The sequence below is a fragment of the Podarcis cretensis genome (genome assembly GCF_951804945.1).
Source record: "Podarcis cretensis genome assembly, chromosome: 12".
In the NCBI taxonomy this organism is placed as follows: domain Eukaryota; kingdom Metazoa; phylum Chordata; class Lepidosauria; order Squamata; family Lacertidae; genus Podarcis; species Podarcis cretensis.
Window position 1 is genome coordinate 62,620,413 of NC_137181.1, and position 70,543 is coordinate 62,690,955.

Genomic DNA, 70,543 nt, shown 5'->3' on the forward strand with positions numbered 1-70,543 from the left:
TGTTTTAAGTTGTAGGATTCCTAATGTGGCCTAATGAAGGTTCTAATGGAGCTGCTCCGCAAGCCTGCTCTATGTGGACAGAGCAAGCAGAAAAACAGTCATTGCCTTAAAAAGCAGATAGCCTATCAAATGGCATTGGGTCGGAATACAGTATATCTACAATATAACTTTGCTATCACAAAGTTAAGGTCACAGAATTTTCTCCATATTTTCTACTTCAATATGTTACAGTGTTTTAAATTACAGTGTTTTAAATTAAGGCAAGTATTTAATTTTCAAAAAGACATGACATGAGCATCCAATATCCCCCCACCCTGTCCCCAGAAATCCTGTTCAGAAGCCAAACTGCCTAATGATTTTCCAGTTTATACCTGAAATATTTGTGGGATCCATCTGACCTCCAACAATGTGGACAAGGTCAGGCAACGCAAATACAGTGTGTTACTTCCGGGTTTTGATGCTTGCGCATGCGCAGATACTCAAAATTACATCACGCGCATGCACAGAAGTGGCAAAAAGCGGCGTGCGTGTGCGCAGACATGCCGTCGCTGGTTATGTTTGCTTCTAGATGTGAACGGGGCTCCGGAACACATCCCGTTCACATCTAGAGGTACCACTGTATACATATAGGATGATCAAGATGAGCTTAGGGAAGTTTTTCATGCCACCCAAAAAGTTAAAAACCTAGTCCTCCTAGGTGCCAGCTGTAATTAGTGTGGGGCATAATTCAGTAACATGTGTGGAATTAGCTCTGTTATTTTTGGCCCACACAGAACTGAATGGTGTAAAAGTGAATTAATGCCTCTTTTTGTGCTTTCATTGGTCTTTTTTAAAAATTCAGTTCTCAGCTCAATATTTTAATAAGCAAACACTTCACTTGTGATTTAGGATCCCAATGAAAACACAATAAAACAAACTTCAGTATTACACCTGATTATTGCTAATCACTTTCACATAAACCATGGAAAGCATATGTTAAGAACAAAGGGCGTAAGAATCTGCATGTAGCATTTTTCACATCACATGGCCTGGATGTGAGACACATGTACACAGAACAAGGTGGTGAAGGCAGGTAGACTAAAACAGGGCTCACCAGCCTGGCCCTTGAGCCTGCCAGTAGCTGCTGTGGAATCTGCAAAGGGTGCCCTCACAAACGCACAGCGCATGATGGGGGGGGGGGTGCACCATGTTGTGCCCTTGTCTCTTTGTGAGATGCAGCTGTCATTTTGTAACATGTGGCTTAAGAAAATGGTGGAATCAGCAGGGCTTTCTTCAGTCAGAACTTGCCAGAACTTAGTTTCAGCGCCTCTCAGCCGCTGCCATGATAAGAGTACAAGGAAGGCGTTCATGGTGAGTTCTGGCAGCTCTTTTTCTAGAAAAATAGCACTGGGAATCACATTGCCAAATGCTTCTTTCCATACTTACCCAGTGAGCTGTGTACGTTTTTTAAAAACCTAAGTCTCTGCAAGCAGAAAGCCAGGATAGCAGGCCAGGCCTAACAAACAGGACTGGGGTATTCTAAGAGATGTTCAGATCCCATTGAATTCTATAGAAGGAAAGCAAATAGATTGAATATTGGGACGGTTTAGACGGAGCACACCTTGACTCTCACCCTGACAGGGACATTGCTGGGGACCTGTAGTGTGTGCTGAAATTTTTCATAGGGGAACTTTGCGCCTCTCTAAGCCGGGCAGGAGCCTTCTGAGCTTTGGGCACCAGGCTTTAATACTCTAATTCACCAGGAACATTTAGGAGACTAGCCTAGTCTCCTGGACTCACCGACTGCACATCACTGCTGGGGTCAGTTATAACCCCCACACTCATTGGATCTGAGAACTTACCTTTTTGCTCTTTCCTATATTATTCAATTCTAGGAACGTGGGTGGCACTGTGGTCTAAACCACTGAGCCTAGGGCTTGCTGATCAGAATGTTGGTGGTTTGATTCCCTGTGACGGGGTGAGCGCCCGTTGCTTGGTCCCAGCTCCTGCCCATCTAGCAGTTCGAAAGCACGTCAAGTGCAAGTAGATAAATAGGTACCGCTCTGGCAGGAAAGTAAATGGCGTTTCTGTGCGCTGCTCTGGTTCGCCAGAAACGGCTTAGTCATGCTGGCCACATGACCCAGAAGCTGTCTGTGGACAAACACCGGCTCCCTCGGCCTATAGAGCGAGATGAGCGCCGCAACCCCAGAGTCGTCCACGACTGGACCTAACAGTCAGGGGTACCTTTACCTTGACCTTTATATTATGCAATATACCTGAAGGAGCATCTCCACCTCCATTGTTCAACCCAGACACTGAGGTCCAGCTCCAAGGGCCTTCTGGCGGGTCCATCACTGCGAGAAGTGAGGTAACAGGGAACCAGGCAGAGGGCCTTCTCAGTAGTGGCACCCATCCTATAGAACGCCCTCCCACCAGATGTCAAGGAAATAACTATCTGACGGCAGCCCTGTTGAAGGAAGTTTTTAATGACTGATGTTTTAATGTATTTTTAATCTTTTGTTGGAAGCCATGGAGAGTGGCTGGGGAAACCCAGCCAGATGGACAGGAAAGAAAGAAAGAAAGAAAGAAAGAAAGAAAGAAAGAAAGAAAGAAAGAAAGAAAGAAAGAAAGAAATATTATTATTATTATTATTATTATTATTATTATTAAATTGAATATAGGAACAGACCCCACAACAGAGCCCTGCCTTGCCTCCAAGGCACTAAATGTGTCTCCGTGTGCAGACTGGCATCTTCACTCCCTTCTAGGAACCTGAGGACAGGCAGGCTTTTCCTCCAGACGCACTGTTGCTATCACAGGCATTTCTCTGCTCCAGCTCTGCAAAGCTGGTAAATGTGCTGGTCCAGTGCAGACCACCAAGGCATTCAGGGCCAGCCCAAGACATTTTGGCATCGAGGCAGTGAGGCGAGACCAGCAGTGCCTCACTTTGGCCAAGAGGTCTCTGTGGAGGCAGCCTGGGATGGGCTACCCAAGAGACAGCCAATTCCTGCTCCCAGGAGTATGCCACAGATGCCCTGCCAGCATGGTGGCGGCAGCAGCAAGTCATGTGTTCCTTGGATCTGCTGCCCCTGTGGATCCTGCTGCCCAAGGTGGCTGTCTCACCTTGCCTCATGGGTGGGCCAGCGCTGAATGCACTGCAGCCTCCGAGTGCTTGCCCTGCCCCCTTGGCAGTTCCCCACAAGCAGCCAAAGACTTTCTTGAGGCCTGCTGGGTTGCTCTACATATTTGGGTCAGTATGTTAAGGAGAGTAATAAATAAACAGAATAAATCCCCACATAAGTGACAGAAAATGAAATTAGCATCGCCTGTAAGCAGATCTATTGTCTCTCAAGCTCCCTCAGAAAATGTCCTTTCCCCCTGGCATACAGTGCGATAGTCTTTGGAGCTTGGAATATCACATTCCACCTCCCTGGCAAGCACAGCCCAGAGGGCACAATGTTTGCTATTTGTGCATGAGGAGAAGGAAGTTTCAATGCATACCAAAACCTCAGAATTAATTAGTTTTTAGTACAGGCTGAACTTTTTATGACTAAATTCCATAGAAACATTAGCATAGCATAATCCCTTATTGACCCGAGCCCTAAAATTAAGTAATGGTTTTTAAAAACCTTTTGGGAAATCATTTTTGGTATCTCTGCTCACACTTTTCCTTTTCCTTTTTTAAACTGAGTAACCATGGATGGCTCCACAGAGATTCCTGTATTAGCCATTCAAATTATATTTAAAGTATGAAAAGTGCTGAGCAATTTTGCTAGATGGCAAGAGCTTAATACGTACTTAAAGGACGTGTTTATGGAGAGCTATTTGGAACAGGCTGTCTGTGCACTGGGAAGAGATCTATGGCTGCCGGGGGAATGCATTGTGTGCCCACTGGCCTGCTCCTGTCCCACCCACTTCTGCAAATCATTGGCTTTTGTTTCACCCAAATCACTTTTCCCTCAGCAAGTCTTCAAAGACACTGCTGCCTCCAAGAGATCTTTGCAGGGGCATGCTGTGTAGTTTTTTGTTGTTGTTCTTTTCGTAGGAGAACAGTTATAGGGGATTTTGCTCAGTGCAGGCAAAACACTAGAGCAGTGGTTTTTGACTTTTTTGGAGTCCAAGGCTCCCTTGACCAGCCACATTCTTTCTGCAGCTCCCCCGTGGGAGTCATTTTCACTGGGGTCTCCTTACCCTAAGTGGGATCTTCCCCATTCTGCTTCCACCCCGCCCATTTTCTGTGCTATTTTTGGCATGTATGTAAGTGGGAGCACATTTGTCAATGGGAGCCTAAGCAATACCACTGCTGGGCTGATGCTCTCCACGTGGAAGCTCCAGCCTGCCTTTCCCAAAATTAGTGTGCACATGGGTGGGAGTGTGGGGAGGGCAAAACAAGATTAAGATCAGAAGCAGAAATATTTTGTTATTACAGGGAAGGAAAGTGAGAAATAGGGCACACATGCAGACCTGCAACATTCTCCCTGTCCCCATAAAGCTGGGTGACTTAAGGAGGAGGGGGTTGCCTGGGGGGAGAGGTGGAGAAGAAGAGTGGGGAGGGGTAGAAGGAGAAAGAAACACTAAAGATACTCCTCACTTTCAAGGTTATTTTTAAATCCCTCCTTATAGAGAACACACACACCCTCAAGCTACTTTGCTGTTTTCTTGCATTTCTCAAGCCCTCTGTGTAAAACTGTTCCTTTGTTCATTCCCTCTCCTCCCCATCCCCCACATGAGTCGGTGTCAGTGACTGAGCAAAGCCGGTTGCTGCATGGTGTAAGCAGAGTGTGCTGGGCAGGCCTCTCCACGGCCCTACGCCAATCCCAGGCATGCAGGAGGGCAGAGCCGGCTGGCCGCCTCAGTGCCTTGTTGGCTCACTTGCCCCCCGAACTCGCAGCACAAGGCTGCCCGCAGCAGAAGAGCCCACCACAGTGCTCCAACCGGCCGGCAGGCTCTTCCCCGGACTCCAACTCTCGGGCCCCGGATTCTTGGCCTGGCACCCCTGAGAGTCCAGCGCCAGGTGCCCTGCACCCCTGGTGCCTATGATTAAGACAGCCCTGGCCGCTTATTTGTTTAGAGTACTACACACAGGTCTGGCTGTTTTGATGTGGATAGTGAGTGAATTTTTCATATAATAAGCTTTGACAGGAGTACCTGTGTGTGATGGTAGGTTCAAGGTTACCCAGTGGGCTTCACGACTGATGTGACAAAATGAGCCTATAGGACAGAGAAGCTGCAGACTTTAGGCTAAAAGAGTGCTGGTTGTTTCAGTGTAGCAAGGGAGATGTCCTGTTCGGCTGGGAGCTGTGCATGAAGAGAGGAGGTGGATATATATTTGCATTGTGATGCACAGCCAAGTGGAAACCCTCCAATACTGCAAACCCAGCCACATGCCATGAGGTGGCTGGCGATGCACGATGAACTCCCATCCATCTTGAAATACAGGTGCAAATGTACCTCCCCACCTGCTATCTCTGGCCATTAGTGGCTCATAACAACATTTGTGCTTGTTGCAGCTCAGTGTTCAAGCCAGCACTTTGATGAAAGCAAAAGAGAGTGTCAAAAGAAAATAGTTTATTTCATAATTCATCTTAAATAACACAAGGTCAACTTGTGAGATTTTACATATGCTAAATGTTATACATTGTAGTCTTATTCATTTATGACACTATAACAGGAGGACGTTCTTTCTTGCATGACGACCTTCACACTGATGCCCAGTTAGGAGGAACTGCCTTTGTTGAGCTGTGCTTCCACCCTGCCAGGCCACATGGGTGGGAGGCAGCAGCAACTACAGGGTCTATGTGTTAAAGTTACTGCTTTCCCTGGGGAAAACCACTGTTTACTGCTGAATCAGAACCATCTGTAGAAAACCCAATGGATGGTTGTTCCAGTTCAGTGGTAATCAGTGGGTTTTCCTGCAGTGGGATAAAAGACAGACCTCTTGGCCCCATGCCTAGGAGTCACAGGACAAATGCCCAGGGGATGAGCTGCTCCATGGAATTGAACATGGAAATGGAGGAGTGATGTCAGCATGCTATGAAAATGGAATGTGTGCTGCACTGGCTCGCCAGATGCAGCTTGTCACGCTGGCCACGTGACCCGGAAGTGTCTGCGGACAGTGCTGGCTCCCGGCCTATAGAGTGAGATGAGCGCACAACCCTAGAGTCTGGCAAGACTGGCCCGAACGGGCAGGGGTACCTTTGCCTTTACCTTTAGAACTGTGCTCAGTGATAACATATCATGGAAATTCATGAAAAAGTTGGTGTAGAAAATAGGGCTCGGTGAACAATTTTACAAAGGGATTAATGCCATCTATTCCGAACAAAGAGCCAAAATAATTATCAATGGAAACATCACAGAAGAATGTTTAATAAGTAAAGGTACCCGGCAAGGATGTCCATTGTCTCCATTGATCTTCATTTTAGTGTTGGAAGTTCTGAATAATCTAATACGAGAAGATCAAGGCATCAAAAATTTAACACTAGGAGACAAGGCATACAAGACATACAAATTTAAAGAATTCGCTGATGACCTACTCAGCATGACCGAAAATCCAAAAGAAAGCTTGATAAGAGCATTCAAGTAAATTAAAATTTTTGGAGAAGCAGCAGGCTTTAAATTGAATCCCTCTAAGACGAAATTGTTGGTCAAAAATGTAACAGTGCAAGAAATGGAAGATTTGGAAAAAACATCTGGCCTAGAGATTAGTAATAAAGTAAAATACCTAGGTATTTGGATTACCACCCAAAATATAAATTTGTTTCAAGATAACTATACGAAAGTCTGGAATGAAACAAAAAGAAACGTTGAGATATGGAACAGGGTAAACCTCATTTTTAGGAAAAATTTCCATCATTAAAATGACCATGCTTCCTAAATTACTTTTTCTGTTTCAAACAATCCCGATACTAGGTGGGACAGGCTGCCTCAAAACCTGGCAAAAAGACATCTCGAAATTGATATGGCAGGGGAGGAGACCTAGAATTAAACATCAAATCCTAATTGACATTAAAGAAAGAGGAGGCTTTTCCCAACCTGACCTAAAATGAGGTCGCCTGCCTCAGCTGGCTAAAAGAGTGGTGCATGTTTAAGGACCCAGACTTGTTAGATTTAGAGGGGTACGACAACAGTGGCACATGTGGCATGTGTACCTGTGGTACAGGAAAGTTAAAATTCACAAGAACTTTTTGAATCACATTGTCAGAAAATCCCTATACACAGTCTGGGAGAAATATAAAGATCTTTTAGAGCCCCAAACACCTTGGTAGATATCACCAATTGAAGCAGCTGCGGTAAAGAAGAAAAATACGGGTGGACATTGGCCATTGTGGTTCGAGGACCCGACCCCGCAAAGTGAAATGAAGACACAAGGACATGAGATATAAGGTTAATGGGCTAGAAAAGGCCACAACTTTATTGATTACAGCAATGAAAAGGTATTGGCTTAGGCATTGGATCGAAACAAGTGGGTTTATTCACCAGTAGGTGGAGCCTGTTGATGCTGATCCAACTATAGGCTCACCTCCTGCTGTCACCGAGGGTCGTGCCATGGCCTCCCGCCAAGCAGGCATCGGACAGAATACACGACCGCCAGATTCCTTTAACGGAATACCCCTAAACATTGAAGGCATAGGCGATGGCCACACCTAGCACTTCGACACACCACAACACATTATTCCAATGCCTAACCGCCACCCGAGCCGAAAGGCTCGCCGCCAATACCTTCAAAGCTGTAACCAATCCCAGATGCTTTTGCTGACACTAGCTAACCAAATGTCATTCCCCAGATCCGATAGGTGGACACCATCATTCCGGTATAAAGCTTGGTCGCCAATCCGGATACGGTCATGATAAATGACTCGGCCATACAAAAAGTGCACCCAACGGGTTAATGCACGATTTAAGAGTTTCCTGGATTTTTCAATGGCCATACAGTTCTGCACACTGGGGCAAATGCCCCCTGCTGGGCGGTGCTCGGGCTCCCGCCCACAACCACTCCCCTCTCTTTCAGGGAGGAGAGTCTATATATAAAACTTTATTAAGGGAAGAAATCAATGATCTAAAGCTGAAAAGCTTTGAAGATATAAGAGAGCAAATAGCAGACTGGTTTCATTATTATCAATTGTTTGAAACATTTAAAACATAAAAAAAGCAGGTTTGCACCAGAAATATCCAGATTGGAAGCAGATTTGGTTAATTCAAAAATAAAAACTCTTTCAAAGGTGTACCACCTCCTCCTTGACTGGGAAGTCAAGGAGGAGGAGGTGAGAGCTGTCATGATTAAATGGGCCCAGGATTTTGGGTATAATATAGAAATGAAAGAGTGGGAAAATTTATGGAAAGTTAATTGGAAATTCACAGCATGTTATAAAGGTAAAGGTAAAGGGACCCCTAACAATTAGGTCCAGTCATGGCCGACTCTGGGGTTGTGGCGCTCATCTCACTTTATTGGCCAAGGCCAGCGTGTTATACTTTGAGGGAAAACTTCTAAAAAATGCAATATTGTTGGTACTTGACGCCATGGAAGCTTTCCAAAATGTAAAAAAATGTATCTAGTACTTGTTGGAGATGCGGTGTAGAAAGTGGCACTATGTTCCACATGTGGTGGCTATGTTAAAAAAATTAAGATCTTCTGGGACATCATCTATGTAGAACTTTAAAAAATGTTTAGGGTTTCATTTTTTTAAAAACCAGAAGCTTTTCAACTCGGAATAACAGGGCCAGACATTCCTAGGAATGTAAAATAAGGTTTTTTTTATACGCTACAGTCGCAGTGAGAATCTTAATCTTAATATTAATCTTAATCTTAATTAGAAAAGGGATAAAATCCCTTCCAGGTCAGAATGGTTACAAAAACTAGCCGAATATGGAGAGTTAGCCCAATTGTCCAAAAAAAATGAAAGATAAGTCAAAACAAGTATTTATTGCAAAGTGGGAGGTTTTTGAAACACATCTTAAGAAGAATTGTTGCAGTATGAACTAGGTCGCTGCCTTTGAATAACTTCTGCAGTTGTACGAAATAAGAAAGAAAATCACAGGAGAATAATACTTTATTATAAAATGAACAGACAGGTTTATGCAATAAGTTTGTAAATATTAAATGAAGTATGGAGAAGACGGGAAGTTAGATGTACTTGAAGAAGATCTACTGTCAGAATATATGGTTTTATTCTTTTGTTTCTTTTGTATTTGGTGTAACAATTGGCATAGATGTATGGTTTTTCTTTTTGATTTTTGGTGGTGTTTATAATAAAGCATAATAAAAAGAAAGAAAGAAAAAGAAAATGGAATAGGCTTTTAAATAAATACTAGAACTGTACTCGGTGTCGTTCTCATATCTACACTACACTTTCAAACGGCATAAATACATGATACAAAAGTAATCATTGACAAAACTATTTTCTCCATAATTTTTGCACTCTATTAACTGATCTACAGTGCTCTTTGAAAACAGAAAAAGTGCATATTTTCAGAGAAACAATATTAAAAGTATCATATATTAAGTATCAAAGTGTTGAAGAATACAGATTTATAAGTTAATAATGCAGACAAATAAAATATATAAAAAATTTAAAATAAATAATCCAGCACTGTTTATGAATCATGAAATATGATCAGGCTACAAAAGTAGTCCTGTTACTGTTATTTCTACATTTGAATGTGTGAAGGTCCAGCATCTCCACTGTCCAATCTTCTTTAAGATTACAAGATGAGACAATATTGGGGATTTCCCCTGCAACACTAGGTCACAGTCCTATATGCACTGACAGGCAGTGCATCCTGGGATCATGGGGGCTTTGCATCTGAGAAATCATGCCTAGGACTAGGCTGTGTGACCAGTCTGTGCTGAAAGACCTGCTGCCTGAGGGTTTCCTTGACTGTGGAGAAATTGGAGTCTACTTGCATAAACTTTGTTGTATATTTGCTCTTATTCTTGTGAGTCAAAATACTGTTCACATTCAGGGTTGCCGGTCACTTCGATGGATCCAGGAATTCTGCTCCCATCTTTTGGATAGACACACCAGCATTTTGCAGGACTTCGATCAAGTGAAGTTTCACACTAGTTGGGGTAAATGACTAAGTTTATTTCAAAGTAATTGAAATGGAGTAGATGCTTCATGAGATGAGGTTATTTGAGGGAGTCATTCAATTTTGAAACACATCGGAGGGATGCTGACTACTCAGTGTGGGTAGAAATAAAATTAGTAATTCAAGCAAACAGCAATTGTCACTCAGCCATATGTTTGCATTGCTCAATCAATTATATATGCATAATGTTGGATATGGAGTGTCTCTATTGAGGCAATATTACTAAAATGTGTGGAGACTGGGGACCTACACTTCAGATTGTTCAGACAATGTAACGGAATGATTTGCTGTTGTGGGAGCAAGGCCTCCCACTCTCTGCACCCAATATCCATGCCTACGGAAGAATGTTTGTACATGGATTGATGTTTGAGTATCCTCCAAATGTGCAGAAGGCATGAACTGCACAGCATACAGATCACCCCCATAGTAGCTGCGTCTGTAGGTCCCATACATATCTTTCACATGGATATCAATGTTGTGATGGAGTGTAATCTTCACACTTGTACTCAAAATGAGGAGTCTGCATAGAGCTAATTCCAAAGCACTTTCTCCCCGTCTTCCTTTTTTATTCTAAGCCTGTACAACTGAAAACCATTTTCTACCATAGGAAGTTGCTGTGCAACTGTCTTGCTGCAGACAGAGGCCTTCTTCCAAAGAAAGCATTTATTTCAGCAACATGGGAATAATTGACTCTAGCTATTGACTCCAGGGAAGTGGAAGAAATTTGTTTCATGTTTGGATGCAAATGTACCTAATTTGCACTTCTCAAAACAACATATGAACAGAAACATCCTTCAAAACTGGCCTTTCTCCATATTTTGTGGTGCTGTTCTCCAACCGCAACATGGTAACAAAAATGTGTGCATGAGATAAAAGTGTGCATGCAAATATCAACATGTATGCCTCAGGAGATAGACACAATAAAATATTGCTGGATTCTCATGAGGACCCTAAAATTATTTAATAAACCACAAACTGATGCAAACTGAATTAAAGAAAGAAAAAATGTGTATCTGAGAGAAACCAGCAGTTATCCATCCCTACCCCCAAAACAAGATTACCTGCTTGCTGTGGTAAAATCCATTCCGATTACAGTTGGGCAAATAGAATCTGTATATCTCTCCTCCGATTCTTTGTTGATCTTTGGTTAACTTCTCCAGCGCCTTGTAGAGTTCTTTTTTACATGGTGCCTGAAAGAATATTGTAAATATTGAAGTGTTAAATAATAACATATAAGAACTGATATATAAACAACTTTTTATAATGAAATCTGGAGCAAACTACTTATTAATGCATTTTAAAGTCTGTAGTCCTTGAACCCAAAGGGCCTGACTCGTGGCTGGATAGCACAAAATCACAGAGTTAGAAGGGACCCTGAGGATTGTCTAGTCCAACCCCCTGCAGCGCAGGAATAGGCAGCTGTCCCATGCGGGGACTGAACCCGAAACCTTGGCATTATATAACCAGACGATGTTTATATGACTCTTGCTATCTAACAACACAAGTTGTTGTTTCAGACAAATAAGAGAATCTACTGCATCCAAGGGTCGTTGTCAAAAGTATTCATAATACTCATGCTCTTAAGTCTGTGACAGCTCAGCCAGCAGGAGACTTTTAATCAAGGGCCATGGGTTTGAGCCCCCCATTGGTGAAAGATGCCTACGTTCCAGGGGGTTGGCCTCAATGACCCTCATGGTCTCTTCCAGCTCTATGATTCTATGACAAACCACATGGACTGAGCTCCATCACGCCATGCTGTTCTGCTTAAGCAGCTCACTTTCTGTTCTTTGGTGCTCTCAAGTGGCACTTCTTTGTAGGTACAGGACACTCAGCAAACCCTCCCATCCTAATTCATAACATTGCTGCTATGACTGCTTCTCTGCTTATTACTTTATTTATTAGTAAATAAATAGTAAATATAGTTCCTTACAGTTTTCAGAGTTTTGATTACATTCCTTTCACAACAGCTTTGTAAGAGTATTATAATCCTACAACAAGAAACTTTGTAATTAAGACACCAAATGCAAATGTTTATTGGCATTACAGTGCTATGTGAGTATATTGTTATATGTGAGCATTGAACATAGGATAAATATGGAACATGGTGAAAGATCAGCTGGCTGGGCCTAGTGTCTGGGAGTATTTTCCAGCTGTAAACTGCTGAAATCCAGTATCCTAACTTCAGAGTAGGCTAGAACCTACATTTCTTGTCCTTGTTTTCCTCTGTGGGGTGTAATATACATGATGGCTCTGATGCTTCTAATGACTTGGATGAAGGTATTGAGGGGATGCTCATCTAATTTGCAGAAGACACCAAATGGAAGGGGTTGCATGTAACTGGGAACTGCTAAATATGTGATATGATGAAATCCAGATTGGAGGGTGTTGAGGAAGTCTTTTAGCAATGTAAATACACCAGGGAACAAGAAGAAAAAATTCTTATTTTATTTTTTGTGTTTTTATTGTTCTTAAGTTTTTATGTTGTGTCAAATGTAATGTTTTCTTTTGTGTTTTTGTCTGTGTGTTATAAGAGAAAACCAATATTTTTTTTAAAAAAAAAACCAAAACAAATGGGAGGGGTTGCTAATGCCACAAAATACAGAATCGGGATACAAGATTACCTTAACAGATTTGCGAAAGGGGCAAAAACTAACAGAATAAAATTCAATAGGGACAAGTGTCACTTAGGCAGGAAGAACCAGATGCACAAATATAGGATGGGGGATACCTGGTTTACTAGCAGTACATGTGAAAAGGATCTAGCTTAACATGAGTCCACAATGTGATGCAGCAGCTAAAAAAGCTAATGCTATTCTAGGCTGCATCAACAGAAGTATAGTGTCCCAATCAAGGGAAGCCATAGTACAGTAGTACCTCGGATTACATACGCTTCAGGTTACAGACTCCACTAAACCAGAAATAGTGCTTCAGGTTAAGAACTTTGCTTCAGGATGAGAACAGAAATCATGCTCCAGCGGCACGGCAGCAGCGGGAGGCCCCATTAGCTAAAGTGGTGCTTCAGGTTCAGAACAGTTTCAGGTTAAGAACGGACCTCCGGAATGAATTAAGTACTTAACCTGAGGTACCACTGTATCACTCTATTCTGCCTTGGTCAGACCACATAAGTACTGTGTCCAGTTCTGTGCACCACAATTTAAGAAGGAAATTGACGAGCTGGAATGCGTGCAGAAGAGGGAACCAAGATGATCAAGGGTTTGTAATCCAAGCCTTATGAGGAATGGTGGAGAGAGCTGGGTATGTTTAGCCTGGAAAAGAGGAAACTGAGAAGAGACATGATTTGTTGTTGTTGTTTAGTCGTTTAGTCGTGTCTGACTCTTTGTGACCCCATGGACCAGAGCATGCCAGGCACTCCTGTCTTCCACTGCCTCCCGCAGTTTGGTCAGACTCATGTTTGTAGCTTCGAGAACACTATCCAGCCATCTCGTCCTCTGTTGTCCCCTTCTCCTTGTGCCCTCCATCTTTCCCAACATCAAGGTCTTTTCCAGAGAGTCTTCTCTTCTCATGAGGTGGCCAAAGTCTTGGAGCCTCAGCTTCAGGATCTGTCCTTCCAGTGAGCACTCAAGGCTGATTTCCTTAAGAATGGATAGGTTTGATCTTCTTGCAGTCCATGGGACTCTCAAGAGCCTCCTCCAGCACCATGATTCAAAAGCATCAATTCTTCGGCGATCAGCTTTCTTGATGGTCCAGCTCTCACTTCCATACATGACTACTGGGAAAACCATAGCTTTAACTAAACGGACCTTTGTTGGCAAGGTGATGTCTCTACTTTTTAAGATGCTGTCTAGGTTTGTCATTGCTTTTCTCCCAAGAAGCAGGCATCTTTTAATTTCATGGCTGCTGTCACCATCTGCAGTGATCATGGAGCCCAAGAAAGTAAAATCTCTCACTGCCTCCATTTCTTCCCCGATAGCCATCTTCAAATATCTCAAGGGCTGTCACATGGAAAAGGGAGCAAGCTTGTTTTCTCCTGCTCCAGAGAGCAGGACCCGAACCCATGGCTTCATTACAAGGAAAGGAGATTCTGACCAAACATCTGGAAGAACTTTCAGCAGTGCAACGGATTCTCTCCTTCCCTGCAGATAGGAGTTGCCGCTACCACCCCAGTTGCCCCCTGAGTTGCCCCTCCATCACTGCCACTGCCTATTTCCTCTCCGGCCTCCTTGTGATCCCCTGCTGCTTCCGCATGCTGTGGTTTCCCCAGGCTGCCTCTCATTGCCTCAGGTGATTGGGGGGGGGGGAGGGAAGAGGAGTTTTCTGATCTGCCCTAAGTGGCAAAATGTCTTGAACTGGCCCTACCCTAGACACGTATCCCAACACTGTTTTTCCAACTAGTTCGTGTGTGGCATTTTAGCCTCGTGGCTATGAAATGGCAACTTGCCTAAATCCATGTGGCAAGTTTGGTGAGTGGGTGGGAATATGAACTGGAGTTCCCCATGGCCAGGCCCAGAACACTTGCTATTTATACCACATTAGAATCGTATAATTTGTCATGGCTTAAGGAATTAATTTCATGGCATTCTAAATTATGTTTCTACTGATGGCCTGCTTTGCTTCAATTTAGTGTGCAGATACAACAGAAAATGGATGTTAGAGAACTCACTTGTTTCTTTAACTTCTTAAGTTCATTCAGTCTCCTGGCTTTCACACTTTCATGGGCAGCGACCGAATTCCAAGGGACAGGCTTATCTTGGCCAGCAGCAAACATCAGCTGGGTGTTGTCCTGCTGATCAGCTGTCATGTCACGGTCTTCATGGGGCATGTCTTCTGCTTCCAGGGACTCTAGCAGGGGAGAAGCACAAATGGAAACATGACTCCACACAAGCTCCGCGGAAATGAATGGCAGCTCTAGAAGAGCAGAGCTACGACATCCTGGCTGGAACCTCCATCCCTCAAGGAAAAACAGACATTTATATGGAGTTTTCTGTGTGTGCCATGGTTTTTATGAAAACTTGAAAACACTGTATTGTCTATAATAATTCAACTTCCCGAGAATCTTGGATCTCTTAAATAAAGTAAAAGAAAATATCTAGCCCATATAGCTGTGAAATCAGTGTAGGGCAGTGCCTAGGGAGAGTGCAGATGAGTTGCTATGATTTTCAAAGGCCAGAAGATGCAGCTTTCCAATAGGAACCTATGTAACACCTTTTCCTTCTTCGTGACTAACAGAAGCTGTATAAATTATGGGATTTTTTTTTTAATAGTGGTAGAATCATGCAAAACAAGAATAATGCCAATTAAGATGAATCTCATCTTAGAATGAATCTATCTGGCAGTGTTGAACAAAGACTGGAGAGACCCAAGTTCAAATCTCTGCTCCACAAATGAAGCTCCCTGGACAACTTTGAACCCATCTCTCTTTCTCAGCCCATGATTCCTCACAAGGCTGTAAGGATAAAAAGGAGCAAGGGGTGAGAACTGTTTGTGTCATCTGCATTTCTTAGAGGAAGGAGGAATAAAACCATCACAAGTACATGTAAAAGTAATTTTTGTTTATTTCCGGATTCAGCTTTTCTTATCACAAATGTGAGTTAGACAGATACAGAATTTTGATGATTCTAGTGCAGAGTATAAAGATCCAGAAGCCAGCACTGGTTATAAGAGCCAGTGTGGTGTAGTGGTTAAGAGCGGTAGATTCGTAATCTGGGGAACCGGGTTCGCTTCCCCGCTCTTCCACATGCAGCTGCTGGGTGACCTTGGGCTAGTCACACTTCTTTGAGGTCTCTCACCCCCACTCACCTCACAGAGTGTTTGTTGTGGGGAAGGAAGGGAAAGGAGAATGTTAGCCGCTTTGAGACTCCCTAGGGTAGTGATAAAGCGGGATATCAAATCCAAACTCTTATTCTTATAAGAAACATTTTTCAAAACCCTACAGTGTGACTTATTACAGAAAGTCTAGCAATTAATTCAGAAATTCAAACATATGCAAGAGCTAAGAGAGGGCATCCTGAAATGAAAGATAATTTCTACTGCTGTAAACAACAGCCCTTTGCTTCTTTCTGTTAATGGTGTGACATTGCTCATAGGTGTCCAGAGGAGACAGCAAGCATTCAGCTGGTCAGAAAGACAAAATGCAGGACTACCAATATTGCATTTAGAGCAAGCTCTAGTGTGGCTTTAATGTGTGCTGAAGCATGAAAACAGGATGTCTTTGAACATTGCTCCTAGAACAATTACTTCCATCATGCTAGAGTGTTACTATTAAAGACCATGAGCAAATGAACCATTATGGCTTTTGGTTACAATGTACATTGAAAAAATATTGCCTGACTATGGCAAATACACGTTTGCAAACATTTGCATCATGCAAGTTTCTTCCTTTTGAAAATGGCAACCCCAGGTTTGCCCATGTGCAATGTGGGAAGAGCACTTGAAGCAATTTTCAAATAAAAAGTACTAATTGAATGTGCAAAAAAGTTTGTAGGTGAGCAAAAAGGAGGCAACAGAAGGGGTAACAAATAGAAGCCTTGTGGGGGTGGGGTGTAGAGAGATTTATAAATAAGGGACTGTGGCAGTGAAATCTAAGACTTTGATGGAAACCTCTTGGATCTAACTATGTGGCCGGGGGGTGGGGGAGAGGCAGCAGGCAAAAGTCTTTTTTCATTACACTTCAAATCATAGCACTTTGGCTAGTGTCAGTTTCCATTTAAGCAATCCTTAAGACCAAATTGAGCCATGGGAATTACTAGGGACTCTTGAACTACAAGCAAAATGGGGGGCAGGAGAGACATGTTCAGGAATTCACAAGTATTTTGTAAATCCTTGGCTGAGTCCTAATGGAAAGCAAAATTCTAATGAAAAGCAAAATTCTATCCATTCATGATCAAGCCACAGTTCTACAAAGTTTCCTATGGTTTGCTTAATGTAATTTTCAACAGCTGAAATATTGGCACCACAGAAGCTAAACTGGGCACAGGAGAGTTTAAAGGCAGATGGGAGTCTGTGGTTGCTCCCAGGTGATCACAACATGCTTTGCTCCTAGCTGTAGTGACAGGTCTAGTCCTGTGAAAGATGATAAATATTTTCACTGACATCTGAAACGGTATTCCATAGCTGATTAATTTAAAGCATATCCCAGTGATGGGGACTGTGGTGCAGAGATTCTATTTTCAACAGCATTTATTGAATCTATTTTCAATAGATTCCTTCCTCTCCTTCTTTGGAGGTTTTTAAGCAAATGTCGGGTGGCCATCTGTCCTGGATGCTTTAGCTGAGATTCCTGCATTGCAGGGGGCTGGACTAGATGACCCTCGGATCCCTTCCAACTCTAAGATTCTATGATTCTATGATTTCTATTAAAACTACCCGTAACTCCTATGCCTTTAACAACAGGCTGAGAAGTAGAAATTAAATGGTGTGGATGTGAATGAGAGAGAATTATTGCTTGTCAGGTGTCTGCAAAAACACAGGAGCAGAAATAGGCACAGGAGCAGGACAGAAAAGAGGCAACAAATATTTTCCTTCCTTCCTTTTCTTCCACAACACACACACATTAACATCATCAACATGGCTGCCACAGGTGAAGGGGGGGCAGGCCCCTTGGGGGGTTTCTTCCTCTGACTGAGAGTTTAGCAACATACCCCTGGCTTTGCACTCAGACCCCAACTTTCTCCATAAGTAAAACGTCCCTTAGTGAAGGTGTGCCTTCAGGAGTCTCCTATGGGACAGATCTCCAAGGTCTCAGGCAGAGCTCAGCTCCACCTTTGCTGCCTCACACCGGTGCTCAGGATCAAACCTGGAATGTTCAGTGGACGAAGCCTTTGCCCTGGCACTGGGCCCAGCCTGGGCTTCTACAGCTCAGCTTTCTGACATGCAGGAACATTTCCCACATTTTTTTGGCCACTGGCTGCTTGCTGTGGAGAAGATCTAATGCCAAAGCCACATACTCTTGGCATTCTGCCACAGCCAGTGTGGTGTAATGGTTAGAGTGTCAGGCTAGGACCTGGGAGAGCAGAGTTCAAATCCCCACTCAGCCATGAAGCTCCCTGGGTGACCTTGGACCAATCACTGCCTAACCTTCCTCACAAAGCTGCTGTGAGAATGAAATGGGGAGGAGGAGACGCTTGAGCTCCTTGGAAGAATAAGGCAGCATATAAATGTAATAAAATAAGTAAGTTAACCATGCGCTAATTGCTAGACATGCAAAGCAGTATGCAAAACAGGAAGGAACATTATTTACCTGCAGCCTCTGCCGTGTCAGAGGCGGGAAGGCAGGTGCCCTGCCCATGGAGGAGGGCGTGCAGGGGCCGGGGTTCCTCTGGGGGCACAGAGCACCTGAGCCCCCGGGCACAGCGGGCTGTGTATACTCCACAGGGCTCCCCCAGCTGGAGGGCACAGGTATGGCAGCAGCCACAGCCTGGCGGATGAGCAGTTTCAGGGCAGCTGGCAGGCACCGGCGGGCACAGCACAAGCTCCTCTTCAGTGCATGGGGCACAGTGCATGGGTTGGAGAGCAGCCCCGAGGATGAGGCCAGGGCAGAGGAGCAGGAGCAGCAGCTCACCGCGGAGGCCTGTGGAACACATGGCGAAGGAGACCAGTCAGCAAAGCAGCTGAGTCTGGAGAGGAGCACCCGTTCGCTTCCTCACGTTCAGCTAGCCCTGTGTTCCAACCACAGGGCATTTATACAGTTCCTTGTCAGTCTGTTAATCTTTAACCCCAAGTTAACTATTGTCTGAGCAGGAGGGACAGAAAAGCATCATTTCATTGGTAGTTTGTGCCCCTCCCACTCTATTTTTTTAAATGATGAAATAATGCATCACTATTCTACTCATTCTTAGCCTTTCCAGGACGGTTCTAAATACGTCTACAGAAAAGGAACTCTTTTTTCCCCCTTTATCAGACGTCCTGCTACTTTGGACAATTCAATTACTGGTATTTAAATTATTGTTGAGAAAGACGGAGGAGAGACAAATGCCTTGAAACCTCCGTAGCTGACTTCATACTTCCACAGCAACAGATTCAAAGGCCTCTTGTTTAATTTTTGTCATGTGGCTGGAGGTTATTAGGACAATGACATACCCAGAGAGGCCCCCAGAGGGTAATCAAAGCCCCTGAGATCCGGTAACTCCTGAACGCAGCAGCACGTAGGAGCTAATGTCAACAGTGTGTTTGCAAAGGATTATTTGGGACGGTTTCCTGTGGATACACTTGTGCTTTAGCAGAGCTCAGATGTGAGTCCCTGGCATCAGTGGGTAAGAGGCTGGGCTACGTGCTTATCAAAGGCTCCATCGCACAGCTGCTCCCTTACGGGCTGCTTTAAGAATAACGCAGACTGTCCTTGCATATGGTTTAGCATAAACCAAGGGTGTATCTTATGCATGCTTAAGTGGGAGTAAATCCCATGGAAGCAAGTGGGATTTCCTTCCATGGAAACATGAATCTGACCAGGCTGGAATCCTTCTCTGTAGGCTTTCTGTAAAAGGGAGGGAAGGAGGTCAAGGGGCTGCAAGACACCTGAGGCATTGTGCAAATAATAAAACAATCCAAAACCTATTCAAAGCATTAAAACAGCAAAAAACCCAGATAGCATTAACTATGAATAACATTATGAAACATTTTTTAAAAGACACCTGGCTGCATTAACAGCTGTTAGCATATAAATCATGTCAGACTACCCTGATCTCGTTTTTTGACAGAATTACAAGCCTGGTAGAAGAAGGGAATGCAGTGGATGTAGCCTACCTTGATTTCAGCAAGGCATTTGACAAGGTGCCCCATGATATTCTTGTAAAGAAGCTGGTAAAATGCGGTCTTGACTATGCTACCACTCAGTGGATTTGTAACTGGCTGAATGACCGAACCCAAAGGGTGCTCATCAATGCTTCGTCTTCATCCTGGAGAAGAGTGACTAGTGGGGTGCCACAGGGTTCTGTCTTGGGCCCGGTCTTATTCAACATCTTTATCAATGACTTGGATGATGGACTCAAGGGCATCCTGATCAAATTTGCAGATGACACCAAACTGGGAGGGGTGGCTAACACCCCAGAGGACAGGATCACACTTCAAAACGACCTTGACAGATTAGAGAACTGGGCCAAAACAAACAAGATGAATTTTAACAGGGAGAAATGTAAAGTATTGCACTTGGGCAAAAAAAATGAGAGGCACAAATACAAGATGGGTGACACCTGGCTTGAGAGCAGTACATGTGAAAAGGATCTAGGAGTCTTGGTTGACCACAAACTTGACATGAGCCAACAGTGTGACGCGGCTGCTAAAAACCCCAATGCAATTCTGGCCTGCATCAATAGGAGTATAGCATCTAGATCAAGGGAAGTAATAGTGCCACTGTATTCTGCTCTGGTCCGGCCTCACCTGGAGTACTGTGTCCAGTTCTGGGCACCACAGTTCAAGAAGGACACTGACAAACTGGAACGTGTCCAGAGGAGGGCAACCAAAATGGTCAAAGGCCTGGAAACGATGCCTTATGAGGAACGGCTAAGGGAGCTGGGCATGTTTAGCCTGGAGAAGAGGAGGTTAAGGGGTGATATGATAGCCATGTTCAAATATATAAAAGGATGTCACATAGAGGTGGGAGAAAGGTTGTTTTCTGCTGCTCCAGAGAAGCGGACACGGAGCAATGGTTCCAAACTACAAGAAAGAAGATTCCACCTAAACATTAGGAAGAACTTCCTGACAGTAAGAGCTGTTTGACAGTGGAATTTGCTGCCAAGGAGTGTGGTGGAGTCTCCTTCTTTGGAGGTCTTTAAGCAGAGGCTTGACAACCATATGTCAGGAGTGCTCTGATGGTGTTTCCTGCTTGGCAGGGGGTTGGACTCGATGGCCCTTGTGGTCTCTTCCAACTCTATGATTCTATGATATAGTTTGCCTCTTTGCGGCTGCTTTTATTTCCACTTAATCCCCATCATACTCCGCATGATGCTACCCTCAAACACCACCATTCTCAGTGCTTTCTCCCTTTAAATTCGGGTCTGCCTGCTACAGTGAAGAGCCAATAAGTTAGAGGAACTTAGGTTCCAAACCATCCCACTTAGGGGCACAGACCATTTGCTTCAGGGTTTAGGGCTGTGTGGATCAATGGTCACTTTCGACTGTTCCCCTTTCTTCAAGGCTTTCACATCTTTTCTGGCTGCACTCTTAACTATTTCTGGTGGAGGAATTTTCAATTGCACACTTTTTGTGTGGGCAGGGCTTCCACCCCCACACCCCTTTTAAGGGGCATGAGCAGCTATCTGTCCTACAGGTACATAATATAATCCAGAAACCAGAAGGCAGGGACAAACACCACAAGGAAAGCCTACTGGTATGTCCTGGAAAGGCTGAAGTCGCCCCCTAGATACAGATTCAGTAACATGCAGGTGTGAACTACTCCATCCTAATCTGAATGAGGAAAAAGTGAACAGTTAAATAATGCTCAAATGTGCACAAGCTCCCAAGAAAACATTGCAAGAAATGCTCCATTTTTTTTTTTAAAAAAAGATACATCAACATTGGGGAATCACAAACTTGAGGCTGACAAGTTTGCAGAAAACAGGGAAGCAAAGGGAGAACTATGAATAGGAAAGGGGGGAATAAGCAGGCACACTTAAGACCATTTAAATCAATAACGTGAAAGTTCTTTGTCCCACAGAACTTAATGGGAATCACTGAGCACTTGAACCTAAATAGAGTTCAAGAAAAGTGGTGCAATGAGTTTGAAATGTGCGTAACCAGCACACAGCCTGGCCCCTAGAGGACCATTTCAGTGACATCTTCTAAACATTAGACGTCATTGTAAACCCCAAACGGAGGCTGGAATTAAAACTTAGCTCATGAGCCTGTGGGAACGAGGGCTTATAAAAGTAACAGCACAGCGGCTGTGATTCATGTGCTGTTCCGTGATGACTCAGAGAAGTCGATAGCAGTTAGGAAAACCAGCTGTTACCCGGTCAGAACATTTTACACTGTGACTATTTTGACCCAGTGGCCCTGATTTACACTGTTTTTGTTTGTTAAAGCAATGGTGAGGCTGACAAGTGAGAGGGAACGCCATGGCAGCGCCCCGAATAACTTACACAAACATTTGTCCTAGTGTCACTTTCCTAATGCTGCTTTGCTTTGAATTGAACACAATCTGATACTTTGCATTTTCAAGAGTTTACTTAAAAATAACTTGGTTCTACATTTCCAGTGAAAAATGCTTAACTCCATATGAGATAGCAACCAACTTCCTTGAGGGCCTGGCTGCATGTGGTTTATTTATTTATTTCATAAAAATTACACACCACTTGATTATAAAAAATCCAAAGTGGTTTTCAAAAATTATATGAAAATGTCAGATGCTGATGTGGTTGCTCGAGAGCAAACAGGCAAGACTCTGACCTGTCTTTTCCAGGCTTTATTCTTAGTGCAAGCTATTTACAGTGAAGAGCGTCATAAGTTCATGTCTGGCTCAATCGCTAGCAGAATCTGGGAGTGGTCGGTCTTTGTACCTCCCCCAGCATAATAGTCACGTGACCCCCATCCTTCTCCTCCATCCTTCTCCCCCATCCTGCGCTGAAACCTACTGCGCAGAATGGGTGCTGGCAAAGGGGCACTTCCCTCCTCTCCTGTTTGCTCAGGCTCAGTGTTGAGGCTCTCCCTGGCATTGCCTGCTCCCTGCACCTTCTTTCCACTGGAGGAACTGCTTCACAAGATTTTCGGAGGTTCCCTATAACACAACTGCCCTTCCACCTCTCACCTCTGAGCTGATGGCAGTTCCCTGACAGAAAAATTAAGAACAATAATTTAAAACTTTTAAACTGTCAAAATAGCAATAGATTAGAAACAGATGAAAATGTGCATCGACTTTCTAAGCATCTGGGTAGGCTTCTCTTGTCTAAATAAGAAAGTTTTCTAGCAGGCCCTGAAAAGACTACAGTGAAGGCTGCTTCCTAATATTAATGGCTTAAAATGGGACTGATGAAAGCGATCTAGTGGGTGTCTATTGGCTAAGGTGATCTTCTGGGTAAACTAGTTCCAATCTGTGGTTGGCAGCCATCTGTCTTGAGAGAGTAAATCAGGACATCCTGTTTTGGGACTCCATGCTCTCAGCACGGTGCCCAAACATGCATGAGATCGATCTCACATGGAATCAAAGAGCTCAAAAGTGCATGTTTCTGAGTTCCATGCTCTCGCATGGGTCACATGACTCACACGGGAGCATGGCTGGGAAGATGCACATCCCAGTTTTGGGCTTCAATATGTTGGAGAGTGTGAGATCTCTGAGCACAGGTGTGATACGCTGTCAAGGGCTCACTCCTGTCAGCAATCATGCTGCAGCATCCTGCACTAATTGCAGCTTCTGGATCAGGCACGAGGGAAGTCCCACTTAGAGCACATTGCAGTACTGCAGCCTTGAAGTAACCACCACATGAATGACTGTGGCCAGGCTTTCCCAGTCCAGGAATGGCCATGGCTGTCAAACCAGACACTCTTGGTTGAAGGCCCTGTAGCCACTGGGGCTCCTGAGCCTCCAGGGACAGAGCTGGATCCAGAAGCCCCCCGCCCTCCAACTGTGACCCTGCTCCTTCAGGGGGAAAGCAACCCCATCCAGGGTAGGCTGCTAACCTACAGTCACCCACCAGGTCTGGGCAGGATTCAAGCTCAGCTTGTTTTCCTCCTCCCTTTCACTACTGACCCAAGAGATGGCTCTGGAACTGTATGACCTCCCCTGATTGATGATTAAGGATCTTCATGCTGAGACCCCAACATCCCATCTTCAGACTAGCTCTGTGGCAAAGGGTTAACAGCTGGGAGGCATCGCCAGCTCCAGCTTCACCAAATTCTTCACAAGGAACTGTCTCACCAAAAGAGAAAAGGAACTCAAAGCTGCTGTCCACAGGGCTCCTGGTTGGAAGTTGCCTGGCAAAGTCGCCCCACAAGAAAACCTACAGAAAGACACTAAAGAAATTCATCAGAAGTCTGATTCCTCCACGAGGAAGTGAAAAAAGGAGGAAAGAGCCCACCAAGCCCAGCTGAGCAAGTAGCCTCTCCCAGGGCAGGACTGTAAGAACAGCAGAAGCAGCTGGGAAGGAATAAGAGGAACTGGGAGGGGGGAATAGTTTTATAAGTTGTGTGTCTTGAATTATTACAAAATTATTACAAAATTCTGCTATCACTTGCCTTTGCTCCTGAGGAGGCTGGCTTGACTTTAAACCCTACATATACTGATTTCAGACATTATGGGGAGAACCTGGTGCCCAGGAGTTTTAGGGGATCGTTGCCCTTGCAAACCCATAACAATATGTAGAAATTGTTGTTTTATTGTTTGTTTTACAAACAATAGCCCTGCCTGCCACCTCATTGCCCCCTCTTTCTCTCCCTTGACACCTCACCAAACCACCTCCTTTTCCATCTCACCAGCCTCCTCTCTCAGAGCTCGTCATTCCTCTTGCCTGGGCTGGCTCCCTGCCTGGCATCTGGATCTCTCCTCGCTCATGCCGTTCATCTGGTGTGAGGTACCCAGGTCCACTCAGAGCACAGTGCCAAAGAATCAGGGCACAGGATCCAAAGGCCAGCCCTAGAGATGTCCCTCAAAACACATTTAGTTTTGGGATAGAGACGGTTTTATAGAGATAGTAAAACTTCTATCATGATTTTATTGACTTTACTTGCCTTCTGAGAGAAGTAGGGTGAGAAAAATCTGGGGACTTCAAGTGTAAGGAGAAGGAGGCCGAAACCCAGACAAATGTGTTTGTGGCCAAATAGTAGCAACTCAGAACACTTGCCCACGCCAGTGCTCCACACAGACAGCATCCCACCGAAACTCTGTGCACTCACCTATCTGTGTGCATTGTTGCAGTGAAGCAATCCGTAGTCCTGGCCCAGGCAGACTCTGTGCTGCTGTGCTGATATGACACCCATCACAAAGGCTGTTTGTGCCTTCAGCACACTTGCTGTCATGTTTAAAACATCGCTTCTCCAAGGATCAAGCTGGAGTTGCTCTTGTAATTTGTAATAAGAAACCAGATGAATTACACTTCTGTCTTCTGTGTTCTCTGAGTTTGGGCACAATCTCCTTCTTTTGGGGCTTTGAATGCTGTCGTAGATGCCACCAACACCTCAGAAGAACAGGCAAAGTGAGATTAAGCTAAGGCCAATTCTAAGGTGCCTTAGAGTTGGCCTTAGAGCTCACCTGCTAAACTTGCTGCTACAGTTGAAAATATTTAAAGCAAATTAAGGCTTTGCATTTCAAAGAGGCTTGAGGCTTTGAAGCTGGATTTAACCTGATGTTTCTGGGCCACACAAAAAAAGTGAAATTGTTACAGGGTTTGGGTCTGTTTGAGTAAAAGGCCGCTTCACACATTTGTGGACTTGATAATTGTGAGGAGCTGTTCACCTCAAAAGTCTGGCAGAGAAGTGCTCTCTTGTGCTCTAGGGCCAAGCAGGAGTTGCTTTTACACTTTCAGAATAATAGACCAGCTGCATTACAGAGGTTATTTTCTGTGCTCTCTACTGTCCAGCATGGAGGGTTCCAGCCTCATATATATAAAAAAGGTAATGGACCCCTGACAGTTAAGTCCAGTTGCAAACGACTCTGCGGTTGCGGCGCACATCTCGTTTTACTGGCCAAGGGAGCGGATGTTCATCCGCAGACAGTTTTTCTGGGTCATGTGGCCAGCATGACTAAGCCGCTTATGGCGAAACCAGGGCAGCGCACGGAAACACAGTTTACCTTCCCATCAGAGCAGTACCTACCGTATTTATCTACTTGCACTTGATGTGCTTTTGAACTGCTAGGTGGGCAGGAGCTGGGACCAAGCCACAGGAGCTCGCCCCACTGCAGGGATTCGAACCGCCGACCTTTTGATTGGCAAGCCCTGGGCTCAGTGGTTTAGACCACAGGTTTGAATTTAATCAGTGTCTCCTGATTTAGATATTGTTCTAGGAGGCTTAGTTTAGTCAGAATCGAATAGACACTTCTGTTTAATACATTACTTCTGGTAAATGAGCCATCATAGCCGCTAGAGGGCTATGAAAATTTGTGTCCTTGGGCTTTTTAGACTCATCTCCCCATGTACTATCTGAAAACAAAGGGGCACATTGGTTCCAGCTCTCCTACACCACTAATGGGAAAACACATGAATCTGACATTTGAAGAGTTTTGTAAAGAAGCCATTTTATGAGCTTAAAAGGAGACATTTTGGGATTTACTGGAAAGGCACACTTTAAAGTATTTATAGTCTATACTTCCACTTTTATTTGATGCATGCTTTATGTGATGTTTGCCCCAAAATTGGGTCTTGGCTTCTAGGATTCCAGCACAACACACACTTACAAAGGAGTGAGTTTCATTGAACTCAGTGAGATCTGCTTCTGAATAAATGTGGTTTGAGTCTGGTGGGACCTACTTGAGTGCAGAGAATGCTGAACAGTTAAATGTTCCAAACCTGTTAGTGGATCATAGATTCGTCGAGATGGAAGCGACTCTGAGGGTCACCTAGTCCAACCCACTGCAAAGCAGGAATCTTTTTGCCCAACATGGGGTTTGAACCTATGGCTCTCAGATTAAGAGCCTCACGCTCTACTGACTGAGCTATCACAGTGGGATAGAATCATAGAATCATAGAGTTGGAAGAGACCACAAGGGCCATCGAGTCCAACCCCCTGCCAAGCAGGAAACACCATCAGAGCACTCCTGACATATGGTTGTCAAGCCTCTGCTTAAAGACCTCCAAAGAAGGAGACTCCACCACACTCCTTGGCAGCAAATTCCACTGTCGAACAGCTCTTACTGTCAGGAAGTTCTTCAAATGTTTAGGTGGAATCTTCTTTCTTGTAGTTTGGAACCATTGCTCTGTGTCCGCTTCTCTGGAGCAGCAGAAAACAACCTTTCTCCCTCCTCTATGTGACATCCTTTTATATATTTGAACATGGCTATCATATCACCCCTTAACCTCCTCTTCTCCAGGCTAAACATGCCCAGCTCCCTTAGCCGTTCCTCATAAGGCATCGTTTCCAGGCCTTTGTTTTTTGTTTTTTTATAAAATTTTTATTAGGTTTTCACATTTTATACACACACACACAACAAAAACAAAAACAAAAACAAAACATATATAATTTCATACTCTTACTTTCTTTACCCTCTTTCCTTGACTTCCCCCCACCCCCTCTTCATACATCCCAATTCCAACAATTAATTCAGCAAGTTCTTATCTCTCATCTTTAACATATTATTATTATTTTTAAAACTTAACTCTTTTTACTTATCCACATTTAACTTATCCAATTCTCTTATAAATATTAAATCTTTTTTCTAAGGTCGACCTAATTTCTCTCCCACGAATTTCTCCCTTTATATTTTAATTAATTATATGTCATAATGGCCAAATACAAAAATCATAAAATTTTAAAATTCTGTTCTCCCCTCCCTCCCTACCCCGGTTTCCATCCCTTATGTCCACAGAAACAGTTCCTAGCCCGGATTCCTCACATCCGAGGCCTTCAAGTCTCTGTCAGTCTCTCTCCGCCGATTTTGTTGGTAACCCTTTTTGTTGGTCCTCAGGTCTCGAAGGAGTTCAGTCGCAGTCACACCAAGTTTTCTTCCATCCTTCATCTTTCTCATCTTTCGCAGATTTGTAATCTGAAGATCTTCTTCTTTATTTCCTGACAATATAGGCTTCTGATTGGTATTTTCCTTTTCCACTCCTTCTTTCCTCTCCACCTGTTCCAAAAATGTCTCTTCTGGTTCAGCTGCAGATTTCTTATTAGTCAAATCCTTTATGCATTCAGCAGAGTTGTTTGTTTTAGAATTCAAGGTCATAAGTTCTTTGTTCATAGCCGTACTCTGCTCTTGCAGGATTCCCACGAGAAAAAACATTTTTTCTATCTCTGCCAGTAATTTTCCCTCTGCAGCCATTGTAATGTCTCTAGTTCCCCCTAGGGGGATTCCAATTACTTGATAGTCCTTTTCCAACAGTCCGTTACTTATTGTTTATAACTACGTTGTTTCCAACCACCTCAGTTCAAATGCAACACTTTTAATTCAGAGAGTTATTAAGTAACAAAGTTCTTAACTTTAACCGCCCGTTTGACAGCTCCTTTGACAGCTGTCAAACTCCTTATTCTTTTTCCTCCGGCTTACGCACAGGACACTCCCGGGTTCGGGGGGGGGGGGTTACACAAAAGCTTCCAAAATTCCTCACTTTCTCTCCAGCACAGAGACTTCTTCTGTCAAATTCATTGAAGTATCTTTTATCTGACACCAAAAACAATACTCTCCACCTTAGTTCTCCAATCCTTGCTTTAGATCGTTTGTAGGTAGGGGGGGGGTGCGGACTTCCCTTTAGCACATCCCCCGATTGTACCGAATTCAAAGGTATAAATTTTAAAGTCCAGATTCCAATCTACTCACAGGTTGTTTATTTTCCAGTCCGAATTTTGGGAAAAAAGTCAGCGCTCTCCGGCCATGGCTCACGGCTACGCTCCACTGAAGTAGCGGTCTACTCACAGCACCACGCCGCTCCCCGTACCCTCTCCGTAGCCTTTAAAAAGCCTCTTCGTGGGTCGGGGAAGGCGCTTAAAGGTGCCCGCCGAGTCACCAAGTCCGCAGGCTTCCGCGCCTGAGGTTTCTAAGGGTCCCCGCGTCGCCGGCGCGGTAAGACCCGTCCTCAGCAGAGCCGATTCCCTCCGGAGCTCGGAGGGAATCCGCCATTAATCCGATCACGCTAACCCGGAAGTCCTCGTTTCCAGGCCTTTGACCATTTTGGTTGCCCTCCTCTGGACACGTTCCAGTTTGTCAGTGTCCTCCTTGAACTGTGGTGCCCAGAACTGGACACAGTACTCCAGGTGAGGTCTGACCAGAGCAGAATACAGTGGCACTATTACTTCCCTTGATCTAGATGCTATACTCCTATTGATGCAGGCCAGAATTGCATTGGCTTTTTTAGCTGCCGCGTCACACTGTTGGCTCATGTCAAGTTTGTGGTCAACCAAGACTCCTAGATCCTTTTCACATGTACTGCTCTCAAGCCAGGTGTCACCCATCTTGTATTTGTGCCTCTCATTTTTTCTGCCCAAGTGCAATACTTTACATTTCTCCCTGTTAAAATTCATCTTGTTTGTTTTGGCCCAGTTCTCTAATCTGTCAAGGCCCAGAAAACTGTTATTCTCCAATAACAAGAATTTTCGACCTTGATTTGATCATCAAAAGAGAGAGGGATCAGGTATTGAAAAACAAGCTGTTTGTAAGCCTTCGGCATCTGCTTTCATCTTTGAACAACATCCCTCCACATTCCTATCTTGACCTTTTGCTTCCTCCCACTTTTCATTACACATTAATGAAATGGATTTGCTAAATGTAGAAACTGTGCACAACCAGCTCGCTTGCTAGCACTAATATTTCTACAGTCTGTTGGGCAGATGCCCCTGCTACATTTTGACTGCTCTAAGTGATATGTTGGTTTTGACTTCCATAGCCCAACCTTTCGCTTACTCCTTCAATATGTACTATAGGATGATACAGGTTTTAAGAGTTCCCTTTTCAGTTTATATTCTGCCTTTTCACCCTTATCAGGGCTCTCTCAATATAGTCTCAAATACACATGAAACACACAGTATAAGATATAATATAATGCAGCACAGTATATTGAGGTGGCCCACCTTGTTTCACCACCTGAGACAACATGGGAAGCTGCCCCCATCCTCCCCCCATCCCGCCAAAGCCTTGCTTACCAGGGTCATGTGACTTTCAAGCTCCAGCAAGATCTCATCATTGCTGAGTGAGATCTTGCAGGAACCTGTAAGCCACTACCGCTCTTTCTCGCTTTCCCACCCCTTGGACTTCACTGCCCAAGATGGCTGCCTCAATCCGCCTTAAGGACGGCCCGGCCCTACAGTACATATAATTAAACAATAATGACAACAGCAGCAAATCCTCCAACATTTCTCCAATGAAAATAGGGATACCCCATTTCATAATTTTATTATTTATACTCTGGGTGACTTCCAACATATATACAGTGGGTTAAGAACCTAGGGTTAAGAACTTAATTCGTTCTGGAGGTCTGTTCTTAACCTGAAACTGTTCTTAACCTGAGGTAGCACTTTAGCTAACGGGGCAGCACAATTTCTGTTCTCATTCTGAAGCAAAGTTCTTAACCTGAGGTACTATTTCTGGGTCAGTGGAGTCTGTAACCTGAAGTGTCTGTAACCTGAAGCATCTGTAAATGAAGCATCTGTAACCTGAGGTACCACTGTAAAAACATAATAAAACATTCAACATTCAAAAAACTTCCTTATACAGGGGTGTATTCAGACAATTCAGGGGTTGGATAACTCCATATCCTCTAACATTTCTCCAATGAAAATAGGGACGTCCTAAGGAAAAGCGTGACATTCTGGGATCAAATAAAAAACAACAACCGGGACAGCTTCTCTAAATCAGGAATGTCCCTGGAAAATAGGGACACTTGGAGGGTCTGCAGCAGCCACTATCAAAACAGGAAATACACAAACATGCTTTAACAATCTTCAGGTGTGTAGAATGACTTTTTTTTTAACTGCCCTATGACATGACAAATAGCTGAAAGGAGAGCACTTCCGGGTTGGCGCCATCGCCAAATGGCGGACTCCCTCCGAGCTCCGGAGGGAGTCTGCTCGGCAGGGGCTGGGTTCTACCGCGCCGGCGACGCGGGGACCCTCAAAAACCATGGGCGCTGAAACCCATGGGCATGGTGACTCGGCTGGCACCGTTTGCGCCCCCCCGATCACGCGAAGGAGCCTTTTTAAAGGCTGCGGAGCGGGTGACAGGGGGGGTGGTGGTGCTGTGAGTCCTCCGCTTCCCCTGCCGAGCGAAGCCGCATGCCATTTGGTGGAGAGCGCTGACTTCTTCCATTGAAAATCTGGACTTAAAAGAACAACCCGTGAGTAATTGGAACTTGGATTAAAAAGGGGAATAATTTTTTTCTTAAATTCGGAGCGAGCGGGGGAGGTATAAAAAGGAAGTCAACCTCCCCCCTGTTGTAGAGGAGCTAAAGCAAAGGACCTGACAACTAAGATCGAGCGCAACCTTTTCTTTTGATAAAGATATTAATTTCGCGATGGAAAATTATAAGCTGGGCTGGAGAAGAGTGGAATGTGAATTAAAATACAACCCCCCCCCCGGAAGCCCCGGGAACGATCCGTGAGAGCGCCTGGAGAGGAGAAATAGAGGTTTTGACAGCTGTCAAAGGAGCTGCCAAAACTGAAGAACAAAAAGAGAACTTTGTTACGAGGACTTTGCTGGTTACATTTGTTATAAATTGGATATAAACTGTTTAAAACAAGGAATAATAAGTTACTTTGACTGGTGGGTGAGATCGGGAATGAAACTGAGTTACTATAATCCCTCTAGAGGAGCTGTGGGTTATTACAAGTATCGCTGGCATGGAATTTGAATCGGACATTTTATCTCCTGGGAAACTGCAGAAATGGAACACTATTTTGTCTACAGAGGTCTACACACTAAAGGAGACAATAGATTTATCTATTGAAGAATGGAAGGGACTTGACGTAATGTTTTGTTCCTGAATAACAAAGCCTCTGTAGAGGAATTACAAGCTTTTTGGAATTAGAACATTTGTGCAGGAGAGCAGGGGGAAAAAAAGAAAAAAAAAAGAGGAGAAGAGAGAACATCAAGAACAACAAGAAAAACAAGAACTGGACAAAGTTGGAAGATAGACCCTTTCTAAGACTGGACATTTGAAATTAAAGATGATTAAAAGACGGTAAAGATTACTAAAAAGACAGCAAAGCGGACTGGTGAAGGATTATGGCTTAGATTATGGTTCAGATGTGGGAGCTCTAGGAGACAGTGGATTTGATGGACATTGGGAACGCAACCGGGAAAGGGGGGAGGGAAATTTGGAATCCAAAGGGTGTTAAATTATATTTTATTCTTTTTAAAATTCTTTTATGTTAATCTGTATCTTATATTAAAGAGGGGAACTCGTGGAAGGGAACAGGTCGATTTTAGGGGATGGGAAAATATTTTTTAAATTGGGTTAATGATAATAATTTTAAAAGTTGGGGTAAGAATTTGTTGAATCTATTTGAAAGAATTGGAATACAAGAGGGGGTGGGGAGGGGGAAGTCCTGGAAAGATGATATTGAAAATAAGGCCTTAAATTTGGATGTTTTTCTTTTTTTTGTTATATTTGAAAATCTTTAATAAATATTATTAAAAAAAAAAAAAGACAAATAGCTGAAAGGAGCCATCCTGGTCAGTCTCCTTAGGAGATGGAGTTCCATAGACAGGATCTAAAAACTGACCCAGTCCTGCTTCTTGCTGCCTGCCAGTCCAGGGGAAGGGCCACAGCTCACTGGTGGAGCACATCCTTGGCTCAAGGCTTCATCCCCATCAGCTACGGAGAGGACTGGAGAAAACCCTGAAGAGTCGCTTCCAGGCAGTGCAGACAACACCAAGCAAGATGGACCGATGATCTGTCTCAGCAGAAAGCAGCTTCCTAAGTTCATTACACAGAATGAAAGCTTGTGATCTGCCCACCTTGAAGCAGCTCACCTGCCATATATTGCCACTTTTCAGCTTCCCTGGTTTTTCCAGGTCGGCTCAGAGTGAAACCTCCCTCATCCATAACCTGATTGTGGATAAAGAGCCTGATCTGGCCTGTATCACTGAGACCTGGGTGGGTGAGCAGGGTGGAGTTGTGCCCACCTGGGTCCTCGGTGCAGCATCAAGCCAGACTTGAGGGTTGGGGAGAGGAGCTGCTGTCATATAGAGATTCCATCTTGTGGGAGATTGCAGTCAAATACAACTAGCAAGCAGAAGGGGTAAAGGAACATAGAGTTGTGTTGCTAGATAGACTCAGCTAGGTCATGCCCTCTCTCCTCTGGAGCAGGGGTGCTGGGTATATGGGGTGCAAAGGGTGCTAGCCCCCCATATTTCAGGGCAAGGGGTTGTGCATCCCATATTGAGGGGGCTGCCACCCCTGCTGCCACCGGACGCCCTCCATGTACCCCAGCTCCAGTCTCTGCTCAGCAGCCGGAGCTGGGCGGGACCTGCAAAGAGCGAGGGGAATCTTTGCTCATCCCAGCCTCTGCCTGGGAGCATAGGAGCCCAGGAGCTGGGCGGGGGCTGGAACGAGCAGGCGTGTCATGTGGTCACACCCCCTCAATGTGGGGGGCAAGTCAGCACCCCTGCTCTGGAGAGGGAGGAAGTGAAGCCTTTCCCCTTCCTTCCTTCCTTCCCTCCTTCTGGCATCATGTACTCCTTCAAGGTGAACCTGTGTAACCTTGCTCCCTAGCTTACAGCACATGTCTTAGAGCATGAGAGGTCTGTGGGGCAGCAACAGGAGAGTGGGTCTTTTCTGCAGGGGCTCCCTGTTTGCTGATCAGGCATAGTTACAATGATTGCGCACCCCCTCATCTTTGCTGAGGGGGGCACAGAATTGCAGATGGTTCCAGGCGCTCACCCAGGGTTGTGTCTCCATTGAGAAGCGGAGGATGTAGTGTCTTTACCATATATGGTTTAATTGCACATATTTGCACCTGAGTTTAGATAAAGGGGGTGCAGATTTCATTGCATTGACATCTAAAAAGCAGATTATTCTCCACAGCAGCCCATCTTTGCAGACAAAGCCGTCCTAAGCCCCATCCCTTCTGCTGCCCTCCAGCCCCTGTCTGGTGTTCTCCCCAACTCCTCCTCCTTCCAGAACCAAATGCCGCTCCTCCCCATAGACCTCAGTCATTCCAAGCCTGGTGCAAAATGCACCATTTTCCTGTAACCTTGACAACTTTCCCATCATCTTCCAAACTTCCCAGCCAGTTGCACACAACCGTAGTTCTACCGATGGTTTCTCTCCCTGTCTCTCATTAGGTTCATTGCTTCCTGCTGGTCCTTCTGCCCAGTGGCTTCCTGGTCCCAGACAACCGCTCTCACAAATATTGTAGCAATATTGTAGCAATGCAGGAATCTCAACTAGATCATAAATGACAGGTGATCGGCAAAGATCTTCCTGTCAAAACTGGCACATGGCTCTACCGTTGTGATGCTCTCTCTCCACTTCCTCACATTTTAGCAATAACCAGCCCAGTTCCTTTGAGAGTCGTAACTGTAATGAGGACAAAAGTAGACAAATCATCCCTCCTGGGCACCCTCGGTTTAGGAGGACATCCATTTAGATTTGACTCCATCTTTAAAAGTTGTTTTGTGGACCTTCTTTAGCCTCCCACTCCCATCTGCTGAGTGGGTGTCCCTGCGATCTCCGCCCTTCGTGTCCTGTCCCATCCAAGAGACATTGCTTTCACCTTCTACAATCTGGAGCTGAGAGGTTTTACTGAGATGGTGCGACAAAGATAACTGCCAAAAGTGACTATAGTGAGGTCCCTCTTATTCCTTCCTTTGCCAATATCTTTCCTCGCACGAACATTTACTTTATAGGTTATCACTTTCTGAGCCCATGGCGATCTGTGTGAGATTCTTTTGAAAGATAGAGGGTGACCAACTCTAGGTCAGGATGTTATTTCTACTGATCTAGAAGATGTCATTGCAACCCTGCTAGAGGCCCTGGGAGTCCATTCCCTGGAGCACCCGGTTACTCTGGTATTTCTATGGATGCCACTGCTGTTGATTTTTTATTTTCTAATGTGAATGGTCTGTGCAACCAATCCTGCTCTCACACTGTGCTGTCTTGAGAGTCAAGATCCAGGTCTTTCTCTCTCTTTGGCTGCCTGCCATTTGACTGGGCCTGTTCCAAGCGCTCAGTGACAGTGATCCCTTTCTCCCTCCTGCCACCTGCCAGCTGTTTGCTGCAGCTGCTCATTTCCCCTCAAATGATGCTCCCTCTCCACCGCTCTTGGCGTCTCAGGGCTCTCTGTTCCATTTCCATAGGAATAGAAGAATTGCCTCCTGAATTGCCAATGGCCCACCTGGTCCAGCATCCTCTACTCACTGAAGTGGCCAACCAGGTGCTTGTGGAAACCAGCAAACAAAACATGAGTACCAGAGCAGCACTCCCCTCCCAGGCTTTCCAGCAACTGGTGTTCAGCTGTGATGGCAGAACAGAGCCATCTTGGCTAGGAGCCAGTGATCGCCCTCCCCTCCACAAATTTGTCTAGTCTTCTTCTAAAGCCATCCAAGTTGGTGGCCATTGCTGTCTCCTGCGGGAGGGAGTTCCACAGTTTAACTCTGCACAATGTGGAGAACTTCACACCCTCCAACATTCCTCAGATGAAAATAGGAACATTTCTCACTCCCCCCAAATGACCATCCTTGAACCCCTTTTTGCCCCTCCCCCATAGAGCATCTCCTATCAGAAGGGGGTGAGTGCCCCCCCACCACACCAACAGGACCCAGCACACACACCCTCCACCATCCTGAGGAAACCCCTTAATCCCAATTTTATATTATTCTTTGGTGGATTTACAAAAAGAAAAACACGCACCAATAATAATAATAATAATAATAATAATAATAATAATAATAATTTATTATTTATACCCCGCCCATCTGGCTGGGCCTCCCCAGCCACTCTGGGTGGCTTCCATAAAAACCAAAAATACAGTAAAATATCACACGTTAAAAACTTCCCTGAACAGGGCTGCCTTAAGATGTCTTCTGAATGTCAGGTAGTTGTTTATCGCTTTGACATCTGCTGGAAGGGCGTTCCACAGGGCAGGCGCCACGACCGAGAAGGCCCTCTGCCTGGTTCCCTGTAGCTTTGCTTCTCGCAATGAGGGAACCGCCAGAAGGCCCTCGGCGCTGGACCTCAGCGTCCGGGCAGAACGATGGGGGTGGAGACGCTCCTTCAGGTATACTGGACCGAGGCCGTTTAGGGCTTTAAAGGTCAGCACCAACACTTTGAATTGTGCTCGGAAACGTACTGGGAGCCAATGTAGGTTTTTCAAGACCGGTGTAAATAAATGTTAGAAAGGGGCAAGATTAGACGTGGATACACAGAGCTCCCCCTTTCTTCCTACCCAGGGCGGCCATATGCTCCCCACTCCGCTGCCCTTACTACTGGGCAATTGCATCTTATGCACCATTTAGCCAAATGTGGTTGAAGGCTGCTGATTGAAATCCTGCATGATAAATGCAAGCAAAGCACCTCAGCAACACAACCCAGATTTATGTAAGTCTATCTGTCTAGTGGTCATTCCCATTCACCGACACACAATGGTTCCCTCCTTTTAGCCCATTGAGTGAAACCCAATTAATGTGTCACAGATCTACTTTCTATCACTACCTTTCTGTGGTGTTTTTTTAAGGTGTGTTTACAGGTCAAGGTCCGAAACTGCTATTTGCTTCATCATAATGTATGAGTTAGGGGCTATAATTTCCACATTCTTTTGCTTAATTTGGAGCTATGGGCTCAAAGTGCCTGAAGACTTCCAGTTTAGTTGTGTGTTTTTTGTTTTGTTTTAGTTTCCAACAAAATAAGAACAGCCAGATGAATAGCGGGGAAATCTATAAATGCACTGTGTCATTAATATTTAGAAGGATACATCTATTTATTTGTTTACAGTATTTAAATACCACTTTTCTTAAATGACATGATATGATCAATGTCCCTGTAAATCTCTGAGTTAACAGCTATGAACAACTCTTTCTAGATGGCATCAGCACTGAAAAACGATTATTCAATTATCAGTAATTGCTAAAGGGCACTTCTTGAATGAGGCACATTTTAAGAATAGTCATATATATGTGGTCTGAAATGACTGTCCAACCTCCCATACTGAAATGTGTAGAATTTGAAGATTTAGACTGTACTTTCATGTTTGGAGAACATTTTTAAAGTAACTGAATTATCAATTAATTTTAAGCATGTCAGCAGGGTTAGATTTTCTGTTTAGGGTTAGATTTTCTGTTTTTTAAAAAAAGATATTTATTAAAGTTTTCAAAAATAATACAATATAGAAACAAAAAGAAAAGAAACATCAAAAATACAAAAGTACAAAAATAAAAACAATTAAAAAAACACACATAAAATTTCCATTTAATTATTTTCTTTTAACTTATTTTCCAGACCTCCTCATACCTCCCTTTCTTATATTCCAATTCAGATTATCAGTTCAGCAAATCCTCACCATTAGTTTTTACTTATTTTAAAACCTTATTTTCCATGTCTCTTAAACATTACAGCTGGAAACCACTTAATTTCTATCCAACATCATTCTAACATTCAATAATTTTACAATATTTCCGCAAATAGTCTTTAAACTTCTTCCAGTCTTCTTCCGCCGACTCTTCTCCCTGGTCTCGGATTCTGCCGGTCATTTCTGCCAGTCTAGATTTTCTGAACAGTGTTGTACTTTATATTCTAAGAAAGTTCGGGATTTTGAACACACTAAGATAAATCTCTCTTGTCTCCTGTGACTAGATATTTAAAACAATCATTTATTTACCCTGGTAAGCAATTGGATCCAAAATGCAGCAGTCTGATTGGTCCTAGAACAATAGGATTCAGAATGCAGCAGTCTGATTGGTCCTAGAACAATGCAGCAGTATGATTGGTCGGCAGGAGCCACCCAATCCAGCTCCAGATAGAAGTGAATCCACAACCTGATTGGCCTACAGGAGAATTCCAGAATTAGCCAATCACGTGCAGCCCATTGTGTAAATAATGTATATAAGCAGATACTTTGCGGGGACTTCCATTCCCTCCTCACCACTATGAGCTGAATAAAGAGCATGAAAGCTACTCTCGACTCTGAGTATATTTCAATGACGACGAAGGTGAGATCCCGCTGAGCTGACCGCCACACACAGCACCGCAGCACCACCACCTACCGCACCGCTGCCTCGCACCGTGTATCCAGGATTCAGCTCCAGGACCCAAGGAACTCAGAATAGCAACCGACAGCAGCTTCTTGCCATTCAACCCAGCATCTGGAGACTGGGAAGCGTACGACTCCCGTTTCACCTTCCTCCTAGAAGCTAAAGGGGTCACCGACAAAGAAGATGCCAAGAAGAGGGCGATATTCTTCATCGTCTGCGGAGAAGAGACGTTTGAAATCGCCCGGGCAATCTTTGCACCTGAAGACGTCGCTACTGTTCCATACAAAACAATAATGGAACGGCTGAAGGGGCACTTTTCGCCGCAGCCCTCAGTGGTGGCTCGTCAAAATGCCTTCTACGCAAAGCAGCAAGCCCCTGGGGAAACCATAACTGGGTTGGTGACCTATCTCCGCCAAGCCGCCCGGTTCTGCAACTTCTCAGAATTGGAGAACATGCTTCGTGACCGCCTTGTCAGTGGCCTGAAGGATGAGAAGCTGCAATGACGCCTTTACGCTAAGAAGGACCTAATGTTCCAGGTCGCCCTGGAGGAGGCCGTGGAAACAGAAGCTGCCGAGAGGTCGACGCAAGAGGCACGGCTGAGCCTGCTGTCCCAACCGAGGGTCCACCACGAAGACCTCACTGACGACTCAGGATCTGACAGGGAGGAGGTGCACCGAGTACAGCAGCGCACTCAAGCAGCGCACAGACCACAGCTGCCTCAACGAGAAGGAGGGAACTGCGCAAGCTGCGGGGAGAGTCACGAGAGGAGGACCTGCCGTTTCTGCAACGCAGAGTGCAGGAAGTGCGGAAAATTGGGACACATCGCCCGGGTGTGTCGGGCTCGGCCCACCCAACGGCAGGCATCAGATGACCGATCGAAGACCCCCAGGTCCCAGGGCCCAATGCACCAAGGCAACTCGATGGAGCTCACAGACTTCCAGGTATACCAGTTGCCCCACCCCAACGTAGAGAAAATTTATGTAGAGGTACAGATAGAGGGGGCCCCGTGCTGCATGGAGCTTGACACGGGTTCAACTCTATCCATAATCTCGGCAAGGACCTTAAGGAAACTGTGTCCTAGTGGGGGTCCCAAACTCAGGCCGGCGCCATTCACTCTCTGGGACTTCCAGAAACGTAAGGTCCCCACAATGGGGGTGGGGACCTTCAGGGTGCAATATCAAGGGTGGACGCGGCAACTGGACTTGCTTGTGGTCAAGGGCCCCTACATTAGCTTACTGGGATTGGCATGGTTTGGACCACTGGGGCTAGCCGTCACCGGGGTGAACCACACTAGCTTACAAGTGGACGTGGACGCCATATGCAAGGAATTTCCGGGGTTTGTCGATGGGAAATTGGGACAGTATACGCTCGCCCCCCCCCCCATTGCTCTACAGCTTGACCCCGCAGTACGAGCTGTCAGGCTCAAGGCCCGCCAGGTCCCGTTCGCCCTGAAACCCCGTATAGACGAGGAATTGGACCGGCTCGTGGAGCAAGGAGTGCTGGAGCCGGTGCCTAATGCCTCCGGGGAAACCCCAATTGTCACACCCGTCAAGCCTAATGGTTTGGTCCGCTTCTGCACAGACTACAAATGTACCATAAACAAGGCCCTCACAGCCCACGCATACCCAGTGCCAGTGGTCAGCCATGTCCTTGCCACCCTGGCTGGGTCAATTTTTTTTGGCAAGCTGGACTTGGCCCAAGCATATCAACAGCTGCCGGTGGATGAGGCCACAGCAGAGGCACAGACGATTGTGACGCACAGAGGAAGCGTTCAGGGTAAAGCGGCTGCAATTCGGTGTCAGCGTGGCACCAGGCATATTCCAGAATCTAATGGACTCTCTCCTTAAAGGGATTCCTGGCGTCATCCTCTGCTTCGATGATGTTTTGATTGCTGGGCCCACACCAGAGGAGTTTGAGGACCGCCTCCGCACCGTTCTGCACCGTTTCCAGACGGCGGGTCTCAAGGTGAAGTGGGAAAAATGTCTACTAGGAGTGACTCAGGTGGACTTTCTGGGATTTATGGTGGACGCAGAAGGGGTCCACCCGACTGGGGCCAAGGTACGGGTGACTAGTGGGGTGCCACAGGGTTCTGTCTTGGGCCCGGTCTTATTCAACATCTTTATCAATGACTTGGATGATGGTCTCAAGGGCATCCTGATCAAATTTGCAGATGACACCAAACTGGGAGGGGTGGCTAACACCCCAGAGGACAGGATCACACTTCAAAACGACCTTGACAGATTAGAGAACTGGGCCAAAACAAACAAGATGAATTTTAACAGGGAGAAATGTCAAGTATTGCACTTGGGCAAAAAAAATGAGAGGCACAAATACAAGATGGGTGACACCTGGCTTGAGAGCAGTACATGTGAAAAGGATCTAGGAGTCTTGGCTGACCACAAACTTGACATGAGCCAACAGTGTGACGCGGCAGCTAAAAAAGCCAATGCAATTCTGGGCTGCATCAATAGGAGTATAGCATCTAGATCAAGGGAAGTAATAGTGCCGCTGTATTCTGCTCTGGTCAGACCTCACCTGGAGTACTGTGTCCAGTTCTGGGCACCACAGTTCAAGAAGGACACTGACAAACTGGAACGTGTCCAGAGGAGGGCAACCAAAATGGTCAAAGGCCTGGAAACGATGCCTTATGAGGAACGGCTAAGGGAGCTGGGCATGTTTAGCCTGGAGAAGAGGAGGTTAAGGGGTGATATGATAGCCATGTTCAAATATATAAAAGGATGTCACATAGAGGAGGGAGAAAGGTTGTTTTCTGCTGCTCCAGAGAAGCGGACACGGAGCAATGGATCCAAACTACAAGAAAGAAGATTCCACCTAAACATTAGGAAGAACTTCCTGACAGTAAGAGCTGTTCGACAGTGGAATTTGCTGCCAAGGAGTGTGGTGGAGTTTCCTTCTTTGGAGGTCTTTAAGCAGAGGCTTGACAACCATATGTCAGGAGTGCTCTGATGGTGTTTCCTGCTTGGCAGGGGGTTGGACTCGATGGCCCTTGTGGTCTCTTCCAACTCTATGATTCTATGATTCTATGATTCATTTGTGACGCCCCAGCGCCCAAGAGCAAGACTGAACTTCAGGCCTTCTTGGGACTATTGAACTTTTACCATTCCTTCCTTCCCCACAAGGTGGCGGTAGCGGAGCCCCTACACAGACTCCTGGACAAGCGGGCCCCTTGGGTGTGGGGCCAGCGCCAGAAGGCCACATTCCAGGCAGTCAAGGACTTGCTTGTCTCAAACTCAGTCTTGGCATACTTCGACGAGAGGCTGCCGGTGGTGCTAGCATGCGACGCCTCGCTCTATGGCATCGGCGCTGTCCTGGGACACCAACTCCCGGATGGAAGAGAGGTACCGGTGGCATACTTTTCCCAGACACTCAACGCAACCGAGCGGAACTACTTGCAAATCGACAAGGAGGGTCTGGCAATCGTGAAGGGAGTAAAAATATTCCATGATTTCTTGTACGGGCGGCCCTTTACCTTGGTGACTGACCACAAGCCGTTGCTTGGCTTGTTTCCCTCCGAAAAGCAGACCCCCAAGTGCTGTCTCCTCGCGTCCTCAGGTGGTCAATTTTCCTTGCCAGCTACCAGTATGCACTGATTCACCGCCCTGGGAAGGCGATGGGCCACACGGACGCCCTCAGCAGGCTACCAGTACTGGAAACAGGCCCTGACCCAGCACCTGCACAAGAGGTTATGAGCCTGGAGCTGCTTCCCGACCGCCTCATTCAGTCACAAGTAGTTGCATACCATTCCAAGAAAGATAGGGTCATCTCCTGGGTCCTGGACTGGGTGTGGAGGGGATGGCCCAGCAGCAGCCCCGGGCCAGAATTCGCGGGCTACACAACCCGTAAACATGAACTGTCGGCCCACAAGGGGTGCCTGTTATGGGGAAGCAGGGTCGTTGTTCCCTCCGCAAAGGGGTCCTCACAGCCCTACACGAGACACACCCAAGGGTAGTGAGAATGAAGGCCCTTGCCAGGAGTTATGTGTGGTGGCTGGGGATCGACGGAGAGATAGAGGTCTGGGTCAAACACTGCCAGGCCTGCCAAGAATCCTGCCCAGATCCCCCAAGGGCCCCAGTCCAGTCCTGGAAGTCTGCCCGAGCACCATGGTCACGCCTGCATGTGGACTTTGCTGGCCCCTTTCAGGGGAAAACATTCTTCATAGTGGTGGACTCCTACACCAAATGGCTGGAAGTCGCACTGGTACCGTCCACTTCCAGGTCCGCAGCCATCCGGGTACTACGCAGGCTGTTTGCAACCCACGGGCTTCCTGACACTCTCGTCTCAGACAACGGGACCAGGAGAGAATTCCAAAGGAATTCCAAGGAGAATTCCAAACCTTCACAGCGCAGAACGCCATCTGCCACATTGTTTGGCACCATTCCACCCTGCCACCAATGGCCAAGCAGAACGCATGGTACGGACCACCAAGGACACCCTCCGCTGCATGACGCAAGGGGATTGGGAGTACCGCCTTGCCACATTCCTTCTAGCACAGCACAGCACACCCAGCCCAACGACTGGCTGGAGCCCCGCTGAACTACTAATGGGTCAGCGCCTTGCAATCAGATTGGACCGCCTTCACCCCGATAGAGCTCAGGATGAGGTAGTGGTGGGGGAAGGCAGGAACCCCCGGACCTTCGTGGCCCCGGACCCAGTGTACGCAAATAATTTTGGGACAGGCTCAGCATAGGTACCCGCCACAGTCACCAGGGTCACGGGCCCTGTGTTGTACAAGGTGCTAACGGATGGGGGGCAATGCTGGCGCCGCCACTGCGACCAGATACGGCGACAATTCCTGGGAGAAAACCAGGAGGAGGACAGGTCAGAGGAGTCCCAAGGGAACAGTGGGGCAGTGAGGCCCATAGAATAGGAGGGGCCAGCAGGAGAGGCAGAATCAGTAAATACAGAGAGGACACGCGAGGCCGAAAGGACACCGGAACCAGAACCACGACTGAGCGAGCTGATTGCACCAGACCAAATGGCCCCATCACAGCCAGCATCCTTGGAGCCAGAACCTGAACCCCGGACGAGGGAACACCCCAGGCTGTACCCGCCGTCGTACCTTTAGGACTATGAATGCGACCTCCCGGGCAGGACTGGAACTTAGAGTGGAGGGGTGTTATGTACTGAGTTGAATAGGATCCAAACTGCAGCAGTCTGATTGGTCCTAGAACAATAGGATTCAGAATGCAGCAGTCTGATTGGTCCTAGAACAATGCAGCAGTATGATTGGTCGGCAGGAGCCACCCAATCTAGCTCCAGATAGAAGTGAATCCACAACCTGATTGGCCTTCAGGAGAATTCCAGAATTAGCCAATCACCTGCAACCCATTGTGTAAATAATGTATATAAGCAGATACTTTGAGGGGACTTCCATTCCCTCCTCACCACTATGAGCTGAATAAAGAGCATGAAATTTACTCTCAACTCTGAGTATATTTCAGTTTCACTAGCAAATCAGCATAATCAGGGGTCCATTTCCAAATCTATAGTCCCATAGATCCCTTTTCAATGTGGTCTGAGGGCTGCAACATTACTGCATCTTAAAACTGGAGGCAGCCATGTTTTCCTGCCCAATTCTCCCTGAGATATGGACCACATTGTCATCAACTCCCATTGCTCCCACTGGGACTTGCATGCAGCAGCAAGGAGCCCCACTTGCTAACCATTTCAGGCTGCAGGAGGCTGCATGGCAAGAACTAGGTGGTGGCTGTTTGCCAACTCCAGCCCTTGGACCCCTGAGCAGCCTTGTAAGTTGTTGTCTCTGACAGCCAGGCAGGCCCCAAGAGGGAGACGCTGTGGGTGGGGCAGTGGCCAAAGGGGCCGGCTAGAATTCCCTCAAGATAGTAGCCTGTCTGTGGGGCCAAGGGGAGCCAGAAACTCAAGGCTTTGGGGTTCTTGCCTTCTGGGAAGGATGCACTTTCTACCACTGCCAGTTATTTTCCCCATCTAAATGAGATGGAAAAGGCGACATGACAGAAGTTTGTAAAAATATGCGCCACCTGGAGAAAGTGGGGAGGCAGAATTTTTTAATTTCTCTCTCATAACACTAGAACTTGTGGGCATCCCAGGAAGCTGAAGATTCAGGGCAGATAAAATAAAGTCCTCCTTCTCACACAGTCACTGTGGAACTTCCTTGTCCAGGAGGCCACGAGGGCCACCAACGGGGATGGCTTTCAAAGAGGACTGGACAAATTCATGGAGGAGGAGGAGGAGGCTGTCAGTGGCTGGTAGCCAGCTGGCTCTGCTCTACCTCCACAATTGGAGGCAGCAAGGCTTCTGAATCCCAGTTGCTGGAAACCACAAGTGGGGGGAGGGCTCTTGTGCTCATATTCTGCTTGTGGGTTTCCCACGGGGACCTGGCTGGCCACTGTGTGAACAGGATGCTGGACTAGAAGGACCACTGGTCCAACAAGCTCCTCTTACGTTCTTGTTTGAGGAGAAGCATGAGTTGGAGATCCCCAAGAAGTATTGGGTACTCAGACCTCATGGAATCCCTGAAGGGGGTATTGTCCACATAAAGGAGAGGAGACCAATGGGATAAAAGCTCTTCATACTCTGAAGCCCAACCACAGAGGCCACACTGGGCCATGAAGTAACAGCCAGTCAGACCTGAACATAAGGACTGACAGGACACTATTGGTGTTCTTGTTTTCACAGCTGCTCCACTGGAAAATTCAATCCATTTTTGCATTCAATGGAAACTGAGGTTCCCCTAGTGCCAGAGCAGCTAAAAAAGAGAGACGTCCATGTGTGTGTGTGTGAGAGAGAGAGGGGGGGGGAGGGAGGGAGGGGAGGGAGGGAGGGAATCCCCCCTCACACTGGCAGAGCTTTGCAAGGAGGAGGACAGATTGTGCCCTACAGTATTTTACTAAACTGCTTCTTAAGTCCATTTAATAGCATTCTCCACCAAAAGAAACCCATACACATGTTACAGGGTTCCAAATTTATGAAAGTTGTGCCATTATTTTTAGTGTGCCATTATTCGGTATCCTAACATGAGATTTAGAAGGTATTATTTGTTTTCAATTAATTCACCTCTATGTCTCAAAAAGCACAGTCATCTTCACCCCAGAATCACAGCTTAAGTTGCTATTAGCAGTTTAGATTGCTTACAAAATGTACTGAAATATAATACTTGGGTCAAGGTCACCATTTAACTTATGGAATGGAAAAGCTGTGCAATGAAGTGGACTCACCCCTGGGAGAACTGTTTTGAACCACAGAAAAGAAATTCATGTTCAATAAACCAGTACAGGGGTGTGAAGCAAGAACTTGTTAAAATAAAGATTATGCTCAGACCATATGTCAGGAAATCTTGCAACATGGAAACATGGGGCCAAAGAGTACAATTTTCACATGGTCCCGAGGCAATGAAATCACTGACCTTTGAGCTTTGTTAATGAAAATACCAGCCAGAATTTTGTGGGCACTAAAAGACTGAGCCTTAAATACGTATGAACACATCTGACTGCTGATCCACAGTACTTGTGTGGTGATAAACACTGAGAGGAAATACGACAGAATCATTTCACTCCATGTCATGAGTTTCCCACAATTATGACTGTGCTTCCCAGAAGTGCTTTTTCTGAAATCCCACCAGAAACTTTTTAAATTCTAGCATATTACCCCAACCTAGCCCAAAGAGAGATGTGTGCAACCGCCTTGAGAAAATTTGCTAGTCTTAATAAATTTCTGTTTGCACTTCCCCAAATTTCTGTTTCCCTTCCCCAAATTCCTTACATGTTCATCCCAAGCAGGAATCTCAAAATGTTGCTTTAGGTGAGGTTCAGTGGCCATGGTTGTCTTGGTCATATAAGCTTTGCTTATGGTCTAGGCTAGGGGTATCCATCCTAATGTGCAGCTATAAACTCCTAGTTCCCCTCAGAGATCCACCAGGCAGCTGGTCACCAAGGGACATCTGCAACCCAAGCCCTCGGATCTATGACCTTGGACTCCACAACCTCCTTCTCCTATAAGTCAACAAGATATTGAAGAACCTTAGCCAGGTCAGATTACGGCACACAGATGTCTGCCTTCTTGTCACGAGGCCTCACGGATCCTAAGGCTGCACCTCTTAGTCAAAACAGTGTCGCCAGTAACTCTGCAAGGTCACACACTGTAGATATATGAAAGCCACCAAACTGGGAGGTATGGGGAGACAGGAAGTTTAAAACAGGGCAAATTCAATGGAAAACAACCCAATAGCCAAACAAGGCAATTAATTAGTAATCCACCAAAGGTTGTCCTGTTGTTGGTGCCTCTTGCTCTTTCCCCATGCTAACAGCAAAAACATTCCCCATTGCATCATTTGTGATTACTCTATAGATAAAGATATTTTTGTCAAGAGAGGTTATTTTGCAAGCAGCCCAATGGATTTGCATTAATTGTCACAGCCGTTGATGATTCTGCAAGTGAAGTGCATTGCGGGTAGACACTCAGTGGCTCATCATTTATCTGCATGCACAGGCTACAGTATCATGCAGAATCAGGATGCGTGAATCTTGTCATCGTCTTGTTACGCGGCCCCTCCCACCTATCATTTGTTGAAGTTGCTGGTAATAGGTTCAAATATCTTCAATCGTAAATTCATGGGTAGTTGCTTCTTCAATGTTTTTTAGCTGACATAATTCCCACTCTCTTACTCTATATTCCTGAAATTGAGAGGGAAGGTTTTTTCCCCATAATTTCATAAATAAATAAATAAGTGTCCAAAGGGTTTGGGGTCAGCATGCAAACATTAGGCAAGAAAGGGTCATATGCAGCAAACCTTTTAAGGAAACACATCTCTCAGGGAAAAAAACATTTTGAGGAATGGATAAAAGGAGGGGTTACATCTCATAAAAAACCAAAAAGACTCTTTTGGGGGTTGGGGCAGAGATCCTATCAACCATTATCATTGTTGCTGCTGCTGCTCTTATTGTAATCTATTAATTAGATTTCTTACCTGCCCTCCACTATGAGGCCCAGGGGCAGGTTCCAACTATTTTTTAAAAAAGCAATATTAAAATCTATTCAGACAAATTACACTCAAGAGATCAGGGCTTTTAATGTTTAAAGGTAAAGGGACCCCTGACCATTAGGTCCAGTCGTGACCGACTCTGGGGTTGCGGCGCTCATCTCGCTTTCTTGGCCGAGGGAACCGGCGTACAGCTTCTGGGTCATGTGGCCAGCATGGCTAAGCCACTTCTGGCGAACCAGAGCAGCGCATGGAAATACCGTTTACCTTCCCGCCAGAGCGGTACCTATTTATCTACTTGCACTTTGACGTGCTTTCGAACTGCTAGGTTGGCAAAAGCAGGGACCAAGCAATGGGAGCTCACCCCATCACAGGGAGTCGAACCGCTGACCTTTTGATCGGCAAGTCCTAGGCTCTGTGGTTTAACCCACAGCGCCACTTGCGTCCCTTTAATGTTTAGACTGCTGCTAAAAAGCTGCCAGAGCCTGTTCACTCTTTCCAATGTGGTTGAGAAGCCTCCAAACTGCCCATGCATCCTGAGGCGGGTCCAGAGATCCCACCAATCAGAAGGGGGAGGAGAGTCCCACCAGGATTCCCCCTTCAGCCTACAAGGACCCCTGAAACTCTGCTTTAGAGGGTTGGCTCCAGAACCACAGGGGCAGGGGCACAGGGTGCTGGGGGAGAAAGCTGGGGGAAACCATCGCTGCTCCCACAAACAGGGGTCTCCACTAGATGGCAGCTCTTTCTGAGGAGGGAAGGAACCCTCCTCCACATGGAAGGGCTACTCTGGACCTAAGGGATTATCTGTGGGGACATGGCTGTCCTACCTGAGGGCAAGGACCAAGATTTCAGATCCCACAGGAAAGCACTCTGTGGGGGACACTTCAACCTGCACGGAAAGGGGTGCTGGGGAGCTAATGTTGTGCCTTGGTTTGCGTGGGGAGATCCAAGCTCTGAAACCGCAGTCTGCCATAACGCTCCCTGGGTCACCCTGGACCACTCACTTTATCTCAGTCCAACCTACCTCACTGGTAAAATGTGTGGATATAATATGATTGACTAAGGAGTTTTTTGTGACAATTGGGTACCTAGCTTTTCCAGCAGGTCTTCATGGCAGGGGCAGGGGCAGGGGAGGGTCATCTGCCTGACTGCATGATTTTGATCATAGCCATTTTTGTTGTGGTTTTGCAACTAATCCCATTTGTGAAAGTATTGGCCACCAAAGTGGCCTGGCACAGTGGTCTGCCAAGCTTCTGGGATCTCTTGGTAGGGTTTTTTTTTGTTGTTGTTTTTTAAATTACGGTAATTTCCCTTTCATATTTCTTTAAACAAATAATTGATGCTTTATACCTGACTGCTAGTTGACAACATTTAGCCAATCAGCCAAAGCTGTCAGTTTTTTTATACCACTCAAATGGCAATGCCTTGTGGATCTGACGGTTGCTGCTTCTGGTAACATCTGAAGATACCTACAGAGTGTCTCCCAGATCAACTGATCAGAGCAGGATCCTGGAAGCTGCACTTTCTGCCCTCTCCATGACTCTTTCCCCACCAGTTTCAGCTCTTTGTAGCTCGGATTGCTGGGTGGTGATGAGTCTTCCCTTCCTTTAGGTTGCGTAGGATCTATGTCATAATAACCCACTCATAATGTGGAATAATTGTAATGCAGGCATTCCAGAAGTCAAATATTCTCTATGAAAGTTATTAAGTTAGCCAGTATTATTGCCTATCACTTGACTAGTTTGACATTTCTAAGCACTGTATAGAGATTCAAACCCAACTGACCAACCAGCCCCCCAAACCCAGGGTCTGAGAAAGGTATTTACCACAAGTTGGTTATCAGTGGCTCCTTTTCCTCTCCTTTTCATGGCTGATTTTTTAAAAGGTGTTGCATCTTGCACTTTGCATCCTTGTTCTGCAGTGGCATCCTTGCTTTTGTCAGGCAACTCTTCAGGGTCTCTAGTTCTTTCGACTGCTGATGTGGGAAGGATGGCAGTTTGGTCCAGTTCTCCAGGGGACCCCTCTGAACCAGTTATAGTGGAGAGTCTTCTTCTAAGAAAAGCAAACTGGGAGCTGTTGCCCGGTTCTTTGCTGGGAAAAGACATGACAGGCAACCTCCCCTGTAGCAAATCCAAAGATCTGGCAGTCTGGGGCTGCCAAGGCAACTCTTCAAAGGACGGTATAAATTCAAATGACTTCTTGGACATAGGAAATAAATTCCGTGTAGAATTCTGAGGCAGCATTGACAGCTCTGCAGGGGCACTATTGCTTGGCAGTCTCTTGACATTTAAGGAAATGCATTTTTCTTCAGACATCCTTGTAACAAAATGCCACCTACGGAGAAAATATAATTAGTCTGGGGAACCTGTCAGAAGTATTGTTTGCAGACAAGATTTAAAGCTATTCATGTATTTAAAATGCTGTTGCAACATTTGTATCAAGCCACCTACCACAGAGCCACCTTCCCCTCTGTGTTTGGCCACCTAGCTAGAAAATGATCTTTTGTGTTCTTCAGAAGCCTGGGGCTCCTTAGGAGGGGCCCCCTCCCCCTGTATGGAGGAGGACAGTATTAGTGGGCTAGGTTCCCCAAAAATGGCAGGAAAAAACCAACCACTACTGAGGTTTCTCTGCAATACGTGGCCATGAGCCCCAATACGTTGGGTTAGCCCCAAAGAACTGGCTGATGCACAGCATGAGCAGAGTAGGACAATGGTACCCCCTGAACATGCTCTGGAATCCTCTCTCAGCATGCACCACTTTCAGCACAATGGCGGTGCCCTCCTAGTACCTGGCAACCCAGGAGGAAGTGCTGGGACTTCTGCAGAGGGCAGTGCCACAGATGACACCACTTTATCTCCAGCAAAAACTGTTAAAACTCAGTGAATCCTGGATCTACCATTACAAACTGGGGCTGTTGCAATGGAATGGAATGGAAATCCTGCAGCATGGGTTTCCTGTACAAACTGGGATGCAATAAAATAAAGAGACGTCATGCTGCTTTCCCCACAAATCTTTCCCTTTGCACTCCTCCTGCCACCTACTAAAAATAGAATTTGTTTTTTAAATCCTCCCCACTGTTGCTACAGGCAGCCCCTCCATGAGGCCTGTCTTGTCTCTAGTTTAGGGCTTGTCCACCCTTCCTCCTGATCCACTGCTTCTCGGGGGGGGGAGGGGGGAGGCTGCTCTTTAGTGCTCAATCAGAGCATTAAACATTTTCCCCAGACTGAAGCTTGTTCCAATTTACAGCTGGCAAAGGGGTGAAGCAAGGGGAAAACTCCTTGGACCATGCTGAGAAGGTGCAATTCAAACAGAAAACCACTCAGACCCATGCTTTTTAGGCATGGGACAAGTGTGAGTGTGAATGAGCCCTTCAGAACATTTACATCCAAGTAAATAAGGCTGTGACTGAGTTGCCAGGCTGCAGTTCTAAGCATGCATACTCTGGGCATGACTAAGTCTCAGTGAGCATGATGGGACTTATGTCTAAGCATGTCTGTATCATGCTGAAGGCTACAATTTTGCTGTTAAAATCAGTAGAAATTATGCTTTTATTTTCATTAGGAACAGGATTATTGTTGGTTTTAGTTATTTGGTAAAACAGAAAAGAGAATTCCCTGGATGCCTAAATCCAGGTTTGGGCCAAGTACTCTTTAGTGGGACAGCTCCAGCAGAGATTTAACATCACAAAACATGCAAGAAAATAAAGCATGGAAGTATAAAGGTAAAGGTAAAGGTACCCCTGCCCGTACGGGCCAGTCTTGACAGACTCTGGGGTTGTGCGCCCATCTCACTTAAGAGGCCAGGGGCCAGCGCTGTCCGGAGACACTTCCGGGTCACGTGGCCAGCGTGACATCGCTGCTCTGGCCAGAGCCAGAGCCGCACACGGAAACGCCGTTTACCTTCCCGCTGGTAAGCGGTCCCTATTTATCTACTTGCACCCGGAGGTGCTTTCGAACTGCTAGGTTGGCAGGCGCTGGGACCGAGCAGCGGGAGCGCACCCCGCCGCAGGGATTCGAACCGCCAACCTTTCGATCGGCAAGCCCTAGGCGCTGAGGCTTTAACCCACAGCGCCACCTGCGTACCCCATGGAAGTATAGGCTACTTTAAAATATCCTCTTCTAAATTGCTTCCAAAATTACCCACTTCCTTTAGCATAGAAAGAGGCCACATGCTTACCAACTTTTCGAAGGCCAGATTCATGGACTTTTCTATACAGCAGCAAGAAAAGCCAGGCAGTTTCAAAATGGTGAGTGTTTCTAAATCATTTGTAGAGAAACACAAAGATGGTTTGCTAAAGCCATGTGGTCTAAGTTTGGAGCAATCAGCTTAGACCTCCTTACTGATTGGGTTCACATGGTGGAAGAGTGAGAGAACAAAGAGTTTCCTCCCAAGGTGAGGAGGAGCAGCCTAACTAAGCCTGGCAAAACAGCTTATTCAATGGTCTTAATCCCTTCAAGTATTAATTAGTGTTAAGCATGTTGGTGAAAGGAGGCTGGGTATCCCACAATTACTACTGAGCGATGATTTTTTTTACTGGTCCTGCACCTGCCTCTAACAGCAGCATGATACTCAGAAATGTCACAGGTGCTGCATTTGGTTCCAGATTAGAAAAATCTTCACTTCCTTCTGTTTCTAGACATCCATTTTCAGGTGGTTGCTCAAGACCTACAGGACAAGGAGGACCAGAAAGAAACTCGAGAGCCTTGATGCTAACATGCACCCCAAGGGTTCCAATTTTCCAGGGACAGTCCTGGAATTACAGAAGCTATCCCAGTTTCTGATTTAATCCCATAATGTCCTGGTTTTCCTTTTTCCTCCCCTCCATGTCTTGGAGAACAATTAAAAGTGCAAAAACACTTTCTTGTTTATAGGGAAAATAAAATTCCTGCACCAAACAAATGAAGGAAATGGTGAAGCTGGCATACAAAACCCTTCCTATAATTTTGAAGGAAAAGGTCACCAATCCACTTTAAATCCTTTCATTGCAATGCTTCAGCAGTCAGCCATTTCTTAGGAAACATATGGAGTGTTTACTCCTTTATTGTAAATGGAGTCTTACACTGTCTACTCAGAAGTAAGTCCCATTGTATTAAATGAATTACTCCCAGGTAACTGGGGACAGAATGGTCAGCCTTTCACTGCAATCCTTAGCATTTTTGATCACTGAGTTTGATAGGATTTACTCTCTGGTATGTTCCTGATCATTCTCACGGTTTCCTCTGCTGTTGTTGCTGCATTCCCACACTTTTCCCTGACAGGGACTCAAGGCAGCTTACCACCAAGATTTCATTTCATTTCATTTATCTGTGGAAGGTGTTGCACATAATCCCTCCGTTTGCACATTTTTTCTTTACAAAACTTGTGAGAGGTAGGTTCAGAGGAGAGGTTGTAATTGGTTCAAGGTGACCCAAGTAGATGCTTATATGATGAATATACATGCAGTGAAATCAAATGCAGTTGAAGCTTCCTAACAGAACAGGAAGTCCCTATCCTCACCTGAGAAATGTTGGAGGATATGGCCTAATCCAATGTATTTCAGGAGTGATGTGAAATATTCACCTGAGGAGCACCCTCTCCCCTGCAGCAACGCCTTGCTTGGAGTGGCTCTGAGTCATGATGTGCTCTTATACTAGAGGCCCACAGCAGTTTTGTGCAACTTGAAGAAGCTGCGGAAAAGGCAGAAACCAAGAAAAGAAAGAGCCACCACCACAGAAGCTGACTCCTAGGGACCGAGCTCCCTTCAGCTTCCCAATAAAATATTTGAGCCCCATCCCCAAGCTGATGGGCATTGCTATTCAAAATGTGTGTGTTTGCCATGTTATGTGATTCATTATGCGGGGTGTGTATTTTATTCAAGTTGCCCCCCCTGGTCACCACAGCCTTTCTGGTAAACCCCTCAACACCCCCCCCAAAAAACCCTGCTCAGTTTTTTGCTGCCTGTAGAGAAAAAAAATGGAAATGTTCTCCCACTGTGGGGACCTGTGGGTGGGGCTGTGGAAACTGGCATGGCAATCTTTGCTCTGCTCTCTTTAGTTCTTTGACAGCTAATACAAAAAGGCATGCAATTTCTGCTTTTACATTTCGCTGTGGTTGGGGTGGAGGTAAAAGCACTACTAATTCAGCAAAATTAAAAAGTTTCCTTTCCCCCTTTGTCCTTATTTTGAGCCAGCTGTTCTCTGTGCTGTCTTGTCTGGACATCTGCAGCAGTCAGGTCTCTCAGAGCTCTGTTCCGAAGGACAAGGTCTATTTTGGTGCTTCCTGCCAAGGCCAGAGGTTTTGTTCTGCCTTCACTGCCTTGTACATTTGAGCAGTCCATAGAAGGAGGGGTCCTCCTGTGGTTAGAGAAGCATTCACACAAGTAAGGGCTGTTCCAGGTGGTGTCTCTGTGGCAGGTGCATTAGTAGTGCTTTCATTCTGCTTTAGGTTGATCTGCAATGCTTCCTCAATGCTGTCTAGAGAGGCTTATAGCACAAGGAAAGTGGACTCGGTGGGACTTACTTCTGAATAAAAAATGATTAAGATTGCAGTGTAAGACTGCACAGCCTTTGCTCAGTTACTTGGGAGCAAGCTCAAGACATCCCAACTTCCAAGGAGTGAAGTTTGTGGATCGGCCCTCATGGTCTCCGAGCCTTGATTTTGAAGTCCTAGTTGTGTTCCTGGGCCTTTACTCACACAAAAGTGTGCATAGGGTTAAAAACCTCTGTACTGATTAGGAAATGGCTAAGCTTTCCTAGGGACGCAGGTGGCGCTGTGGGTTAAAGCCTCAGCGCCTAGGACTTGCCGATCGAAAGGTCGGCGGTTCGAATCCCTGCGGCGGGGTGCGCTCCTGCTGCTCGGTCCCAGCGCCTGCCAACCTAGCAGTTCGAAAGCACCTCCAGGTGCAAGTAGATAAATAGGGACCGCTTACCAGCGGGAAGGTAAACGGCGTTTCCGTGTACGGCTCTGGCTCGCCAGAGCAGCGATGTCACGCTGGCCACGTGACCCGGAAGTGTCTCCGGACAGCGCTGGCCCCTGGCCTCTTAAGTGAGATGGGCGCACAACCCCAGAGTCTGTCAAGACTGGCCCGTACGGGCAGGGGTACCTTTACCTTTACCTTTAAGCTTTCCTAATTGGCTGTTTAACTATAGATAAAGGTAAAGGTAAAGGTACCCCTGCCCGTACGGGCCAGTCGTGACCAACTCTGGGGTTGCGCACCCATCTCGCTTAAGAGGCCGCAAGCCAGCGCTGTCCGAAGACACTTCCGGGTCACGTGGCCAGCGTGACGAAGCTGCTCTGGTGAGCCAGCAACAGCGCAGCACATGGAAACGCCGTTTACCTACCCGCTATAAAGCGGTACCTATTTATCTACTTGCACTTAATGGTGCTTTCGAACTGCTAGGTGGGCAGGAGCTGGAACCGAAAGACGGGAGCTCACCCCACCGCGGGGATTCGAAGGATCAGGAAAGGAGAAAAAGAATGAAGGAAGAAAAAAGGGGGAAAGATTAGGAAGAGAAAAAAGAAAAAAAAAGAAAGGAGAAAGAAAGAGAGAGAGAGGAAGGGAAGGGGAAAATAAAGAATACGGAGAGAGAGGGGGGGGGAAATGGGAGAAGGAAAGAGTAAAGAAATGGGGAGAGAAGGAAGGAGAAATGAAAGAGGAAGGAAAGGGATTGGAGAAAGGAAAGAAGGAAAAGCAGGGGAAAAGGGAGACAAAACAGAAAGAAATGAGAGGGAAAGGAAGAGAAAAGGAAAGGAAATTGGGGAGGTGAGAAGGCTTGGGGCATAAGGACATTTTTGGAAAAAGGAGGAAAGAAGAAACAGAATCAGAATTGGTGATGGGCTGGGGAGATAAGGACACCCAGTTGGCAGTGAATTTACATTCAGCACCAAGTGCAAGCTCTGCTAGGACGGGCTTTGCTTGGCAGCTCCTGATCAGAGCTGCCAACTGAACAGACCCCTTTCCCAAGCAGGGCTGGCTTTCTTCACAGTTGAAGATGCTGCTGGACCAAAGTCCCCTCCTGCCTGAACACTGCCAGGCTGGAGCCTGATATCTGGAGGGCCACAGCTCCCACCCCGACTGGCTGAACTTAAACTTAGGAAATGGAAGCTGAACTTAAACTTAGGAAATGGAAATCCTCTACAGTCATTTAAAAAACACACACCATACAAGTAAACATCCTGGAAATAGTATATCCAGGGAATGTTATTTATTTGCTATGCACCTAATGGAGGCAAGAACATTGAATGAACTTAAACTATTTTAAGATATTTGTGGCCAGACTCCCCCCAGCCACCCAAAAAATCAGCCTGAAACCCCTGGTCCTTTGTAAACACAGAAGAGGTAGACCAACCCTTACCTCGTTTGGAGTATTAGTAGTTGGTTTGTCATTCCAGAGTCACTGTGGCTTGAGGAAACAAACCAGGCCGCTCCATCATATGAACCACTTGCATAGCTGACTTGCTTATTCTTTATATAGCCCAGAGCAGGGAGCAATGGCAGGAAGCAATAGGAGATTTGCAATGTCATGCTGTGTCACCAGGCATGCCACATAAGGCCCCAAAGCCGTCTCTTCCCCTCCAGGTCCAATGGAAGGGCATTGCCGGTTCCATCAATTTGAATCCTTGAATTTGTAACCTGCCTGTCACACACCAAATCAAAGTATAATATTATTTTGTAAAGCGAGTCTGAAGATTTTGTGAATTTATGGATGTAACACTACAGTGGTACCTCGTGTTACGTACTTAATCCGTTCTGGAGGTCCATTTGTAACCCAAAACCGCCTGTAACATGAGGCGTGCTTTTACTAATGGCGCCTTCCGCTGCTGCCACGCTGCCAGCACGCGACTTCTGCTCGCATCCGGGGGCAGAGTTTGCAACAAGGGGCATCTACTTCTGGATTAGTGGAGTGCATAACCCAAAGCATTCGTAAGGGGGATGGTACGTAACACGAGGTACCACTGTATTTCTAATAGTATCAGTTCAAAAATTGTATGAATGACAATGAATGAATGGTAATATTGGAATGAGTGGAAGCTCTTTGCAAGGATTACCAGAGAGAAACCATCGTTGATAGCTATCTTAAATAAGGACTTATGAGATGGTGAAAAAAACCTTCCTTGGAGGAAGAAGAATGTGGCTGCGCCTCTTTGCCTGGAGGCATCTAGGGGAATCTGGAAGGCTTGCACTTCCAAGGCCTGGAGGCACGACAAGTGTGGTGTTGATGCAAAAGGGCTTGCAATCCCACCCAAATGTCCTTGCTCTGTAGTCCTTGAAATTGAAGTGAGCGTCTGCAATGGACAAAACACTGAGGAGAGACTGTAAGAACTGTGGTGTCACAGCCATCTTTTGGCAAGCCTGTGCAACACCCCAAGGAGCAGGATGGAGCTTTGACCTCCTTTCACTCCACCATCTCTCTGGGCCACTAGACTTGCCACCAATTCGTCCCAAGTGACTATAGTACTGGCAGAGCATGTGTGAATGTGTTGCATGACTGAGAGCTCTTGAATAAATGAAGGGAATAAATGCTTTTGGAAACGGGCACCAGTGCCTTGAGTTCTGTGCCTCCTTGCTCCAATCATGAGCTGTGTCTACTGCACCATGGAGCGCAAAGCATTGCTGTGGTCTCAAAACAGCTGGGCAAAGTAGATGAGGGCAAGGGTGGTGAAGGCTGGTCCAAAACCATGCAGGATCTCTTTTGAGAGCTGGATGGGATTTGAATCTGAATTCACAAAAACCAAATCCACCACTCAAGAGAGACCCTCAAGACCACAAGTGGGCAACCAAAAGCCTTCCTGTTGGATATTTTAGGGCAAGACCTGCCAAAAGAGAAAAAGACATTATTTATGTACATGGTGGCGGCGAGAATATTACTAGCACAGAATTGGAAGACGGGAGAAATTCCAACAAAAGAACAATGGCAAGGAAAACTGATGAATTATGCGGAGATGGCAAAGCTGACATACAGACTTTGGGAAAAGGACAACAGGGATTTTAAAAAAGAGTGGGAACCTTTTATGTTATATTTGCAGTAACAAAGGAAGAATATTGATCTGATGGTAGGATTAAAATAAACATTCACAATTTTATGGATAGGGAACAGGTAATGTAATAAAAGGAAAAATATGATATTTGCAGAAAATAGCAGAATATATAATGAGGTTAATAAATCAGAAATGGAAGTCGAGGGAAGTCCAAAAGGGGGGAGGGAGAGAAGTTTATGTAAGCTGTATGTTATAAGTATATTTGTAAAGAGAGAAAAGAAAATTAATAAAAAAATATTCAAAAAAGACCACAAGTCTTGTTTTTAAATTGTATTTTAATCAACTTGTTTTTATTATTGGTTGTTAGCCGCCCTGAGCCTGGTCTTGGCTGGGGAGGGTGGGGTATAAATAAATTTTATTATTATTATTAATCAATAAAAAACAATAAAATACATAGCAAACTGAGGTTTTGGTCCTCCCTAACAAAAGGCCTGCTCCCCCTAATGAAAATCCTGGCTATGGCCCCCAACCCTGAGGAATGGCAATGACAATGACAATGACAATGACAATGACAATGACAATGACAATGACAATGACAATGGAAGGAAGGAAGGAAGGAAGGAAGGAAGGAAGAGAGGGTGGCTGGGTGAGGGTTGCAGCTGTGCATAGATTAGTGTGTGTGTATGTATAGATATAGATATAGGAGATTGTGCGTGTGTGGCTGGATAAGAGTGAAGGGAATAATAATAATATTTTTTTTATTTAATAATTTTTATTTATACCCCGCCCTCCCCAGCCAAGGCCAGCCGGGCTCAGAGCGGCTTACAAGCAATAATAAAACAAGTTGAATGATTACAACTTAAAAACAAAATACAGCATTAAAATATTGAAACATTAAAATATTACAAATGTGGAACATGTATGTATGTGACACTTGCAGTAGTGCCAATTCCGCACACTATATTCTTCTGCACCACCAGCACATCATCCACTTGTTAGAATAGTTGAAGGTCATTTTTGATCTTATGGAGATTGCTCTGGGTCCATAATAATCCCTCAGCAGCAGAGCTACCCCATTCTGAAGAGGTGGCATTGGGGCTGCTATTCCTGCCTCCATCCAACAGCTGGTCGTGTGTCAACATCACAACATCACAGAGTAGTTCTCCACCAGCAGGTTGTCAGGGTCATCTGATTGGTCAGGAAGAGTGAAATAGATAATCCATGATGTTCTTCCCACTTGTGGCTCTACCCCACCTGCTGCTACCACACAAGGGGCCCCAGACCCCCAAAACATTACCTCCCCTTGCTCTACACCCACATATGTCCTCACAGAAGAATGGGCAAAAAGGTCCTGCCTTTTTGTGATCTTATTTCAGGTAATCGTTTTTGTTGAATTTGGGGGTCAGGCAAAATCTGGGGATGATGGGCAGGACATTTACTTGACCAGACTATTGATTGATTGATTTTATTCTATTTGTATACTGCCCCCCATCCCTCGATCTCATGGGCTGGGCACTTCGGCTGCCATCCTGTGTGCTGCTGGACACCAGAGATCTTCTCTTTGTCCAGACAGGGGAAATGTGGAAGTGGTGCTTAGCACAGATGTTCCTAGCTGGATGTAACTAATGCAGACAAGTATAGGCAGTATCCAGAGCTGTACATCTGTAGTTCTGGTCAGATCATGGACAATAGCATGTTTGAAGGTAATGCAGAATAGGCTGCTGCTTTGGACTTGTGATGCTGGGAGCTATGTGGATGAAGCTGTGTGCTATATGGTGGCCTATATTTGTCAGTCTTTGCTAAATGTACAAAGTCTTCAGCATACTGTGAGATACAAGCCTTATGAGGAATGGTTGAAGGAGCTGCGTATGTTTAACCTGGAAAAGGGGAGATAGCATAGCCAAATATCTCAAAGGCTGTCACATGGAAGAGGGAATATACTTGTTTTATTCTGCTGTGGAAGGTAGGACTCGAACCAATGGCTTCAAGTTACAAGAAAGGAGACTTCAATTAAACATCAGGAAGAACTTTCTGAGAGTAAGAGCTGTTTGGCAGTGGAATGGTCTCCCTTGGGTGTGGGAACCATGAAGCCATGGCAGAGATTTGTAAATGCTGCCTGGTGCCTCGCTGACATCGGACCGGCATGACTGTGTTTTGCAGTGTATTGGATGTATTACCTTATATGGAGTTGTGTTCCCTCTGGGCAGTAATTACCTTATATGGTGATGGGTGTTGTAAAGCCATGGTCGGGCGATGTAACGTGAGACATTGGCAGATGACCATGCAGGCTATGAGACAAAGGATAATAAAATTACCGGAGAGGAGACAAAGCAAAATGAGCTGCCCTCCACCCTGAAAATACTGCTGTCTCTGTGTCTTTTTTCTATGCTGTGCACCATTTTTATGACGGCTGGTTTCCGTCAAGTGGTGCCCCGTGTGAGGCTGTTTTAAAGAAAACCGTGTGAGGCTTTTCAATCCACGTTACGGACACCATCGACTCTCCACACCCGGCAAGGGTTTCAAGCGCTAATCATCTTCGGATCCTGGTGAGTCGATCCCTTTTCATTTTGATTTTTGAAAAATGGGCAGCTCCTTGTCTATTCCACAACAGAAATTTTTAAAAGACTTAAAATTTCTCCTCTCCTCCAACAAATTGGAAGTTCCTGAGGGTGATTTGATACAGCTTATTCTGGCCATCGATGAACATTGCCCCTGGTACCCCCAGGATGGAACTTGGGAATTAAAAAACTGGGACAAAATTGGAGCACATTTTCACGGGCACCCTAGCATTGGCATTCGAGTTCTGAATGCATGGTGCAAGGCTCGTTACGCCATGGGCTCTTTATCACCCAAAAATATCTCCATGGCCGCATTGCCAACATCACCTCCGGCTTCTTTAATTCAGCCTGCCATGTTGCCATCTGTTCCGGCACTCGCCTTGCCAGCACCACCAGACCCCAAGCCTCCGGACTATAGTTCCTCGCCAGAGGATCCAATCCTGCAAAAATACCATGGTCTGGTTGGCAATGACCCTGCTCCCTCACCGACAGAACCAGCCACTCCTTTTCAATGTGCGGTCCTTGCCTGTTCCTTATTTCAGGATACTGTGGCATTTCCCGTTATAGTGCCCCCTGCTGGCGCCCCAGCAGGAACTCAAGCCCATCATGAACCTTTTGACTTTAAGGTCTTGAAAGAGTTGCAGCAGTCAGTAAAGACCAATGGACTCCAAGCCCCATATACGCAGGCGCTTTTGGAAGCCACATTCGCCCAGCTTTTGGTTCCTGATGACATAAAGCTTCTGGCCCGTACGGTGTTACCTCCATCAGCGGGTGTATTGTTTGCCCACGAATGGGAAACCTCCTGCCGTGCTTATGCTCCGGCTTTATTACAACAGGTCAGGGGGAATAACCCTAACATTACCCTCGGAGATGTCATAGATGCCATGATGGGGCATGGTCCCTTTGTTCTGGCTTCAGTGCAAGCCACACTGCTGCAAATCTTATTGAGGGATACCGCCCTTGCTGCTAAAGCAGCAATGAGAAAAATTCCAGAACCCACCAGTATTCAGTCTAGATGGGGTACAATCAGACAAGAGCCACAAGAGTCATATTCTTCCTTTATGGACAGGCTGATTACAGCAGTGAGTCACCAAGTTGATAATCCTGAAGCCAAACAAATAATTATCAAACAATTGGCCTTTGAAAATGCAAATGAGGATTGTAAAGTTGCATTACGACCAATAATACACAATCCTACCACAGACACAGCAGCCATGCTTCGCATTTGTCAGTCTGTGGGTACAGCCACCCACAAGGCTCACCTGCTAGCGGCAGCGCTAAATAAAAACCAGCCTGTAGCCACCGATAAAACTTGTTTCCAGTGTGGCAAACCAGGACACTTTAAGGCACAATGTAGATCCACGCAACAGCCTAGGCATCCTTCTACCAAATGTCCAATCTGCAAAAAAGGCTTTCATTGGGCCAATCAATGCAGATCGCTTCCCCAAAACCAAGAGCAGGGTCAGTACACTGCCCGAAATCAGCAAGGACAACAGCGAGGCACCAGGCAGCATTTACAAACCTCTGCCATGGCTTCATGGCTCCCACACTTGGGAGGTTGTGGACTCTCCTTCAGAGGTTTTTAAGCAGAGGTTGGATGGTTATCAGTCATAGGCGCTTTACTTGAGATGCATTGCAGGGGGCATCCTGCATTGCAGGGGGCAGACACACCATCTCCTAGCGGCTGAGCCTTGTGCTCCGCTCCCCAATATTTTTGGGGAGGGGGCTGCACCTCCAATGCTCAAAGCAGGTGGAGGAGGCCAAGCATGGAGTTGAACCTGGCATGGCTTCAGTGGCCAGCTCTTTCCTTTCCTCCTCCTGCTGTGGAGGGGAAGGAGTGGGGAAGCGGCCCCCAGCTAACATCGGTGGCAAGAGGAAGAGGAGCTGTGGCCATGGAGGTCTCACTGCCACCGCATTGCTGCCATGTTTGGCTCTGCTCCCAACTCCTACGACATCCTGACATCACACACCATGCAACGCCATGCCCCCATTCTCCCTTGGAAGTTGGGGCCTCTAGCATGGGGTTGGACTAGATGACCCTCAAGGTCCCTTCCAAGTCTAAAATTCTATGATGCTATGAGTCATGTCCAAGGTCCTGGTTTGAAGGCATATGAAACAGCAGCATTGCTGAAACTAAGCAGGTCTGTGTTTTTTTCAGGACCTGAGTAGATCTTTTAGGAAACTCATGTATACTGGTTTGATTTCCTAGAAGAAATTGTAGTAATCAAAAACAAATAAAAGTATAAATAATTATTGAATTATTTTTCTACCCTCACTTTATAGATCATTGTTAAAGCAGGAAAATGGTGACAAAGTATTGGGAACCAGTGAGAAGTTCTCATGTGTGAAGCAGGATTTTTATTGCACAATGTTCCCTTGGAGTGTTTACTAATCAAGGAAAAATTGCATATATATCTCTGGATACCAATTATAAATGTTCCCCAAATGTCCATTTCATGAACAATAATAAACTAGGTGTGTTTTAGCAGCTGTAGAGGTCAATAAACTTTGCAATAGCAATAGGTTCCCTGCTTGTGCAATGACGTCAATAACTCCTTTGCATAAAAGTCAGCCAGCCAGTACATTGCTCATCCATTACTGCTGCAGCCCAATGCCACACTGTGTTCTGTCTTCACAGTGTTTATGCATTTGCTGGCCTCCTATGCATTCTGCACGGCAGAGTTCTACATCCATTTCAGTTAATATTCAACAAGGAAACCTTCCTCAAATGTGCAGCGTATGTTATTTTTGACGGCTCCAATCCCTCCTGGGGATGTTGGTGTGCTGGATGCTTCTGCCAACGTTTGGCATGCACAGTAGCTACAAGGCTAAAACGAGAAGTGATGGAGAAGGAAGAGAATAAACATTCAGGCACAAAGGTATTTGCTAGCAAGGCACACCTGGTGCTCGCTTTACCAGGGCTGAATTTCCATCAGCTCCATTCAAACTATAAAATTAGTGAATGAAATGAGAAATGCCCACAAATGCAGTGTACCAATGCACTCTTTTTTCATCTAAGGCATTTGCTTAGTGGCTCTCTTAGTGTAGGCCAGATGTTTTTGGCCTACAATTACCATGATCCCTAGAGAGAGCCAGTGTGGGGTAGTGGTTAAGAGCGGTAGTCTTGTAATCTGGTGAACCGGGTTTGCGTCTCGGCTCCTCCACCTGCAGCTGCTGGGTGACCTTGGGCTAGTCACACTTCTTTGAAGTCTATCAGCCTCACTCACCTCACAGACGGTTTGTTGTGGGGAGGAAGGGAAAGGAGAATGTTAGCCGCTTACAGACACCTTCGGGTAGTGATAAAGCGGGATATCAAATCCAAACTCTTCTACTCTTCTAGATCACAGGACCAGTGGTCAGGGATGATGGGAGTTGTAGGCCAAAAACATCTGGGGACCCAAGTTGGAGAAAGGCACAAGAGTGCAAACAGGGGCTGGACGAAGTTTTATTGAATGAAAATGTAGGGGGCTGGTTTTATCACAGGCATTTCCTTGGCAGTCACAAATTCTTTTGCAACCCCTTCCTCAACTCATGACCCCTTGTTAACTTTTTCTCTCTTGTTTTTGAGAAACCCATGTGGGGTCTTAGTAGTCACAGCATCCTTTTATAAGTGCACACAAACCAACTGTTGAGCTATCTGTTCAAGGACCTTTCCTGGTATCAGTGTCAAGCTCAGGTCTTCTTTTTTCCTCTTTTTGAAGATGGGGAAAACATTTATGCTCCTCCAGTCTGCAGAGACCTCACCTGTTCTCCAAGAATTTACAAAGATTATACACAGAGGTTCTGAGATTACATCCGCAAGTTCCTTTAGTAGCCTTGGATGCAGCTCATCTGGCCCTGGAGATTTGAATTCATTAAAAGTAGCGAGGTCTTCCCTTACCACCTATTTTCCTAGCTTGGACTGGAGCTCCCTCTTTCCATCATTTATTCTGTTATCATCATTTATTCTGTTATCAGCATTGCTATCCTTTTGGGTGAAGACAGAGGCAAAGTAGGTGTTGAGTAGTTCTGCCTTCCTTTTGTTCCCCAATAGCAGCTCTGTCTTTTCCATGCAGAGGACCAAACACTGGCTTGTTCTTCCTCTTGCTTTGAACGTAGTTCAAGAAACCTTTATTATTATTATTATTATTATTATTATTATTAATAATCTCTCTTGCAAGCCTGAGCTCATTCTGGGCTTTAACCTGCTTGACCTTCCCCCTATCATTTGTGAAGCAAGGCATTATGCACCATCATTGTTAAGCTTCCTCCATCATACCATGTCATGATGCCTGCAGGGACTGTTTGCTGACCTGTGCCCCCCTCCCCCATGTAATTTATTTATTAAATATAAACTACTATTCACCAAATATCAGAGTGGTTTACAATAACCATACAATAAAAACATATTAAAAAGTTGAAATCAGAAATCAGCTAAGTATTGTAGAAAGATATATTCTTCATTGCTCATATAAGTCTCTTGGAGTGGACTCCTTTGGGAAGTTGTGGACTCTGCTTCCTTGGAGGCTTTCAAGTAGAGCTTGGGTGGCTGTCTGTCATGGAGGCTTTCGCTGAGATTCCTGCATTGCAGAGGGTTGGAATGGATGATCGTTGGGGCCCCTTCCATGAATAGAAAAATTTTCAGTAAATGTTGAACAGTTTAAAAGTGTTTAAAAGTTGGAATAGCTGAATCTCTATTGGCCAGGTATTCCACCATACTGGGCCAATGACATTTAAAGGCTTGGTTTCCTGTTGTCAAATGAACCTCACCAACTTGGGGAATGACCTTTAATGTTTCTGCAGTTGGTCTCTGTGACTGAGCTGGGATATAAGTGTTCAGGGGGTCCAACTTTGGATCCAAGTTGTTCAGGGCTTTGTAAATTAATACAAGGACCTTGCCTCTGGCTCCATGGTAGATGGGCTGCCAGGGCAAATGCTTTAACAAACAGTGTCCCATATAGTCAACCAGATGCACCCATCAGCAAACAGGACACCACATTCTGCATCAGCTGGAGTTTCTGAACCAAGTCCAAGGGCAGCCCCGCACAGAGTGCATTGCAGTAGTCCATCCTCAAGGTTAACAATGCATGGACTACAGTGGTCAGACTATCCCTGTCCAAGAATGATGGTAGCTGAGTCATTCCAGGAGGGCACCATGCCAACGGTATTAAAATCCACTGAGAGATGGAGGAGAAGTAAATGGATTGACACTGGTGACCTGCAGCTCTTTTCTCAGGGATGGCAAGAGCAGCATCAAACCAGAAAAGGGAAAGTGCTGTAAGATTCTCATATTATTTTGCATCTGAACATTGTGTTCCCACCGAGGGCAGCAAGGCGAAACGTTGACCCACAGGTTTCAGAAATGGCTGCTGTTATCTGGATGGAACTGGCGTGCTATGCTTTGGATTTGGCCCACAGATAGTCAAGTGTACATAATGTTCTCTATTATTCAGTCAGAACACTTTCATAATCATACCAATGTGTTTGACCTTCCGTTGCGCTATTCCGTTGTGCTTCCACACCACTGTTGGTGAGGCCTCCCCATTCTGAATAAATCACCTGGGGATATGAACCTCTTGCAAATCAGGCTCCTGCCAGAAGGACCTCATACAAGAGCAGACGAAAGAGTGTGATATTGTACCATTGATGCCATTCATGGGGGCAGTGAGGCAGAAATAAGCTGTTTCAAAGTAGCTGAGCAACAGCAGCATGCAATCTAAATCCCCCCCCCCCAATTGCAACTTTGAAAATGTGAAAGGTAGAGATGTGAAGGAGAATCGACTGTGGCATCTAATTCAGTTAAGGTTAGCATTACCTGGACTTTCCATTGAGGACATCCACTCAGCAGATTTTGTTTTCATTTTGGGACTCATTCATCAGGCCTTAAGACAGAAACCACCTCATTAGACTGGGTATGCTGTGATGATTCAGAGGACACCTGATGGAAAGGCCTGAGGGAAAACTGGGGGGAAACCAGGTTTTTTCTGTTTTTCCCCAAAGCCGTTTTTTTTCTTGAAAAAATGGAATGGAAAAAAGTGTGTGGAATATTCAAACTATATTAAACTGTGTTTTTTTTCTCTTCATTTTTTTCCAGAAAAAAATGGCATTGGGGAAAAACTGGAAAAACCTGGGTTTTCCAACTTTTCCGTTTCCCCCCAGGCCTTCCCCAAAAGCAAATACTTCTTGGCAAATCAAGTTTTGCTATAGAGAATGAGTCCAGGAATTCCCTGTGGAAGACTGAAGCCATTTGTGCCATTTCTGCTGGTGAGAAAGCCCTCTGATGCTCCGAAGACCTTCTCCCTGGCACAAAGGTAGTAATGACACAATTGAAAACCATTTGGTTTGTGGTGAGGTAAGAGATGCAGATGTTCTGTTGCCATTATCAAAAGATTAGTATGCCTGTGTCAACCAGACCTTGTTGAAGGGGCTAAACAACAGTGTTTCTCCAGTGTGACTTTGGGCCATTTGGACTGTAGTGAGACCCCAGCGAAATTGCAGAATATTTCTAGAGTACTGCGTGCAATTTTCCCTCTTTCACTAAAGTCAAAAACTACCAAGAATGGGAGGTGGTTGGATTTTGTGCGAACTGAGCAACAGTTAAGATTTACTTAATAACAGACAAGATTTACTCTATTCAAGTTCTGCAACAACAGAGTGCTATTTTGGGCTGCAGGCTCAACAGGGTTAGCAAGCACAATGTTGATAAAATAAACTTCAGCCATATTTATTCAAGCAATTTGTTTCCTTTATTAATTAAATTCCAGAAATGATAATTGTGCAAACACTCAGTATAAAAGTTGCAGTAAGAAATGTACATTCACAAATTTAACATTTCAATCCACTCACTTCTCCCCTCCCCCCAACATAAAAATAGGGCAAGTATTCCATTGCTCTTCTCAACTCAACATTCCTGAAAAAGACTGGAAGATACTCTACAATATTTTATATACATAAAAAGAGACCCGTATTATTTATGCAAACTTCTCATTCCAAGTTACCCAGTGTTAAGTTATTGTAATACTGAAAAGAATATAATATACATTTGTTGTGGCAGTCCCTTTCTCTACGTCCACATTAGACATGACATGCAGTTGTATATACTGTATTTTCCCCTCATTGATTAAAAAAAGCTGTTGGGGGGTGCACATTTAAGTGGAAAAAGTGACATTGAGGAAAGATTTCAGCAGCGTTTGCCTTACTCCAAACCTCTGCTTAACTCTTGGAAGATGCTTTTCATTGCTGAAAAAAATATATACAAGTCACTGTGTTGCAATTAGTATAGGCCTGAAGCAGTGAGGGTTTTGCTTTGTTTTTAAATCTATTAGGATATTTGTAACATAATGGACCAGATTCTCAGCACATCAAAATAAATGACAATTGTCATCCATTGAATTTAGAGAGAATTAGACCGCAGGATCTAAACCTGATTTATCAAGATCAGTAATGCTGAATTAGCATGATTGCATGAAACAAGTTCTTAATGGTCCAATTCACACATAACATGAAACCGAGCCATGACTAAATGTGAATGCATAGAGGGACTTGCAGTAAAACCCATGGCCACTGCATTCCTCCTCCAAACCTGCTGCCGTCACGCTGCCTGGTTTAGCAAACTATTTCATCCAAACCGGGGCCTGTGGTTTGTCTCCCTTGGCAAGCCAGGAACAAAACTTTGTTGCAGATTGTGGTATGTTTGGAGAGTAGAAAACCATGAGCCTGGATTCAGGCATAACACTGCGGCTGCACACTGCTGCACACTGTACCTATAAAGCACACTCAGAGAGATTCCTTCCCTCAAAGAATCCTGAGCACTCCTGTTTGTTAAGAGTTGCTGGAAACTGCAACTCTCTGAGGGGTAAACTACAGTGCCCAGAATTCTTTGAGGGAAAGAATGTGTTTTGAATATGCTTTGATGTGTCCACAGCCCTAAGCCATGGCTTGGCTCTGCATAGTGCAGCACGAGCAGGACTGCGGAAGGTGCACATGGGACAAAGCTTTCACTGAGGTTACCAGAAGTCACTCAGGTATAGCCATGGTTTGCTTTATGTGCGAATGAGCCAGTTGTCCCTCCGACTTCTCAGTAAGACCAAATTCAACAAGACCATCTTGGTTTAGTCAGCATGGATTTCTGAAAAATAAGTCATGTCAGACTAACCTGATCTCGTTTTTTGACAGAATTACAAGCCTGGTAGATGAAGGGAACGCAGTGGATGTAGCCTACCTTGATTTCAGCAAGACATTTGACAAGGTGCCCCATGATATTCTTGTAAAGAAGCTGGTAAAATGCGGACTTGACTATGCTACCACTCAGTGGATTTGTAACTGGCTGACTGACCGAACCCAAAGGGTGCTCATCAATGGTTCCTCTTCATCCTGGAGAAGAGTGACTAGTGGGGTGCCACAGGGTTCTGTCTTGGGCCCGGTCTTATTCAACATCTTTATCAACGACTTGGATGATGGACTCAAGGGCATCCTGATCAAATTTGCAGATGACACCAAACTGGGAGGGGTGGCTAACACCCCAGAGGACAGGATCACACTTCAAAACGACATTGACAGATTAGAGAACTGGGCCAAAACAAACAAGATGAATTTTAATAGGGAGAAATGTAAAGTATTGCACTTGGGCAAAAAAAATGAGAGGCACAAATACAAGATGGGTGACACCTGGCTTGAGAGCAGTACATGTGAAAAGGATCTAGGAGTCTTGGTTGACCACAAACTTGACATGAGCCAACAGTGTGACGCGGCAGCTAAAAAAGCCAATGCAATTCTGGGCTGCATCAATAGGAGTATAGCATCTAGATCAAGGGAAGTAATAGTGCCACTGTATTCTGCTCTGGTCAGACCTCACCTGGAGTACTGTGTCCAGTTCTGGGCACCACAGTTCAAGGAGGACACTGACAAACTGGAACGTGTCCAGAGGAGGGCAACCAAAATGGTCAAAGGCCTGGAAATGATGCCTTATGAGGAACGGCTAAGGGATCTGGGCATGTTTAGCCTGGAGAAGAGGAGGTTAAGGGGTGATATGATAGCCATGTTCAAATATATAAAAGGATGTCACATAGAGGAGGGAGAAAGGTTGTTTTCTGCTGCTCCAGAGAAGCGGACACGGAGCAATGGTTCCAAACTACAAGAAAGAAGATTCCACCTAAACATTAGGAAGAACTTCCTGACAGTAAGAGCTGTTTGACAGTGGAATTTGCTGCCAAGGAGTGTGGTGGAGTCTCCTTCTTTGGAGGTCTTTAAGCAGAGGCTTGACAACCATATGTCAGGAGTGCTCTGATGGTGTTTCCTGCTTGGCAGGGGGTTGGACTCGATGGCCCTTGTGGTCTCTTCCAACTCTATGATTCTATGATTCTATTCTATGATTCTATATCCTCAGCAGAATCAACGGCTCATCCATGCTTCCACTTGTCCCACTGCTCCCCCCTTGGGAGAAACCTGCTCCTTCTGCAGAATCAGAACAAACATCACTCAGTGTTTCTGCAGATTGATGTTTGTTCAGTTCAGTGGTAAACAGAGGATTTTCTCAGGGAAAGTGGTGGGTCAAACAGAAAGCTGTGCTTTCTAGGCAGGGGGCAGGCAGAAGTGGGGAGAAGCCCCAAGTCTTAAAACTTTGCCTGAATCGAGCCACTCGGGCAGTGGAGGGAGGGGGCAACCTGCATGTTTGAAATCTCCCTCATCTAAAATGAACAAACATCACTTAACATACAAAAATAAGCCTCTAGGAAGCAGGAGAAGGATTGTCCTCTCCTTGACATGCTACCTTTGATGTGCAGGTAGGGATGCCCCCCCCCCCCGTGCAGGAGCATCCACACCTGGCAGATCTTTACCTGCAAGCTGAAGTGACACCTCCAAGACAGGTTTGCTGGCTGGTTCTGTAACATAAACTGCCTCTCAACTTAACCGGATGCTCACTGCTTTCATGCAGACAGATCCTTCCAGATGCCCTAGGAATGTCAATCTGGCAAATATGTTCTACAAATCAAAGTAAGTCTTCAAAATGATGCCATTATTTCTCTCAGAAATCTAAAGGTGCTTGTGCAGAAGCTGGCTACATCCTGTGCACATGACCTGGACATTTCAAGTGCCCCTGGAGCCATGTCAGCAGTGACCAAACACACTGCTCTGCGGGCACAAGGATTTCTGAGCAAGGATGGGTTGCTACAGAATATCATAGAAGCAGAGCTGCACCCAGAGGTACTTAACCGATGGATATTTGGAGCCTGGGTTTGCACAGGATCGACCCTTTCCACTCTTGAACAAGAGGATCCTGGGTGTAACTGCGGGAAACTATAATTCCTATCTTTGCTACATCACGAACTGTAATATTTGATTGGAGTGTAACCGTCCATTGCAGGCAATGAACAAGCAGAAATGAAATGGTCACCAAGTAGCAGAGTAACACAATCAGGATTATTTCTTGAACCTGCTTTATGTTTTCACACATGAGGCTTAAATTGCCTCAGAGCTGTAACACCAGTTGCTAATGCCTCATTCTGTTCCACACAACATGTTGAGAAGCCTGTTGATAAATGACCATTTTGTCTGGTGTAGGTTTTATATGCACATTACAAACCCCATTGAAACAAGCGCCCCTTTAAGCTTTGTGTGTGAAAATATTGACAGTGAGCAGCTTATAGCTGTTTAGGAAATCCTCCAGTTCAAGTTTTATTGTTCTCCTAAGCTCTAGTTTGTGGGTCTATAGAAAGAATATTTTGTGTCAGCCTGAAGGCTTTTTATAGTGCCTTCTAATGAGCTTAAGATCTGGAGCTTTCAAGTTTATAATTATGGAATTTTGATTTCTTGATACCTTGAATGCACACAGTCAACTCTCTGTATGTTTATGTGTTATTTAAATGCACGTATGGATTTCTAATAGCACAGATGCAACCACCTGCAATTCACATGCCCTTCGAGTTCCTCATTTCTTACTACTATCTTAAGAGTTTTGTAAAAACTAATTGGGGGAGGGGGGTATGAGAAGATGCCCTTGATTTCCACCTGGACAGACAGGCTGGGATTCCTCTCAGTGGCTCAGCCAGGTTGGTTTAGACCTGGGATTAGACAGCCTTATTGATGTTGGGGGGTGGGGACAACTTTAGACCCATTAGCCCCCAGGAGTTGGATCCTGTGGTTGTGAAGCACACAACTGACCTTTCTTTTCTATGCACCTCCATTCCATACTTCACAGTGGCTCCTGCATTCCTGATATGCTGGAGCAAAAATATAAAAAAGATCAATCCTGTTGAAGAAATACTCTGAGCACGTGCAATTCCTGATTGTAAA

At 45.5% G+C, this 70,543-nt stretch overlaps 1 protein-coding gene across 1 annotated transcript; it reads right to left on the reverse strand.

The window, feature by feature from the left end:
• Positions 1-9,014: 9,014 nt before the first annotated feature.
• IGFBP1 (insulin like growth factor binding protein 1) lies at positions 9,015-18,662 on the reverse strand. Its single transcript, XM_079947652.1, has 4 exons — positions 18,263-18,662; positions 14,687-14,865; positions 11,127-11,255; positions 9,015-10,036 (listed from the first exon to the last, which is right to left on the reverse strand). Exons 1-4 carry the CDS (start codon positions 18,603-18,605, stop codon positions 9,905-9,907), a joined length of 783 nt encoding a protein of 260 aa, XP_079803778.1. The 5' UTR covers positions 18,606-18,662; the 3' UTR covers positions 9,015-9,904.
• Positions 18,663-70,543: the final 51,881 nt, after the last annotated feature.

Bases quoted from the DNA above. Each gene is read 5' to 3' on its own strand.
- IGFBP1 (XM_079947652.1), bottom strand. From the start codon at position 18,605: ATGTGTTCCACAGGCCTCCGCGGTGAGCTGCTGCTCCTGCTCCTCTGC. The intron at 14,866-18,262 runs GTAAATAATGTT...CTCCCCTGCTAG, and splicing joins TGACACGGCAGAGGCTGCAG to AGTCCCTGGAAGCAGAAGAC. The intron at 10,037-11,126 runs GTAATCTTGTTT...TACCCCAACTAG, and splicing joins GATTTTACCACAGCAAGCAG to TGTGAAACTTCACTTGATCG.